This window comes from Tasmannia lanceolata, unplaced genomic scaffold (assembly GCF_043159265.1).
Source record: "Tasmannia lanceolata isolate RefF3 unplaced genomic scaffold, GAP_Taslan_0.1 ptg000013l, whole genome shotgun sequence".
NCBI lineage: Eukaryota > Viridiplantae > Streptophyta > Magnoliopsida > Canellales > Winteraceae > Tasmannia > Tasmannia lanceolata.
In genome coordinates, this window is record NW_027518690.1 from 50,961,545 (window position 1) to 51,027,440 (window position 65,896).

At 37.8% G+C, this 65,896-nt stretch overlaps 4 protein-coding genes and 1 non-coding gene across 13 annotated transcripts; 3 read left to right on the forward strand and 2 right to left on the reverse strand.

Annotated features, from left to right (window-relative positions):
• The first annotated feature begins 4,124 nt into the window (after window positions 1–4,124).
• On the forward strand, window positions 4,125–12,769 carry LOC143890528 (putative E3 ubiquitin-protein ligase ZFP1). 7 transcript variants are annotated; one of them, XM_077395263.1, is made up of 7 exons: window positions 4,125–4,360; window positions 4,602–4,720; window positions 7,989–8,968; window positions 9,981–10,357; window positions 11,459–11,557; window positions 11,836–12,003; window positions 12,288–12,769. In XM_077395263.1, exons 3-7 carry the CDS (start codon window positions 8,092–8,094, stop codon window positions 12,432–12,434), a joined length of 1,668 nt encoding a protein of 555 aa, XP_077251378.1. In that variant the 5' UTR covers window positions 4,125–4,360; window positions 4,602–4,720; window positions 7,989–8,091; the 3' UTR covers window positions 12,435–12,769. The 7 variants fall into 7 exon arrangements, with proteins under 7 accessions (XP_077251378.1, XP_077251380.1, XP_077251375.1 ...); XM_077395265.1 differs by having other exon boundaries at window positions 4,645–4,720; XM_077395260.1 differs by having other exon boundaries at window positions 4,126–4,360; window positions 8,014–8,968.
• A 1,555-nt stretch (window positions 12,770–14,324) lies between these two features.
• On the reverse strand, window positions 14,325–14,488 carry LOC143891490 (small nucleolar RNA snoR145). The gene has a single exon (XR_013255371.1). It is a non-coding gene; the product is annotated as a small nucleolar RNA snoR145 (small nucleolar RNA).
• Window positions 14,489–16,414: 1,926 nt separating this feature from the next.
• LOC143890529 (golgin candidate 4-like) lies at window positions 16,415–46,658 on the forward strand. 2 transcript variants are annotated; one of them, XM_077395266.1, is made up of 15 exons: window positions 16,416–16,936; window positions 18,030–18,128; window positions 18,874–19,002; window positions 19,866–20,045; window positions 20,388–20,526; window positions 26,395–26,459; window positions 29,433–29,603; window positions 29,772–29,885; window positions 33,352–33,495; window positions 35,603–35,899; window positions 36,025–36,090; window positions 41,976–42,178; window positions 44,237–44,291; window positions 44,419–44,604; window positions 46,114–46,658. In XM_077395266.1, the coding sequence occupies exons 1-15, from the start codon at window positions 16,748–16,750 to the stop codon at window positions 46,462–46,464; spliced, it is 2,388 nt and encodes a 795-aa protein (XP_077251381.1). In that variant the 5' UTR covers window positions 16,416–16,747; the 3' UTR covers window positions 46,465–46,658. The 2 variants fall into 2 exon arrangements, with proteins under 2 accessions (XP_077251382.1, XP_077251381.1); XM_077395267.1 differs by lacking the exon at window positions 29,772–29,885 and having other exon boundaries at window positions 16,415–16,936.
• A 5,347-nt stretch (window positions 46,659–52,005) lies between these two features.
• On the forward strand, window positions 52,006–54,063 carry LOC143891363 (pentatricopeptide repeat-containing protein At3g57430, chloroplastic-like). The gene has a single exon (XM_077395948.1). It carries the CDS (start codon window positions 52,006–52,008, stop codon window positions 54,061–54,063), a length of 2,058 nt encoding a protein of 685 aa, XP_077252063.1.
• A 2,426-nt stretch (window positions 54,064–56,489) lies between these two features.
• LOC143889341 (S-adenosyl-L-methionine-dependent methyltransferases superfamily protein) lies at window positions 56,490–58,724 on the reverse strand. Of its 2 annotated transcripts, none has more exons than XM_077393526.1 (2): window positions 58,509–58,724; window positions 56,490–58,367 (listed from the first exon to the last, which is right to left on the reverse strand). In XM_077393526.1, the coding sequence occupies exon 2, from the start codon at window positions 58,254–58,256 to the stop codon at window positions 56,847–56,849; it is 1,410 nt and encodes a 469-aa protein (XP_077249641.1). In that variant the 5' UTR covers window positions 58,257–58,367; window positions 58,509–58,724; the 3' UTR covers window positions 56,490–56,846. The 2 variants fall into 2 exon arrangements, with proteins under 2 accessions (XP_077249641.1, XP_077249642.1); XM_077393527.1 differs by having other exon boundaries at window positions 56,490–58,393.
• Window positions 58,725–65,896: the final 7,172 nt, after the last annotated feature.

Here is a 65,896-nt window from a genome sequence, read left to right on the forward strand (position 1 = left end):
ATTTGATCCAACAGCAGCCTCTTAAAAAGTGGGCTGCTGTTGGATCAAATATCAAGGGTCGTACCGCCAGGGACTTGACGGTTGGGGCACCGTATAACGTGGAAAGTAGGCGAAAAATCCGTCAAACCCCTTGATCCATTAAAAAAATCAGGATGTGCAACTTTTTGACTTATATTTTGATGGATCAAACATTTTGACTTGCCCATTTTTCACATATTTTCCTAAGAAAGTGATGCAACCAAATGGAGCTATATGAGTTAGCTCAGGAGTTAGATACACTGTAATGCATTGGGAAAATGCTTTTTTTCATCGGATTTCAAGTTTTTCCACCCATCTTCTTTCTTCATTTCTAGCCTCACAGGAATAGACAAACAAAAGGGGCACACGGAGCTAGAAATACAATATTATTTTGAATATGAAAATTATGAAAACTGGCACCTCGTGGGGACGAAATAAATAGTCTGTGTAATAGGCAACCTAATTTTTTTTATATTGGCTTGTTTACTCGAAAGTATTAAAGCACCTCTCAAAGTTGTGCCAGGCAGTTGTTAGTCTTTTGATCTTTTGGTGGACAAACCCTTCCCACTATTCAAATAATACATGCGTTTGGTAATTGAGAGCGTGGATGTGATGTGCCAACCACCTTGCAATATGAATATGGTCCTGTTTTTATGCCTGGTAAAGCTTCATCAGACTTGAAAAGATTGTCTTTAAAAATTCATTACCGCCATATTTGACCACCGTGAAAACTTATTCCTTTGTATATTCGTGGGCCCAATTGTGAGAGAGGAAGAGCAGGTGAGAGGGCCGAAATGGAGAGTGAAAATGGTGAAAAAAAATACCGTTTTAGGGCCTTTATGATACGTCCATGTTATGTTACAAAGTATTATTGTAGGATTATGCATTTTAGATTTGTGGGTGTTAATAATTATTTATTATGTGTCATGTAACTGAATTTATAGGTTGGTGACGCGGCACACCTTTGTGTTTGTATTTTAATTGGAATTTACAACCGAAACAGAAACTTATGTTTAAAGAGAGTTATGGTTCCTCTCGAATTGAACTGTTAGGAAGTACGGTTGCCTCGAATCAAGCCCTCTCCCACTCTTTTTCTATCTCTTTCTTTGTTTATATGTGTTGCCTTCATCCCAAACTTAGGAAATCAATTTTATTTAGCACAAGGGAGGCTGGATTCACGGTATGTATATAGTATAGACGTATATAAATATAACTAATGTAATTCTTAATGGCAAAGATAAACTGGACTGATTAATACAATTTTTAGTTTATGGCGTACCAACGAGTGATCCATAAAATTGGATCAATGAGTTTGTGCACTTGTTGGATGCAATGGATGTTCTATACTTTATTTATCTCTTCCTCTTTTTTCTTTCTATTGGTTGTAGAGGACGAAAGTTAAATCTTGTGACTGGAATCAATGATAATAAAAAAAGAAAAAGATAATCTAAGCCATTCATCTACTGGCCCCACTACGGATTAGCCATAGCCCAAAAAAGTCGCATCTGGATATTGCAAATGTTTTACTAAGGAAGATTGTGCATCAATCCTACTTTGAACAAGAAAAAGTTCTATGATTTATTGCGGGGAGTCGTAAATCGACTCCCAAATATGATAAATCGACTCCCCATGTGTCTTTCTCTCTCCTCTCTCGAGTAGAGAGAAAGACACATGGGGAGTCGATTTATCACTGCTCTTTATTGCTTGGGATTAATCCAATTGGTACAGTAGAAACGTAGCTTTCCTATTAAATGCCTTTCGTCCTCATGAAATTCATGTTGTTAGTGGGTGGATGAACAGAAACTTTAGGAACAACCTTACATGGGCCCACCTCCCCTCCCTCTTTGGTCTTTAGCTTTAGCATATGCGGTTGTGAGCTGGTCTTGTATGGTGCTCGTAAGCATCATTAGCCATTGCCTTTTATTTAATTCCAAATTCCAAATTGCTAATCATTATTAAACACAAATCATCTAGTAGGGGTGTCAATTTATCCACTTCGGATTGGATCCACTCTTGGTCATGAGCTTTTCATATCTTACTTTCTGAGTCTGGTTCATGATCCATTTTGAATTGGAGCGTCTTAAGTCCTACTTACATTGTACATAGGTGATGCAATTAAAAAATTAGCAGGAAATTTTGAGGATCGCTATTTTGGGAAGCTTCACAAGTGGAAAATACGGAAAGTTTTCATGAATAAGGACCTAATCTTGGTGGAAATTTGCAAGTTTACATGACTGAGATAGTGGAAACGTGTGTTATGGGAAACTTGTAAGATCATGCAAACTTGAAGATTTAGAAAAATGCAATTTCCTATTCTCTTAATAGATCTTGGAAATCTTTTTGAAATGTAATAAAAAAGATGGACCGATTGGAGTTGGGAGAGTTTTGAGATTGGATAAAATTTTATTTTCATGGCATATGTGAGATTTCGTACGAATTCTTCTTGTTACTTGTTCTTTCTTGGTTTTTGTTTGATCTTGAATAGGCATAAATGAGCAAAATATGAAAGATATCTTCCTACATTTACATCCTCTATTCGGATCTGGGATGCTCTGTTTGATTTTGCTGCCAAATTTAGGTCATAAATCCAAATTAATTTCAGACCTTAGGATATGGATTCGTTGGGCACTTTCCATTAAAGTTCAAATACTTTGCGGATCCATAGCAACGTCCGGGGTCCATCGGCACCTTTATTATCTAGTCACTTTTAAGTTTCTAGCATTTTTTATGCCTTGCGATTTTCTTCTTTACACGTGCAAGAAAATGGCATGCATTATGATAAACTTGTAAGGTACTTAATAGTGTAGGGAATTTAACCGGGTATAACTCGCCCATAAAAGCTAGCTTTTAGAGGGAGGGTGCCCATTCCCTTATAACCCATCCCCGTCCATTTTACTTTTCTGATGTGGGACTATTTGCTTTTGCTTGGAACCCCAACAATCTCCCCCTCCACGTGGAAGTAACGTGGAACATCTCGCCCCTACACGCGGCGGCTACGTGGGAACCACGAGATCTTCTCCGAGGGAATTCCACCGTCGTCGGAGGCACACCGGAGTTACCGAGATCTTCTCGGGAGTTACCACGCCCCCAGCTCTGATACCATTTGTTGAGAAAATCCGCCGGACAAATTCAATCCGATCGTGTACAAATTAAACGAAAAAGTAAAATAAACAAATCAAGCCACAAGATGAATACCAAGATTTTACGTGATTAGGCCAAGCCTACTCCACAGGCGAGAAATACAATCTTCTACTATGAGAAAAACAAAATATAAGGATTACAATGGATTGATCACAAACTCACAAACCTGCAACCCTTTCCTTGTTTGTCAAATCCAAGATCGTACACAAGAGAAATCCGAAAGAAAACTCAAGAGGAACCCAAGAAGAAACCCTTATCTTGCTTCTTCTTATCTCTCTTTTTCTCTTTCTCCCTTAAGGTAGCCGTCTTCTCTTGACGTCCTTCCCCCCAAGCAACCTATTGGTGGGGGAAATAAGGCAACTTTCCCAACAAATAGCTACGAAGAAATTTACATGTAGAAGGTATGTAATATGTATATCGAAACTTGTAAGTATATTGTTAAAGAAATGGAGACGAGCCCATGGGAGGACGTCAGGGATGGGATGTCCCACTTTTTGCTCGCCCAACATGTGGGCAAGACTCACCCTGCGTATGGTCTAGCCCACATGCGAGATGCACGCACCCCGGCCATAGCATCCTCATGTGATGTCCTTAAATTATTCTCCTTTTAAATAAACTTGGGCCCACACAAGTTTTCCCATTAGAAATCTACAAGTGTAAGGTTTTAAATAAGTTCCAAGGGCAACATGATATAGAATTTGGTAGTGCATGGTTTACATCCTAACGCACGGAAACACTTTTTCAGCATAAACTGAAACCGCCCCACCCAACTTTCACCCAAAGGTCAAGGTAAGCCATGAATTCAGTATTTGGGTTAGGGCCCACTGATTTTGACGGGGCAGATAATAGATGTTGTTTGTGAAGGGCAGCAACAGGTGGGTCCAGGTAAGCCAAAAGTTGCACAGCCCAAATGGGCCCACGTTGGAGGCTTTCTTTGCTGGCAGCCTTCCTCCTCGGCACACAAAATAGCAGTTGCAGGCCAAATTCCTTTCCCCCCAGCCGGAACAACTCTCTCAACAAACATCCTTTGGCGTGCGATTGGGTTATCTGATGAATACGAAATTTACAATTGGGCCCTTAGATGTTTGTTGGTCCACACGTGCCCCAAAAATCATCTCCAAATCCAACCCTCCGATTATTTAGTGTAGATGGACCGACAAATCGAAGGGTCAGGCTCATTCATCCTTGTGGCTTATTCACGGTAGGGACCAACAAATAAGTGGGCCCCACTTGAGCTTTTGGTGCTTCCGTTTCCTTTCTGTTTTCAATTTAAATAGAAGGCTCCTTGCTTGCCGTTTTGTTTTCCTTTCTGTTTTCAATTTAAATACAAGCCTCCTTGCCTGCCGTTTTGCTCTCTCTCTCTCTCTCTCTCTCTCTGTTTGGTACACGGAAGGTATTTTTTTTTTAATTCTCGTCTTTGTCATCTCCTTTTTCTTATTAAGGGTTTCTCCAAAGGCCTCCTTTTTACTTGGTGATCTATTCCAGTGCATCGCTGGATTCAGGATTCAGGATTCAGGATTCCAGGACTCGTACTTGGAGGATCGTAACAAGGGCCAATTAGGTTCGTTTTTTTTTTTTTTTTTTTCTCTCCCTATTGAGCGATTTGGATTAGGAATTGCAATTTTATGATGTTTTCTGTTTGTTAATCTTCTTCTTCTTCTTTTTCCAATTTCTTGAAGAGAATTGGTGGATTGGACTGCAATTCGATATTAATATTATCATTCTATTATCTATTTAGTCATTAGATCAACCTATTGCTTCTTCTTAACATCATCACAAAGTCAGTCGTCTTAACATCATCACAAAGTCAATCGGTAATATTTTTTTGGTTATAAAACGAAGTTGGTTTTATTAAATCCCTTTAAATTTTGGAAAGAAAAATTAATTTTTTGTGTTGACCGTTAATTCAGGGGTTCAAACTTTTTTCTTATCTATCTGGAAAAAAGGGAAAACAAAAAAACAAAACAATTTTTGTGTTAACCCCCCTTAATTTGTATTCTTTCGTTAATCCTGATTCGGTATACTATTTTGAAATTCTTTACTTCTTATCCATCTATATATTTTTTTGTATATATTACGCTTTTATGGGCTAATGATTATATAATAATATTTCCAATATTACCATGAGACTATACAGGCATGTCAACATGGGATCTTCCGAGGATGCGATGTCTGATGCAGTGTCCATGTCTAAGTTATATAGTTTGGAATGTAAATTCACTGGCAAAGAAAACCATTTAAATGCTCGCTATAGTTGGTTAATCAACTCAGCATGTAAACTTCATTTTCCTATTCCTTTGAGACTTCTAGTACATCAGTCTATGGTTCCTGAGACAGTTGAGAGTTACAGAGGGTGGAAATTGATAATTAACTCAGCATGCATTACTTGTAGTCTTCATTATGTGTAGCCAGATGGGATCCATCATTGCCTAGTACTACGAAACTGAACTTTGATGCCTAGTCATCAAAGCCTTCTCTTGTCACATCAATATGTCTAACTCCAATGAGGCTGAAGTCAGAGCTTTGCTGGACGAATTTCAGATTTGTTCGAAGCTTTGGTTAACTGGTTAAGTTTTGTCTGGTTGGTTGGGGTGCGTGGGTGGAGTCTGCTAATTTTATTGCTTTGGCATCTAGGAGTTATCCTCGGCTATGGAGACTCACTAATTCATTGCTCGAGATCTTAGATCCATCCTTCTGGTTTCTTTCTCTCATATTCCGGGGAGCATTAATGACATTGCGGATGATCTCACAATGGGGGTTGATAGAGCCTTGATTGTTGCATCCAAAGCTTTTCCTTTGTTGTAATCTTGGGTGGGGGGCAGCATGTTTGTGTTGCCCTCATCATCCTAGCGTTTCCCTCGTTGTCTTAGCTTGTAATTTTCTTCTTGTGAGGCCATCTTGCCCCCTTGCTGTTTGCTTTTTCTTTCTTTGTTTTTTCTTACAAAGTTATCTCTTAGAAGAATTAGAAGACTTAAAAGTAAAGGCGTGATTTGTTTTCCATGGCCTAGAGAAGTATATGAAACCCGAATATTCTTCGTACAAGTATGTAATAATGTTGTCTCTGTAAAGTTGATGACCGGTTATGATAAAGCCTAAAATTTGTTCCATGTATCTTATAACATGATTTCTGAATTTTCAGGGCTTGTACAGAGGCATTACCTATGCCATTTTGAAAAGAAAAAAAATACATAGGCATTACCTATATATTCTTTTTTTTTACTGCTGGGACAGTTGGAAGAAAATCCATGCACCATGTATATAATGTAGCGTTTATTTAATGGGGATAGCCTTATTCCAGCTAATTTTCTTAGTTCTTCATTGGGAACACCTTCATTGTTGTTGATAGTCAATGCTCATTATCTTGGTGCTAAACCACACTCTCATTTTTTACCTGGATCTTCCTTTGAGATTTTGTTCTTACTTATTTCCTGTCAGATCTTCTCTACAACCCTTCATCTCATAGATTTCATGCGTAATTCCTTGCTGTTGCTGTACATCTACTTCTTTCTGGTTAGGTGATGATCCTCCATGAAGTGTTTCTGTTTTTTCCAAAAATATGCATTTTTTGGGTTCATGTAAAGAACTCTTAACCCATGATATGTTAAGAGAAAGAAACTGTCATTTTAGGAAAGGTTTTTTTGATGAGGATCACATTGGTGGTGACCTTGTTTCAATCCGAGACCGATTAAGTTCTGTTGATTTTCATGGTATCCTATTTGGGCATTACACTCAGTTTTGGGTTTTTTTTTGTTGAAATCTGTTTTTCAGCAAATTTTACGAACCATTCAGAGATTGAGAATCTCCCTCTTAAAGTTGGTTTGAGGTATCTCCCAACTCCTATATCTTTTTCTTCTGGATCCGAAGTGAGCTCTCTTCCACTCAACTGTTTGTGACTGCTCGCACCATTGGTGATGTCTTCAAGCTGTACTATCGATGTCAGAAGTCGTACAACCATAACTTCATGTTTAGGGAGGGCTTATATTTTCCATGATTGTGGTGATTTTTTTTGGATTTTTTTAAGGCCTCGATGATGTATTTCTGTTTTTTTCTAGAGAAAATACAGAAAAAAGCATTTTTTGGGTTCATCCGGGAGAACTCTTAGCCCCTGATATGTTAAGAGTGGGAACCTATCCTTTTTGGAACGTTTTTTTATGAGGATCACATTAGTGGTGACCTCGTTTCAATACGAGATCAACTGAGTAAGTTCTATTGATTTCCGTGGTATCCTGTGTCTGCACCACTGACCACAGAAGTGTTCTATTCAGAATCTTCTATACGCCCTCTACTGTATCCGCCACCATTATTGACAAAAAAAAAATCCTTTTTTCCTTTTCCTTAGTCTTGAAAGATATTTTTCTTTTTGTTTTACCACGTAAATGCATGTGTTCGTCATCATATGAATTTCTTAAATGAGTTCCCCTTCCTTCTCTCTTATTTGCCTCCTTAGCAATAGTTTGTGAATTGGTGCCTGTTTTTATAGATTGGTGGACGGAAAACCAAGTAGCCAGGTCGTAGAAAGGATGATGTTTATTGGTTCGATCAGTTTATTACTATATGAATTATGATCAATGATAAGCTTGTGTTACTCTATAAATTCATAACGATAGGATTAGTACTTGTTTGTTGCCATGCATTATGGACCGGGTGATTCCTCATGTATGGTATGGAAGCTTATTTCTGCTGATTATGAATTTTGACACCAAGTTTGTGAAATTCTTAATTAAACTTGTTTTTCAGTAACAGTCCATTTTAGTTTTAGCATACTGAATCTTAGTTTTCAGTGTTATTATTTGTTTTCTTTATTTCCAAACTAATTCTCCTGATTTCAGTTTCATTCCTATCTTTTGGAAGCAGGGGAAGATCTGAAATAGTTAGAAGGTCGGAGATAAAACACTATCAACCCTTGGAGGTACACTAAATTATCCATCAAACATGGGGCAAAGAAACATGCTATGCACACGTCAGATGCTAGAGTCAGAATTACAGCAAGGACAAAGTCATATTCATCCTGAACCATGCATCCTTTTGAGTAACATTGCTGATTTTCCAAATCCAAATTTACATCCGGTGTTGTCAGCTACAGGGAACAACACTGGTCTTGATCTCCGTCATTTGCCAGACCATCATGATGTCAGCATATTCAATGGGAACCCGTATAACAGCCTTCAACATCGTCATCCAGTCACAAATATCGATTTAAACAGTGCACCTTCATCCAACTCCTATAATCCTTACATGGTTCATTCATCTGCCAGCAGAATTTGCCATATGCCACTGAACTATTGTGCTTCTGATCATGTGCCGTCTTCCAGCAACCATGGAGGTATTGGAGTTAATGTAGATGAGTGTGGAAGGAACAACCTTTACATGGATAATGCCAGAGGGTCATGCAAAAGAAAAAATGCAGAAGGCATTCCTGGGAATTATTACCATGTTAATGGTTCAGCAAGCTCAAGTTCATCTTCTATGGCTGTACCCTTGAATCATCCCGCTCTGCAACAGTTGGAGGAATCATTTGAAGCTCCTGGGGTTGGTGTGTTGGACACTGCAACTTTAACTCTGTCTAAAGGAAGTGGAAGTCTGTCTATTGCCCAAGGGTCTCAGAGAAGTGTAAGGAGCAGATCCAGTACTGTCAACCTTCAGTTGGACTCTTCTTTGGCATATAATCATAATCCCTTACTTCAAAGGAATTACGTAGGTCGGTCTTTTCAGCCTGCTAACAATGCTTGGGCAGAATCATTTGGAAGTAATGGTGGTTATGGAGGTGGTTCCAACTGGAACTATGCACCTGCTATGCCTTACTTTCACGGTAAATCCATCCTGCGATACTAAATGAAAATCTAGCCTTTCTGATATTGTTTGCTTGAAACTGTTTTTCTATTTTGTCATTGTAAAATTACTGAAACCTCCTTGTTCTGGTAGAGTTTCTAAGAATGTTGGCATTTGTACATGAGTCAAACAGCCAGAGAATTCCCTGTATTTTCACAACTACCAAGAAAGATTGATCTTCTAATTCTTTTTTTCTTTGGGGCTTTTGTAAATGTCTGGAAGTAATTCTCAAATGTCCTCTTAAGCCATTTTTTTTGTTTTTGAAATGATGTGTCCTCTTATGCTTTATGCTTGGAGAAACATATTTGCAATCTTTTTTGCTCGTCTTCATTCACAGAGGAATTGCCAACTGAATTCTTAAATGTTAAATGATGATAACAATCATTATTCTTGACTCTATGTGTCATTTACTCGTCAAATTTTACTATATGAAAATCAGAAAAAGAAACAATATTGGGAGACAAAGATGATGCCGATCAGTACTCTTCAATTGCAGGATTACTTCATGATATCGTTTTTTTACTTTCCAGATACTTTTATGCCACCAAAATTTTCAGTAATTTATCATCTCTTCAGTTTTGGGCAACTAGAAAAGAACAGAAAACAGAGCATTTTCGTGACTTTTAGGGAGAGAAGATGGAGATCAGCCGTCGTTTTCTGATTTCTCACCCTTCTTTCTGTCAGCAAGAGAGTAGGAGATCATCCCATGTTTCCAAGTTTTATAGATCTCAGGATGGGGGAGAGATTTCTAAAACCTGGATTTCTTACTTAAAATCCAAGATTCTAAAGAGAAGCTAAACGGACGGTCCCTTCTTCTCTTGTCTCCCATCTAGGATTTTTAGGAAATCCAGGATTCTAAAATCCGCGTATCCAAATGCCCCCTTAGGGTGGTTCTGGTCATGTTTTAATGTTGGGGTTTTCAAGATTCAAAACCTCTGAACTGATGTGGAGTATGAAAAGCTTTAACTATGCTATCTCTTGGTTTCCTTCAGGGAGAAGTATCAATGGAGGCCCTCTAGAGATTGGAAGCATGAGTGGACAGGGATATCATGACTCCAACAGAAACTCTGCAATTCTCTTGCACCCTCCTGCCATGCACCACCTTCATCGTCATCCTCCACCTATGCAAGTCATGCAAGGTCACAATTATAGCTACCATTCTCAAATGCCAATCCCTACTCACATGCATCCAACAAACAACAACTTGCATCATGGCACTCTAAATCGTTCCCGGGATAGTTTGGAGTCAGGGTCTAGGAATCCACCACTTTTTTCGTCCAGCGGGGACAGGATTCACAGACCTCACCGCAGGGTACCTCAAGCAGCTCCAGTAGACATCAATGGACGTATGAGGTTCCTATCGTCTGAGGTGATATCTCTGCTTATTTTTTTTCTTTTTTCCCCTTTCTTATTAGTGTTCTCTCAGTTATCTATTAGACATTGCAAAAGCATGTGCATGCACTTATTGGTGCACATGTTAAGGTAATTTATCTTCTATATGGAACATGTTCTGATTTGTTGGAAGTTATAAATAATTTACATTATTCAAATCCTTAAAGCGAGAGTTGTGAAAACAGATTATATTTTGTCGCAAACAAAGGCTATTTTATTTTTGGTTATTTCTAAAAGAAATGTCCATTATTTCTGATTGTTGTATTTGAAATGTGGGATTTTCTCAACTTAAGCATTTGCAAATTATAAATATCTCTTGGATAACACATGAATACCGAGTGTTTCCAAAGTATTACCAGTATTGCTATAGCAATTGCCGTTCTATTTAGTTGCCTGCCATTTTATTTTTTGATGCAGGGAGCATGGAGCGACAACACCAAGATAAAGATCGACACAAGTAGCAACTAAAATAAACTCGTGGGGGCTTGAATACCCATGCCACGGTTTGGAGAAAAGCTCCAACATAACAGATGATAGGAGTGAAGCTCGTTCACCCACATGAACGAGCCAATGCTCTTTTCACAAGTGATATCCCAAAATAAACTTTATTTAAATCTTTCTTTTCTTTCCTCATGCCATTACATTATATAAAAAAGCCAAAACCTAAGAATAGCAACCCTAAATTCTTGCCTAACTATTATTCTCAATCTTCTAACTAAAGCAACATAATTAAAAAGTAGAAACATGACTAAAACTTTCCTAAAATAGTAATCCCGTAATATAACTATACCATATCCATAAAACGCCTATAACTTACCCAAATCAAGTCCAAATCGCGTAATCTTGTGCTCTTTAGATAGGTAATCGAAAAACCTTTCTAAAATCACCAAAATATGCTAAAAGAACAAGATTTGATGACCTAAAAAAATACTACAAATAAAATGATGAAAATAGAAAATAAAAAAATAAAAGATTTGATCCACGCCACACGTTCTGCATCATTTTTAGTGAATAAAATAAGAGTTTTACTACCATTCTATATGAACTGGAATCTGATTTTCCTCTGTGGTGAATGTAGGATGTTGCCATATTGGAATTTTCGCGCCTCTACGGAGTTGAGAATTTTATGGACCAATACAGAGATATGCGGCTGAACATAGATGGCATGTCTTATGAGGTAAAATAATGGACATACTCCTATATGAAATGCACTGATTTTTTGCTAAAAGTAGCTTGAAAGTTGAAACCACCCTGAGGTCTTTTTCGTTCGTTAGATTTTTAGGATGTGGTTGACATAGACTACTTATCTGAGACTAGCTATGGTGACGATGGAATTTGAAAATGCAGCCACTGACCATTTTCAGAAATTATCACAATTTTTACTTTAGACCAATCGTCACCATCATCATCATTATTATTACTATTGAAATTTAAAGCCTTCTAATGCAATTTCAGGAACTGTTGGCCCTGGAGGAACGGATTGGAGATGTATGCACAGGGTTATCTAAAGAGTCCATCTTAAAGTGTCTCAAGACAAGACCATATGTTTCATGTGCTACTTCTTTCCCTCAAGACCAATTGGAAGGCTTGGCAAAGGAGAATGAAACCTGCATCATATGCCAGGTACATGTCTGCGCACTATCACAAGTCAATATTGCTTTCCTACACCTTTCTCCATCTCTCACAAAACAGATGCATTGAGTTTTCTTTTTCCTTTTTCGGCATGCCAAAGATTTTGACTTTCTGTAGAAAGATAAAATGTTGGCCATTGCATATGATGTTCACAGTTTTTCCTATGATTTCTAAAATGCCCTTTATCTTTTCCCTCTGAGTTGGGAGTTGCCTATTTTCTTGAGTGCGAATAATTGGGATTGCAACCCTAATGTTCAATATGCTTGGCTTTGTAGGTTGAATACAAGGAGGCTGAGCAAATTGGAACCCTGGATTGCGGACATGATTACCATGCTGATTGCATACATCAATGGCTGTTGCTGAAGAATTTGTGCCCCATCTGCAAAATTACGGCATTATCTGTCGAAAAAAGAGAAGGATGAAGGCAAAGAGTCTGAATACCCAGCATTCATACTAATCCATTTGTTTACTTGGAGATGATTGATAAACACGTATCTTACACTTCATTCGTTGACCCTTAGGAATCTGAAGGTGAACTTGCATTCAAAAACTGTATAGAATCCCATTCAATTTGTTCAAGCTCAAGGTGGTTACAAACTTTGATACTAAAATAATGATAGAAGAGCAACGATCTCTTAATCTTCAGCTGCTGCTTTGCTATAATGAACGGCCATGTATTTCATGCTTTTAGTTCTTTCTCAGCATCTATGTTTCCAGACTGATTATTCACTTTCTGAATTAGATCAAAATTGGTTGATCAAGGTTCTTTCATGATCTTTCGGCGATGTGGAATGAAATCAATTCCCACACCTACTTAATGCAACTCTAATTCAATGAAAAATTTCATTTAATAGGCTTACGTGAAACTCTACATTCGATCACTTGAAATCTTCAAGATGTCAATTTCCTATGTTTAAAATGTAATAAATATTTAGAAAAACATTTCTTTTTACCTTGAAATGAACTGACAGACTTATTTGCAAAGGTGTTTTTATTTGACAGCAGAATTGTCACACACACTGTCGTCTTGTCAACGCTATCGTGACATACTAGAGGGTTATGGGGCTTATATTTTACCAAAAGATGATGGCTATCTTTTAATGATTTTGAAAAGATATATTTTAAAATTATTTTCTCTTTAAGGGATTTGCTAGCGTACATCGACAAGGCATTTCGTGGATGGTCTGTTGCATCTCTGAATCATTAAAAGATAGTCCATCTTAAAGAAGTATATTCATATCTTGCCTTGATGATTGGATGGTCTGTTGCATCTCCTTCAATCATCTGCATTGTGGCTTGGATACTCGATATTTTGATTGGTTTATTTCAGCTTGCTGACTTCTACACAAGCTAGTTCATGAATTTAACTTGTAGACTCATGGGCAATTCAACCCTGATGACGTCGGAATTTCTAGAGGACTCGGTTGAACGACTTTTTATTCATGGCATGCTTCTAAACCGGTCTTTGTAGTTTCGTCGTTCTCACCAACTGTCGGTGATGTGTGGCCACTTCAAGTAGCATTGGTTGCCACCTAGTTCCTACCATTGGTATTCCTTTCAGCCTTCTTTTAGGTGAAAAGTGATGAGTGAAGAATCAGAATGAGGGATCAAACAATCATTTATTGGCTCTACTACTTAGCACAATGCTCTGTTGACATGATCTGCAAAAGTGATTCGCGCCTGTTATTTTCTACTTCATTAGCCATGAATTAGCACAATGCTCTGTTTTTTTTTAAACGGTGGCGGAGCATAACTTATGGAAGTGCATCGTGTCATGGGGTGACAATTTGGGATGGTCAAGACAGGCATGGAGAAGTGGGAAACCTTCTAGAAGTCTAGAGTTTCTTGAAGAAGTATTAAAGTACGTAGAAAAACTTATAGAATTATGTAGAGAATTCTATAATCTTCTAGACATCTATATAATTATGTGGAGAATTCTAAAACCTTCTAGAACCATGTAGAGTAGAAGACTCCAAAAATAAAGGCATGTAAATATTCTAGAAGGGGGTTAGATGTTTTATAAACAATCTACTTGGAATAGAAAAATGAGTGTATATAAAGGAGTCTAGAAAGTTCTCTTGTGGCCTGTAAAAGGATGTGGCTTATAAAAGGGGGAGAGGCCCTCATTTGTAAATAAACTCCAACCTCTCAAATGCCCAAAGACAATTCTCTCAATAAGATCAATCCTTCTGCCCACCGAACACTTTGAATATAATAAAACCCAACAGATTCAACGCTTCGATTTACTGGACACATCCTCAAACATCTCATATGTCCAAGTAATAACCGAAAAAAAGAAGAGGAGCAGATGTAAAAATATAACCGATGTTTTAGACGACTCTCTGAAAACCCTAAAATCTTTCAGGCGTCCTACGCGACGGCTGACTCCAAAAGAGAGTCTTTTTCTGCGAAGGTTTTTCTTAGTGTTAGAGAGGTTTCACTGGCGAGTCTAACCTCTCTGCTGGGACCTTCGCTTCCTTTTAGTTTTCTTTCACTGCAATTTTTGTATGAAAAAACAGATGTATAAAAGAACCGAACAGATAGACCCCATCCGGCAGATCTGAATTCATATAGGCTTAATTTTCGAAGGCAAACTTGGGCGAAAGACACATTTCTATAGATTGAAAGTGCTTCCTCCATAGGTACTTCGGAGATTGAATATAGACATTAACTAACAAAATAGAGAGAGAGAGAGAGAGAGAGAGAGAGAGAGAGAGAGAGAGAGAGAGAATTTTTTTTACGATGCTCAGTGAATACGAACCATTCATACAATTCCATCCCGCAATCCATGGATTTCTTTCCTCTTCATCGCATCAAAGAGCTCACAAAATAATAACAAACAAAAACAAAGAAAAGAAAAGAGAAAGATAGGCAATGGCTTGTATTTTTTTGGACCGAGTAAAAATTTTCCAAACCCTAAAATTCCAGCGAGATGAAGGAGAGAGAACCAGGAGGCTGCCAGAAACCCTAATCCGATAGTGAAGGAATGTTAACTTCTCCGTGCTTTGCTATTATACATAGAGGAATTCCCAAGTAGGGCGTGACTTCATTATCATAACACAATGACGCCCAGTTGTATAATGGGGCCAGATTTGGTTGATCGGGACCGTTTATCTAAATACACTTACGTTGGTTCTCTAATGTCCCAAATGACACGTCAGTAGGACAATCAAAACATCCAATTCAATTTAATTTTATCCCAATACGGTAACTGTGCTAATACACGCTCGTGATGATGTTTTGGTAATGAGATGAAATCATGTTGTCTTACGCTTGTTAAGTGGCTGCACTATAGGCTTACACCATATAAAAACTATGGAAAACACTTCCAAAATGGAACTCCAATGGCTGGACAATATGAGCCATGTAAAAACTCTGGAAAACACTTCCAAAATGGAACTCCAATGGGAAACAGAAGACAAAAGTGAAATTGACCAACGATTTGATCATTTCCATAATGTTCTAGCAGACCTCATTTTGGATTTTATTTTCCATAAATACTTAAGACTGATTTATATTATTAAAAATTATAATATTGCCCATAAGTTCTTTGTTTAGATATTAAAAAATTAAAGAAAATAAAAAAACAAGTTAAACTGTCCATCTTCCTCTTCCCGTTCATGTCAAAACCTAGCCCTTACACCCACTCTCGTTTCCAGCCATTGTATGTTGTCGAGTTTGTGAATGGATGATCCTAATCCCTTGCTCAAACACTCATCATTCACTGGAGTGTCAAATGCTAGGAAACTTTCAATGTATGCCGATTCATGTTTGGTTGCCAAATATGCATTGAAACTCTATGACTTCCAGACATATTTGGGACATCATTATTGCCTTTTTTTCTTGGATGGCACCCATATGGTGCTCATGTTCCTTTGCCTAATCTTCCAACCAAAATTTACCAAAATGAAGAAATTTGGGCGGGAGGGTAGAGAAGGTTTTGTTTTAGTCTCGTTCTCTTCTTTGCTCTCTTTTTCCACTACTCGAGATAGAGGTGGAGGCACATATAGAATGAGGGGGGCATGCCAATGAAATGCAAAATCCCTATTATGGCTTATGGCCTTACATGCATGCTTAGCTAGTTTAGCGGATTTACATGCATGCTTAGTGGCCATGGCCCCCAATGACGAATTCAGTCTAGTGTAAATTAGTCTGGCTCCCTAGTGTAAATCCCTGGCTCTGCCCATGCCTTGAGAGGATTGCCGCACAACCAAACACGACTTTCCACTCTCCCACTATTCTCCGAGTGGAAATTCTAGGCATCTTCCCTGCTTGTATAAAAGAGTTGATGAGATGTACGAATGGCATGGGAGCACGTAGCATCGTCTTTGTGTGTGGTGGCCCACCAGCCTAAGAGGGAAAAACATGTCACGATTGTTGGCTCTGTTAGACTTCCTTAGTTATTTGTGACTGTTTTCGGGAGGGGAAATCGTTATTGAATTAGAGAATTAGAGAATTAGAGGGGGAAAATCTGAAATGAGATGCTGTTAAACTCTGTGTGTGGCTGTCACTAATAATATGAGATTATTATGAGTAAATAAAAGAGAGTTTCATTCCCTTTCAATTCATTCCGATCTGCAACCTCTTCTTCGTTTTCACAGATGCCTCACCCACGAATTGCATCGTAATTGGGCAGACGAATTAGGATTTTCTCTTGGATTCCACAATGGAGCGAGCGGGATGAAGAAGATGTCCAGGTGTTATTTTTGGTAAGGAGCGATAGGGATAGGGGGTGATGATGCGAGGGAGCATTGCTACTTTCAAAGAAAGCCTCTCTCAGATCGTCCAAGACGCGGAGATCTATGGATCTCTTGCAGTTGCAGGGGAAGATACCTACCTCTCTCATCGCCGTATTTCTCATCAATTCGCCCATTCAAAGTCCCCATTCCCCCCCAATGGAACTGATTCGCCCTACAATCCCCACGTATTACACCTCTCCACCTTTTCCTTATCAGGATTTTCTCTTCCTGGAATTTGTCTTTAGTCATTATTTTTATTAATTTGATCCTTTGTCAATTTAAGGAATGCAAGCTCTTTAGAATTGTTGAATTGGGTACGGCATTGCAGCCTCTGGTAATAAATTCTCTTGTTTTGGAGGTTTTGGATACATAATGCAGTTATTACTGTGATGAAATCGCTGTTGGAATTCTTATTCGATTGGAGAGTTATATCTGTACGTGGATGATTTTTTTATGCTTATACCATTTGATGCTTTGCTTATTATTGTGGATTTCCACGAAACTACATATAATTTGAGTTCTATAGTATATTGCGGAAATGTAGGATTTCCACCACCGTTCACTCCTACATGACATCAATGTTCTCTAGGCTGATGGGATATATATTGCTTGATCTCCTTTTCTTTATATCCCCGCACAATGCAATGCGATGCAAATTGCAATTAGGATGGTATACAAAATAATTCCTTGTTCATTTAGGAGAGTTTGTTGCTGACCTTCATGGCGCGGGCCTCGGAGGACATTTTGGGCGTGACAAAAGTATTGTCTTTGTAGATGTAAGTTACCTGGGCACGTCTGTTTTATTCTAAAGTCAATGAGTGGTTTCCGTTGTGTCCTGTGTAAACGCCACATAGCGGTCATATGATCTCTGTTCGAAATCCCACTCAACATGGATCTGTATCTTGCCCAAAAGGATTCTAGGAAACATACATTCTATTTTGAATGAGTTTTCTTCTTCTTCTAAAATTCATGTTTTTCGGAATAAGGAGTCCTTTTCTTCACCGCTTTCGCTGGACTTCTATTGAGAAGGTAAATAAATAACTGTAGCGACTGCTTCTGCCTAGAACATGTTTGGAAGTCCTTTTACTTTTACATACTTTTTGAGGTCCTATTCTTGCTCTCAGGATTTCGCTTGGATAGCCACTATGACCACAGTATGCCATCTTTAGTTTTCTGCAGCTTTATGATGTCTTGTTTAAATTTTATTTACCAATCATGTGGCCTGTTCTGGTAAATGATCTAGCCTTTAGTATACGTAACTCTTGTTTCTTATTGTAGATCGAACAATACAAAGCAGAAATTCAGAGGCTTCAGGCCTCTGAGGCTGAAATTAAGGCATTGTCAGTTAACTATGCAGCTATTTTGAAGGAGAAGGAGGTATGATAATGTATCTTGATCTTTCTTTTTTTTTCTTTTTCTATTTTTATTCTGCATATAATCTAGTGCATCATAATTCTATATGAAATTGAAGCATCTCAATTGCAAGCATGGGTTTTTGTTTGAAACATCCTACTCAGATCATACATGGAAAGCCAAAACATTCCAATGTTTGACTAAGAAACCATAGGTCTTGTTTATATGCTTCAAGGTCTTGTAGAGTTCTGAGTTATCCTCTAATATAAGAGGATTTAAAACACCACCATTTAGCCTTCTAGGTCTGTGTGCCCTGGGTCTCTATTTTGCTCTAAGATTTGCCTAATTTCTCCAGTTGAACGTACTTTAAGAATAAAGACCTGCCTGAATTTCTTGGATTCTCATCAAGTGTTTTTCAGTGCACATTTTCTACCCAAATTTGTGATTGCTCTAATTTGATATGTTAAAAAAAAAATAGTAGTCCGTCCAAAATTTACCCAAGGCAAAACTGGGTTGACTAGGTCAGTTGATGCTTGACTCAGAAATCTTCTCACTATCTAGGTCAGTTAGCAATTTTCTGATCAACTCTAGATGGCTGAAACAGAGTTAACTTAGATGGTTCACTGATTGATCCAGTGGGTCTTTAAACATTATGTTTCCATTGCTTTTTTTCAGTCGGATCAATTTTATCCTTGTTTTGTCATGGTCTTCATAAATTGTGGATTCAAGCATTTTTGGATGTCTTACTTATTTTGCTTTTCTTGGGCAGGAAGAACTTTCTAGGTTACATGAAGAAAATGGATCATTGAGGAGAAATTTGGAGGCAACAAGTGCTGCTGGTTTTGCATCAAGAAATGGAAGTACCAAAAGATCAAAAAATAACTTAAGTGTGCTCAAGGTACTCTTTCAGATTTTCATTTCTTGTCTTTCACTGAGTTCAATAGGTTATTATGAAATGTTACTCTGCTAAGTTAGTAATTAGATTTGACTCGCCTGACTTGGTGTGGTGCTACGCAACTACTAACAAGGATACTTCATTTTTCCATGAATTTTTCATGTTGGGTACACCCGAGAAACATGTATGCTGGTCTTTTTATACAGCATGGAAGTTGGAGAAAACCTGATCTACACTTTTTTCCTTGTGTCAAATACAGTGTCATGGCCAGCATCATCACTTGTTCTTTTCCAAGTTAATATAGTAGGGATGGGGATTTATGGACTATTTACTTGTGATATATTCATTTTTGTTTCCTCGTGCTTTATCTTTAAACTGAATTGGTACCATTATATCGTGGCGATTACCTACCCACTCAATTTCATAGTGATCCCTTTTATTTTCTCTTATGATTCTATTCTCCGCAACCGTCGCATCTCCCATTTATTTCATCTTTATACCACTTACACAAAGGTCTTTTACCTTCCCAGCTCCTATCTTGCTTATTCCATGTATAGTACTCTGCATAACGATACTTGAGTCCTCAGCTTTTAATAGCAAAAAGCGAATGGGATGTGCAATGCCATAAATTTTATTTCTCTAGTTCACATTATTTTTCAGTAATTGCTTAGTTGTTGTCTGATGTGCTTTATCCTCTCATAACCTCTGATTTGGAGATTTTCGTTTGCCCAAATACCTTTCCTTCTGATAAGATTTTTTGTCTCAAAAAATTATGCAAGAACTTTTCTGGACTCTTATCATTATCTGAGTAACGTTAACTCCAGCTTTGACGTCGTTTAATTGGTTCCTGCATGGAATCTGTGCAGGGGATTGGTGACCTATCAACCAGCAGGCATCAAAGGCAAACAACTCAAGTAAACCCTTCACACAATGCCACTGTCGCTGAACAGGACACAACAAGCAATGGGAGTTCACAAGCTACTCAATCTGATAGAATTCAAAGAAAGGTGGACCTGAAACTTACGAACTTGCAGGAGGATGAGAAGGTAGCTGTAACTTCTGTTCTGTCATTTTGTTTGTTATCGATGAGGGTATATGATATTAAATTTCTTCTTTGATGATTCCTTAGCTACTTCTCTATGGTAGTCTAATTCTTGTGCATTAGGATGTTTCCTTAAATTATAATTTCCAGCTTTATCATCATGGTTTTTTTTTTTTTGGTGGTTTTGAGGTTGGGAAGTTGAGTTTTCATATGAAATCTTCCCCAAATAGTTTTTGCCCCAAGTTTTCGCATGAAATCTTCCCCGGATAGTTTCTGTCCCCAAAGAGTTTCCTTCTACTCTTATCCACAACAGATTGAATTGATGAGATGTATGAATGTCTTTCAGGAGCTTGCAGATTTGACAGAAGAGAACAACAGAGCTTTGGCAACAATGCGGGCTAATCATGTGTCGGAGCTAAATCAATTAAGGGCACAACTTGAAAAAGAACTTGAGAATGTAGCAGACACAAAGCTAACGTTACAGGGTATTTTTTGTGTACTAAGAAGATTCAAGGGCTCTACCTCATGGATTAAAAACTCGACTGAAATGACTCAGTTTTGGACTTCACCAAGCCGAAACATCTATGCACAACAGCCATATGGATTGTTGCGCACTTGTTTCAAGACGTTTGGTTTGCATGTTTCACGAGCATTTCAACTTCTAGTTTGTGAAAATAATTCTAAAGAGGAAAAGCTCCTCTCCCAAGTATTTTCTTCATTTCTATTGTTTTGGTGTCCAAAGATTAAAAGAAAAACACATTTTTCTTGGATTAAACACAACAAAGATGAGGATTGGAGCATGGACCAACAAACCAAACTCCTCAAACACTTAATTTATTTAAGTATATTTTTTAGTTCAATAACTATCTATTTAGAAAATTTTAAGTTTAGCCCAAGGTTTAAAATTTTGATTTCAATATGAACTTCAGTCCCTATGTAAACGGAAGTACTTCATGAAAGTATATGTAAGTCCTGTAACAATCATGGAAGTGATATGAAAGTTTAAATTTAAGATGAAACTTCAAGAAATGCGAGAATAAGCACAAATACACTTCTAGAAAACATCATATACGGAAGACAACCCTCCATAATGGTTTTACAAGATAAAAAGCTAGTGACGTGTGACACCCTAAACCTTCTCAAGGAGTCAAACTTCTGACTTCGATCTCCACATGATTTTTTTTCTCTTTATGACATAGGGTATCCCCACGCCAATTTTTAGGGGGGCACTATTCCCTACAGATGCGAGCAATCACCCGTAAACCACGCGCATCGGGTAAGCCCGGGGGGGATTTGAACTCGCGCCAATGTGGAGCATACCCATGACTTTAAGCCAAAGAGCCACACCCGTATGGGTTATCTCCACAGATGATGATACATGTTCGCCGAAAATCGGCACATTTCGGTGAAAGTTTAAAGACCATGGTTATGCCTATGATAGTATCATACATCAATGGGCGTGGACCAGATCCATAAATTGTAATTATTTGTGGATAAGTGGGACATTAATAAATTGTCATGACATCATAGGCCGATCGATTTAGCACTTGATACATGTATGATGTATCTATGATATTGGTTACTGGTAGACTCCTAATATTATTTTTGGACTATTTTTAATGATTTATCTTAATTTTATTTACTTTTCTTTTGTAATAAATAAGAACATCATAGATCCATGGCTGTGGTGTCAAAATGATTGATTGTCTGTTACATTGGTAATCGTAGTTCATGCTTTTTTACTATTGACATTAAAAGATTATATTGCCTCTTTGACTTGACAACTAAAATTGCAACCCTTAAATAGCTAAAAGAACATTATTTCTTTTAATATTGTATACAGTATATAGCAGACATAAGCCAAACTTTAATGGTACTGTTTGCGCACTGTGAAGATTCAAGTGCTCTACCTCACGGATTAAAGACTCGGCTGAAATGACTCTGTTTCGGCCTTGACCAAGCCGAAACATTTATGCCCAACAATCAGATAGATTGTTTTGCATTTCTTTCGAAAAGTTTTGGTTGTTTCAGCCTGAAGTCCTAAACATTGACATTTTCATGTGCATTTCACCTTATAGCTCGTGACTTTGTTTCTAAAGAGGAAAACCTCCTCTCTTAAGTATTTTCTTCATTTTTTTCACGTCTATTTTTTTTGTTAGCCAAAATTGAAAGGAAAAACACATATTTTGTTAGATTAAACACAAAAAAGATATGATAGCGTTCCCAGGAGTGTTATGAAGTGGGTCCTTGAAAGGAAAAAAGTGCCTACTAAATATGTTGATGTGATTAAGGATATGTATGATGGAGCAGTAACTAGTGTTAGAACCACGGATGGCACGTCTAGTGAGTTTCCAATTACAATATGACTGCACCAAGGATCAGCTCTAAGCCCTTATCTTTTTACTCTAGTTATGGATGAGCTTACGGAGGGTATTCAGGATGAGGTGCCGTGGTGTATGCTATTTGCAGATGACATAGTATTAATCGATGAAACCAAAGCAGGAGTAAATGCTAAGTTAGAGTTATGGAGAACTACTTTGGAATCCTAAGGTTTTAGACTGAGTAGGACTAAGACAGAGTATATGGAATGCAACTTTGGTAATGTAAGGAGCCGGGACGTGATTGTAGTAAATATGACTGGACAGGAGGTACCTAAGAGGGAATCTTTTGCTATCTTGGTTCAATTCTACATAAGGAAGGAGAGATCGAAGAGGATGTTAACCATAAAATAAGAGCAGGTTGGTTGAAGTGGAAGCTTGCCTCAGGAGTTCTGTGCGACCGTAAAATCCCTACCAAGTTCAAGGGAAAGTTTTTGTTGAATAACATGTATTTAGGGTAGTTTAGTCATTAGTATTAGGATAGAGGGTATTGTAGTCATTGTACTTATGTTGCCCTAGATAGGCCTATATATACATCATATTCATGAGGAGCTTCCTAGTGGAGACTCTCCATCCTTCACTCCTCTTCTTCCTCCTCTCTTCTAACCCTAGCTCATTTCTAACATGGTATCAGAGCAAAGATCCTTTGGGAAGGGGTAGAAGGAAATAAGAAGAGTATCTCCACGCCATTCTCTCTCTCTCTCTCTCTCTCTCTCTCTCTCATCTCTCGTATCTCCCTTTGTTTTCTCTCTTTCTCACAACTCTCTCTCATGCATATCTTTTTTTTCCATTTTCTTATTTTTGGAGTTGTCGTAAATCACAAAGAAAAAATATCCTAAAACCTCTCCCCCAAATCTCTCGAAAATATCTCTTTCCCTTCTTTTTGGTTTTCCATTCCAAAATCTCATTCTTCTCTAAGTCCATACCCTTGTTGGGTTCTTTCTAGTTTCTTTCACCCCTCTCTATGCTTTAAATCCTTTCTTTCTTTCATGTTTTGAGTCTCTTCCCCCACCCTCTCTATCCTTATCTTTGTCCTTTCTGTTCTAGATTCGTTGTCTTTTATGTCTTTTGTGTTTTTCTTCAAGTTGCCCACTAAGTGTTCGTTGAAATGTCCGAAAGAGATTTGGTGCCTTGGACGTTTTCTTTTCGTTTCATGTTGAAGGCCTTTAGCTTCAAGTTGAGGGGGAGTGATGTCTAGTGTTGTCAACTCTTCCTTTCCATTGTTTTGTATGTCTTTTGTGTTGATGTCATCTCTTCCTTTACATTGTCTAGTGTTGTCTTCTATGTCTTCTTATGTCTTTCATGTTATTCTTCAAAGGTGCACACCGAGTGTTTGATGGAATGTCTAAGAGAGGGGGAGTGCCTTGTTTGTCTTTGTTCCTTTATCTTATTCTTCAAGGCGCACACCAAGTGTTCGATGGAATGTCCGAGAGAGGTATGATGCCTTAGTTGTCTTCGTTTCTTTGCAAGTTGAAGATATTAGACCTTCAACTTGAAGGGGAGTGTTCTCATGTAGTTCTTTGCGTCTTTTCTTTAGGGGAAGAGTTCTTTTTTTCTTTTTGATTTTGTCTTCTTAGTTGTCTTTTCTTGAGGAAGTGTTGTCATCTTTTTTTAGGTGGAGTGTTGTCTTGGTATCGTCTTCTTGTGGGAGTGTTGCCTTATCTCTTCGTGTTGTCTTGATATTGTCCTCCTTACCTTGTCATGTTCGGGCTCATGTAAGTATTGTTGGTGATTATGCTCTTCATCTCCTTCATCACCTGTCTTCTCTTTTATGTCTTCTGTTAGTCTTGTGCGGCTTTATGCCTTATCCTCTCTTTTTTGGGCGATGGTTTCCATTCCCATCGTTGGTCGGCTCTCTTACAGGCAATGTTCTTTTCCCGTCGACCTCTCTTTTCCGGGCGATGGTGTCCCCATCGTTGGTCGGCTCTATTTTAGGCGACGATGTTCATGCCGTCGACCTTGTCTCCAAACGATGGTGTCCCCATTGTTGGTTGGTTATCTTCTCCTTCATTTTCTTCCTATTTTCAGGCAACGATGTTCATGCCGTCGACCTTGTCACCACGTGATGGTTTTCCCATCGTTGGTTGGTTATCCTCTTCCTATCTTCTTCTTATCTTCAGGCGACGATGTTCATGCCGTTGACCTTGTCTCCAGATGATGGTTGGTTATCTTCTCCTTCCTTTTCTTCCTATTTTCAGGCGATGATGTTCATGCCGTCGACCTTGTCACCACATGATGGTTTTTCCATCGTTGGTTGGTTATCCTCTTTTCCCTTTCTTCTTCTCTCCAGGCAACGGTGTCCTTATCGACCTTGTCTCCGATGGTTTCCCAATCAGTGGTTATCTTCTCTTGGCGTTGTGCTGCTTGGCCGATGTTCCCTGTGCGCACCTTTGGTGTGCCCTTTTCTTGCCCGTTGGACTTTTACTATTCCTACCATGGCACCTACATTACAAGTGATATGCTGTGTTCGCTGTGCTTTCATTCAGGGGGAAGCCCTGTTTGATCGCTCTCGCTGTTGTGCTACTTCAGGGGAGCTGCTTCTTTTGATGGCTGTTGATCTCGATGCTATTCACTATGGCTTTTACTACTTTTTATTATGCTTTTCATTATGTATTCACCACACCAGCTTGAGGAGTGTTATACCAAGCTGGATGTGTGTAGAAGCTTATTGTACTTTTTGTTATTTGTAGTTGGTTGTTGTAGTCTCCTTTGTAGCAAGCTGGAGTGTATACACTGTATACACTCCATCTTGAGGGGGAGTGTTGAATAAAATGTATTTAGGGTAGTTTAGTCATTAGTCTTAGGATAGAGGGTATTGTAGTCATTGTACTTATGTTGCCCTAGATAGGCCTATATATACATCATATTCATGAGGAGCTCCCTAGTGGAGACTCTCCATCCTTCACTCCTCTTCTTCTTCCTCTCTTCTAACCCTAGCTCATTTCTAACAGTTTTATAAGACACCTGTGAGGCTAGCCATGCTGTACGGCTCAGTATGTTGGGTCACCAAGAAGCAGCATGTGCATAATATGAGTGTAGCGGTGATGCGAATGCTTAGATGGATGTGTGGCCACACAAGGTTAGATAGAATTAAAAATGAATACATTCGTAAAAAGGTGGGGGTGGCACCAATTGAGGAGAAGATGAGAGAGCAATACTTAAGATGGTTTGGACATATCCAACGTAGGCCTTTGGATGCTCCGGTGAGAAGAGGCAACTCGTACCAAATTGATAGAGTAAAAAGAGGTAGGGGTAGACTGAAAACAACTTGGGTAGAAACAGTGAGGAAAGACTTGATAGCTAGGAACATAATAGAGAACATGACCTTGGATAGGATAGAATGGAAGAAAATGATCCACGTAGAAGAACCCAACTAGAGCCGGGTAGATTCCTTTCACCTTCTTCATGAAATTTTTCTAAAGGATTCATTTTAGCCGACCCCAACTAGTTTGGGACAGAGGCTTTGTTGAGTTGAGTTGAGAAACACAGAAAATATGAGGATTGGAGCACGAATCAACAAAATAGACTTTTCGGTAACACATCATTTATTGAAGTATAATTTTTGTTCAATAGCTATCTATTTAGAATTGCCTAAATTAGGCCTATGATAATATCATAGATCAATTATTCGTAAGTTAATGTGAGAATCAACAAACCAGATTCCTCGATACTACATCATTTATTGAAGTATATTTTTAGTTCAATAGCTATGCCTAAATTAGGCATATGAAAATGTCATAGATCAATGGATTTAGGACTAGTTCCATGGTTCCTAATAATTCGTAAATTAATATGAGACTAATAATATTTTAGTTCTTTTACTATTTTTAATTTGTTTCGTTTTAGTATTTTTCAAAAGAAAAATTGGCTTGGAAAATAATCCCTAGATGTTTTACTCAAACTTGAAACTGAGATTTTAATCCATGCTCTACTTTTTTCCATTTCTGTTCTTGTCTGATCATCAACCTTTTATAGGGGAACAAAAGTTGAATGAATCATCTCAGAAGGAACTCCTTGCTTTAAAGATGGATAAGGACAGGGTAAGTTTGAAAGTGAGGTTTATTGAAGTTGCTTTACAAGGATTGAGCTGTGGATGCATATTCCCAGTCTCTCTCTCTCTCTCTCTCTCTGCTGCCACTTAAAAATTGATTTATAGCAATCCAGCACAAATTTAACGATCTTTTCTTATGAATTTAATTTATATCTTTGTTTCTCAAAACCTGAATATGGGCTCATTGTCTGGGTTGACTTGGCTACGACACTATTGCTGCATCCTTTTATTTGTTCTAATGGTAACATATGTCTTGTGGAAATTGTTTCTAGTGGATGTAGACTCTACGTTGCTTTCTTACTTTCTAGATTTGAATTCTATTACCTTTTGTTAGTTTACCATATTGCATAATTTTCTGGACCCAAAATAAATGATTAAGCATCCTTGTTCTCTAATCAAGATTTAGTAGATTCTGGTGCTTGTGCAACCTATGACTCTGATGTCAAAATCAGTATCAGGTATAGTATGCTTTTGGACTCGCATATATTATGTGGAGGCAGATACCACCATGTGATGATATGACATTAGTTGAAGTTATTGGCGGTTAGAGTAATAGAGGGAGGGCTGTAGTTCTATGTAAGGCAAGCGACGAATGAGCGGCAAGCAAGGTGAGCTTAACACAAACATCCAAGGAAAAACAAAGTAACAAACCACCCTTACCTCATTTGTGACACCCGAAGGAACCCAAAGGCACGGGACCCGAAGGGTGAGCTTCACTCTCTTCCGTATACTGGGAAGTTCCTTCCTTACTCTAGAAAGCAAGTCTTTAAGGAACCCGCCAATCCATCTTTAAGCGAGAGTCAGAAGATCTAGTCCAGGTAGGTTTCAATACGCAGGGGCTCCTTCCTGTCTTCTTCATAGGTTCTAGTCTTTTTTGCAGCTCTCCGCTTCCTGAGGGGCATCGTATTTGAGACCTTTCATCCTTCTCCCCGCCCCTCTCGCCGGGTTGCAGTATCTCCGGAACAGGAGATTAAGAAGAATAACCAAACCTGGTACAGTACCCTATAGGCTATGTCTTGCGTAGAATACCCTATTTTCCGAGATTCCTGAGAGTCATTACTATTATATGGAATCCGGTGGGAAGCTCGACATTCTATTCCAGGGCAAATGTAAAACTACTTCCAAGTTCGGATTACACGAGGACTGTGATCGAGTGCTGGAGGGGGGACCTTTGTTATTTGAAGGTTGAGTGATAGTTCTTCGAAGATGGAATCCTGACATAAAGTTTGAACGACTGCTTATCCTTCTAACAGTAATGATTGAGTGCACCGAGATTACGTGATGCTACCAGTTAGTTCTGAAGCTTGTGGGACAATGGCACAATGCAACCGTGGTTTAATTCACAACAAAACTACTTGATTTGCTGGTTTGCTTGGTTATTATTTATTTATTTTGTCGTTCATGGGACCTATTCACTTTGCGGGCAGACCAGTAGTGCATTTGCAGTCTTTTTCCCGGGTACTAATCATTTGATATGGTCGGGACACTTCTAGAGAGACCATCCATTGATTTTTGAGTCATCTATATCATAGTCACTATTATTTGGCTCAAATTTTGTCAGGAATGGTGTATCCGTGGATATTTAAACTTTGTTGTTAATTTCATGTTTGTATCGTGAAAATTAGAAAAACAAAATATTTGAAATATATAAAAATATTAAATTTAATAATAGCACAAAGTCATCGCGATATTTTCATGATATTTTTGCGGTAAAAAATAAAATATGTAGATATCTCAATGATTTTTCAATATCTTGTAACAATTTCTGGATTATGTCGTTTTATCAAAGAAATTGCAAAATATCGTTATATTTTCGAAATTGTCAGAGATATCTGTGACTATTATCTATATCTCTTATTTTTATGGTTGTTTGCTTTATTAGTTTAGATCTTTATGTATGTGGACACGTCCTCTATTTCACATTTTGACATATCCAAATATACCTAGGACTTAGTTATAAATTCTGTTTTGTTTCATCTGAAATGGACGAAACTATTTCGGTCTGGAACGGCATATTTTCCGTTTCGTTCTGGATTTCGGACGAAACGGATAAAATGCCACGTTTTGTCCTAAATACCCCATTGTAGTTTTTTTTTGTCTTCTCTTCTTCTTGCCTCTTCTTAGTTCTCTTCTCTTCTTAGTATTAATCCGGAACGAAACGGATAAAATGCCACATTTTGTCCGAAATACCCCATTGTAGTTTTTTTTTGTCTTCTCTTCTTCTTGCCTCTTCTTAGTTCTCTCCTCTTCTCTTCTTAGTATTTATGTAAAGTCCTTTAAGTAAATTCCATTTACTTAATATTTACATGTAAATGAGGGAATACCCACTTTTGGATTTATTAAAAATAGTTTCAAGACCCATTTGGATAAAAAGTCAACTTTCTAGTTCTAGTACAAAATTTGAAAAATTCGGGCCGAGTCAAAATTTTAACTTCCAAATGATGTGGTATTTTTCTAATTAAAAAATTCATAAATTCTATCATGTCCAAACTTTATTAAATCCCAAAAGTCTAGTAAAAAAAATCTCATAATTTGGTCTGTAAAATTTTTTCATCTATTCAGGCACTAGTGTGGGTCCCACTCCCACGCTATGCATGAGGTGTAAAAAATCCACCCTACCATTCAAAAAAAAAAATAAAAAAATCTAAAAACTTTCCGTGGAAAAAGTTTTCCAATAATAATTTCCATGGAAAAATACAAATGACAAAGGAAAGATTCACATTTACTATATATTATATATGTTGCATATCATAGTGTTTCCTTTTACATCGTCAACTTTCTTACATTTTGAGATGGGAATTTGTATATTTGGTAGAGCCAAGGGGATATTGCTATTGTTTGCATTTCATCATTTCACTTATTATGTAGGAATTCATGCACAATGTGGCTGATAATTACTGAACCCATCAGTAATTTCATTTCCTGATGGTTCTTGTATGGAATTTTGACCTCCAACGGGCAGATTTCTATGGAGATGAAGGTGGTAAGCAATGAATTGAATGAGAAAATATCAGAAATAAAACGATTACAACTGGAGTTGAACAGAAGGGACTTGGAAGAAGAACCAGATGAACCTGCTGAGAGTTTAAAAAAAGTGATCATGACAATAGAGAAGGAGAATATCGCTCTTAAGGTTTATCCTTGTGCACACTCCAGTGAAGCATGCTTTTGTTTGTATCTACTATTTCTCTTAGCATTTTGTTGTCTTTCCTCTGTACTGTTCAATGCTTCAAATTCTGTATCTTTTCCATTGTTATTCTGAGATTCTTTGTTGGGTTTGATATGTTCATACCTAATGTAGAAAGAGAAGGATGAACTTTTGGCTGCCTTGAAACTCCGGGAAAAGCATACCTCCAATGAAACCTATGCAGCTGATTCAGGTCCTTCAGATAAGCATATGAATGATTTCAGTGAGGTATTTTTTTTCTTTGGTTTCATTATGGGCTAGTCTAGGTGAATGGCCGGCCAAAACCTTCACTTTAGTATTGAGTTTATATTTGCTGTTAATTTCCAAATTGCTAGTTGACATGTTTTTGATACTTATAGGGTCACTTGCTTTATCTCTTGGTACAATTTGTATTTACTTTTAATGGAGTATGTGCTTTTGTTTACTATGTTTAAAAAGCAAATGTTGGTAGAATGTTGCAGCATTTTTGTTTACCAAATTATTCTAATGTGGATGGTGCCTGGAAAACTTTCTACGTCATACTAGGAAAGCATAGGTTCCGGGCGTGGGTTTGTAATAAATTTTGAATGGTTACATTAGAGTTCGTAGGGGAGTCCTTGAATCCAATGGGACATGCCTGAAGTCGTGTGAACTGATAAAAAATGAACCAAATGGATTTTCCCTAGAAGTTGAAATGAAAGAAAAAGGAAATACCACAGAGTTTCTCAGAGACAGCTTTTTATAGACTGCAGATTTCCACGAAAGAAGACAAGCAAGATGAGAATTTGTTGCATGTATACCCCATTTTTGTGAAGGAACAAATTGTTCAATACAAGCCAAAAATGATCCACAAAAAACCTTATGTTATTAGAGTACTCTGGTGACTTTTCCCTCACCACCAACCTTTTTAGCCACAGTGGAACATCGTACTGCTTTTCAATTTCCTTACTTAGAGCAGGAATCACAGGGTTTAATAGAGAAGGTCCAATTACAGCTATTAGACCTCTTTATATGCCAGCAAGGTTTTAAATTTTTGGTTTTGGTCGGTACGGAAATGGAAACATTTTGGTTTCGGTGGAAATCTTGTAAAATCACAGAAACGTATCAAAAGATATTCAAATGATGAAATTTTAAAATTAAACTTTGGGAAATGCTAGAATAAGGACAAATACATACTTAGAAACTATCACATAAGCAAGAAAGCCATCCATAAACCATAATGGCTTAATCACATCGAACACCTAGTGACATGCATTGTCACACATGTTTGGAACACGAAAGTCAATAAAGAAGTATAATGTAATGATGTATAAGAAAGTAAAATGACCTCCACGGACCCCAACTCTATGTCAATACCACATAGAGTTATTATTGTTCCCATGCCGATCTGACATCCCATGCATAAGATACGGTTACTTTGTTGTGCAGTTCATTGATGTTGTCTAGCAAATATCATTCTCTACATTAATGAGATGAAATGAAATGTAAATTATAACATCTTTTCATTTTTTGTCGTTCTGACCATTTCGGTCAAATTTTTGGAATTTTAGTCAAAATTTCGGGGAAATAATGACATGTAAGGAATTCAGTGAGATTTAGTTTAAGTGGGGATGGAAACGGAAACATTTCGTTCGTTTTGAGGAAGTTTTGGAGAAATTTAAAACCATGACATAGGAGTCAAAAGGGAGTAGTTGATTAGATGGTAACAGGGGAGAAAAGTCTGATCGTGTGATGGCAAGTAGGTGGGTGTTTAATGCATGAAACAGTCCACAAGAGGTTATTGCCACATCAGCTGCCAACTAATCAGGGTGACAGCTGGCTACTTGCTGTGCAAGAGTGCCACCTCAGCCATTGAGCTGGCAAGAGCTGGAGCTTTCTCCTCCCTCTATATATAGAGCATGGGAGGACATTTGCAAGAAGTTTTGAGAGAGTTTAAGAAAAATTCTGGGCGTGATTACCCTTGGAGTTCTTTTCTTTTTGAGTTTCTTTAAAAGAGGGAGATTCTTAAGGTAGAGAGGGAGCCTCCTTTGCAAGAGTAAGTCGTCTCCATGCCCTCTTGTACTTGAATGTCATGTAGGAAGAATTATCTCCTCTCTTTGTAATTTCCTGGATCAAATTTTTTGTTGTTGTTACTGTTCATGTAACTCTATCTATCTTGTGTTCAAGTTCAACGTCGTCTCTTTGATTCAAGTTTTAAGATTTTCTGCCTAAGATCAAAGTCTCTATTCATCGTGTTCAATGAGAAGTCATTTCAGATCTGTGAATTCGTCCAGAGCATGAAATCAATTGAAGATCCAATTGCTATATGACAGCAAGTTCACAGTGAACTGAACTTGCTGCCATGACCACACTAAGCGACTGCCTTTATTATATAATCATCAACCTTTCTTCACCAGATTTGATCCTTGTTGCCATCTTAAATCTATTCTAAGACAGATCTACAAGATCTTCATAATTTCAGCATAGATCCGTTCCTAACATGCAGATCCACAAGCTAAAATTATAGTGTTCATAAAATTCCAGCAGGTTCAATAGCAGTTCTCATTGACTCTAGAAACGTGATGTTTGGTTAGAAATTCCATCCTCGACTAAAAGGGAAAACTCGCTAGTTCATGTCGGGTGATGGCCGAAATGACATCCTTTGAATGGCGGTGATTGACCGATGATCATGGAGACGCTCGGCAGTGAAAGAAATTGTGGCGGGAAATGGCGAAAAACTAGGGTGTTGCTCGACTTCTTCTCTGGTGGATGTGTGGATTAACTGGATTTTGATCAGCAATGGGCTGAAGATCATTGTCTGATCGGTAATAATGCTTTGCGATTTATGATTTGGTTGATTGCGGCAAGATGAATGTTGCCAAGCGACACAAATTTCACTGTACTCATCGTTGATGAAGTTCGATGATTGGCGCCAAGGCTCGCTCTGACTGGATCTCGACGATGTGCATAGTATTATCATCTGAGCAAGAAATGATTATGTTTGTGCTTCCGATCGGTATCAACAAAGGATGACCAGGTGAACAATGATGTAGAGTTGGTGAGCGGAGAAGGGAACCAATGATCTTTATGTATAATATGTTTTTTATTTTTTTAAATGAAATTATTTTAAGAATGTATCGAAAGAAAAAAACGTGCTATTAACGGAACTGTATACAAATAATTATGTTTAACTTTAGAATTGTTAACTTACCAACTTCTCCAAAAGCTTAAGCTGTCAGAGAAAGGCGTTATTTATCTTTTGTACTTTAACACTCCCCCGCACGTGTGGCCCACTTGGCAAACACGTGGCACATGTGGTCCCACTTTGGGCCGACCATCGCATGTGGATTTTTGCTATTTGGGAGGTTTGAACTCGAGGCCTTTGGCCTTGATACCATGTTAACTTACCAACTTCTCCAAAAGCTTAAGCTGTTGGAGAAAGGCGTTATTTATCTTTTATACTTTAACAAGAATCATATGCAAATAATTTTCAGTGTATCCAAAGAGGTCCTTAATCTTTAAATCCTATTTGACTTTCATATGAAAGGAGTTTTGTGAAAAAGAGTTTTTTGAAATTTATTGATTGATAGCATGAGCAAGTATGTCGAAGAGGCCATTAATCTTTAAATCCTATTCGACTTTCATATGATAAAGAGTTTTTTGAAATTTATTGATTGATAGCATGAACAAGTATGCTCTTTGCATTCTTATGTAAATGCACATTTTAACCTTGCAGGCTCATTCATCTGAAACTTTTCCTGGAAAAGAAGAGATGTCGGCATCAATACTTATGTTGGAGAACGCTTTAAAGGATGCCTGCCTAGAAAGGGACAAAGCATTGCAAGAATTGGCCCGACTCAAGCAGCACTTGTTAGATAAGGTAGCTTTTCCTTTTTATCTATGAATATTGATGGTGTTTTTCTTATCATGCCAGCATTTAATATCATTGGCAGTTTTGTAAGATGTGATGCTGATTCTTGCTTGCCAGTTTCTTATTTCGTGTTGGGAGCTTCTTGCTCTATCTGTATGATCAAATGGTCCTCTTTGTAGTGTAGTATCAAAATGCTATTTTTACTTCCATTTGATGGAAAATGTTAATATTGGCAAATGTTGGATTAATTTATAAATCGAATGCTTGTGCACTATAGACAGGAAATCATATTGCCGATTGCTGGATGGGAATCTAGAATTCTTGATCAGATATTGACTGCCAACCAAGCTATTTAAGGGGATTTTAAATTTCACAATCTTTTAACTGAAAAGGAAATGTTTATAAACGTCATGCTCAGTTGAAAGAATGATGGGTGAATAGTTGATGACATCATTGGGTATAGCCGTATAGGTATTTAAAAGTGCTTGAAAATTAACCGGGCATGCCCCTTGGACTGCATAACGTGATCTAATCTACTAAAGAACAACATTGAATGCTTAGAACTAAGTGATGATTGCCAGGCCATCCGATTACTTCCACAGGTAATGTAGCTCTTTGGAAGTTCTCCCTAATCTAGGTTAATATTCTACTCCTCGCTTTTCATGCTAGATCCATATACTGGAGTCATAAATCATGAGGACTAGTCAGCATCATATGAACCAAAACTGAAGGACATGTTAACAATTTTTGTTCTCAAAATTCTTCCAAAAGGATATTAGTTGTACTTCTCTATACTCGTTACTACTCTTAAATATCACTAAAAAAAGTCATTGCCAAATACTTTACATATTCGCTTCATGCATCAACTTTTACCTTATGATTTATGAAATTAAGATCATTGTTCAGTATCAAATGATGCAAACTTGGGGATGGAGTTCCTTTTAGATATCTAATGCTTTTACCTCTCTTTTTTCACTTCATCTAACCCTCGCTTCATTTCCTTTAGTTGAACTTTTAAATCTGAATATGATCTACCACCTACTTACCAAAAACAGGGAGGCGTTGCTCCCCAATGGAAGGCAGGTAACAAGGATTAAATTCTGATATAGCCCTCACCAGATTTATTTTGAACTTGGTTTTCACACTATATCTCTCTCTATAGTTAAAATATTGCCATTCGATGTGGCAGCCTAGGAAAACTCTGACAAAGACACCATAATCTTCTTCGTATTTCTTCGTAGTTTCTCCTCATCAAGTTAGGAATGGATTACGATTACCTGATTACATGAAGTGATAAGGAAGTCTTACAAACCAACTCAACTCAACTCAACAAAGCCTTTGTCCCAAACTAGTTGAAGCCTTACAAACCCATATGCTTAAATGCATCTTCTATATTTCCATCCTCTTTTGTGCTTTTCTTGTCTGCCGACTTTGACCATCTTGGCCGGTGCCCCACTTTGGTCTTTGCCTTCTGAATAATTTTTTTCTTCATCCTAGAAAAACAAATTCCACAGACATGATTTAAGCTTCAGATGAGGATAAATGATATCAGACACCTGAAGCGTGGACTGTGCAATTTGAACTTCATTGTTTTTAATTTATATCACTATAATCATGGTTTAAAATTTCGGTTTCGGTAACCGTTTCGGACCCCACCGAAAACCAAAATTTCGGCGAAATCCGAAATTTTGGTCTGAAATTTGGTAATTTGGTTCGAGATTCTGGACCGAATTTTCGAAATTTCGGACCAAAATTCTGAAATTTCGGACCAAAATTCTGAAATTTCGGCTGAAATTTTGTAACACTTTTTAAAAATAAATAAATAATGGCATTTAATTGAAAATTCGGACCGAAATTACCGAAATTACCCAAAATTCGGACCAAAATCCAAAATTTCAGTCCGAAATTCGGTAAATGGCGAAAAATGACATTTCAGTAAATTTCGGTTTCGGTCCCCACCGAAATCCGAAAATCGGTCGAAATTTAAAACCATGACTATAATCATACTGTGTAGAATGCTTTGTAAAATTGGGGCGTACATTTCTTAAGTGAGTTTGTCCTTCAAACATTCTGCTGTCAAATTGAAGATGGTTTCTTCTACTACGATATTGTCTAGGAACTTGAAGAATCAGATAAGATGGATGAGGACAGCAGAATCATTGAGGAGCTTCGAGCAAAAGACGAATATCAAAGGGCTCAAATATCACATTTGGAAAGAACTCTGAATCAGGCAAGGTCTAGTCAGGAGGAGTTTAATAAGATCAACATTGATAAACTTCAGAAGGCAAATGAAGTAATTGATGACCTAAAGAAGAAACTTGAGAGCTGTATGAGCACAGTGGATTCAAAAAATGTTGAACTATTGAATTTTCAAACTGCTCTTGGCCAATACTATGCTGAAACCGAAGCCAAGGTAAACCTTATAGCAATTTCTCTTGCTTGTTTGAGGACTATGGTAGGGAACTATGATATATGACAATAGGTAGTGCTTAGATTATGATTTCTGATGTTAATGCTCACTTGGATGTCGCACAATAGGAACGTTTGGGAAGAGATTTGGTTGTGGCTAGAGAAGAATCAGCTAAACTTTCTCAATTGTCAGAGGTATGTACCTCATTCTCTTAACTGCTTTCAACATGATTCAGACCAGATATTCTTTAAATTAATACATCATATTCTACATAGTTTATTACCAGAGATGTGCATCCATGCATTAGACCATGTTTTATGTGCATTTTTCTGGTTAGTAGGATTTTTTGCTTCTCCATATGTTGCATTTGTGTCTTAAGGCACCTTAAGAAACGTATATTTGGCGATTTATAATTTTGTAGTTTCTACATCAGGATTATAGCTTATGTGGATTATGATGTAATGATATTAAGGAAACTCATGAGTTTTTAATAATTGCTGTATGTGATCTTTAACGTGGATACAGAATCATATTTTGGTGCCAATCATGAATATGAGGTGTCATACATGGTGAATCCCGCAATCCTAATCCCCTTTTCATGGTCTTAATAAAATGCCTACACGTGTTGTCCTAGATTCCCAAATGCACTACCACAACGATTAAGCTTTAAAGACCCCTGGGAGGAGTTCTGCATCCCTAACATTTTCCCTCTTCTATAACTCATTTCTCACAGAGGGCGAGCCTTGGCGCAACGGTAAGGTTGCTCCATTGTGACTTGGTGGTCACGGGTTCGAGTCACGGAAACAGCCTCTCTGCAAAGCAGGGGTAAGGCTGCATACATGTATCCCTCCCCAGACCCCGCAATGGTGGGAGCCTCGTGCCCTGGGCCTCCCTTTTTTATAATTCATTTCTCACAATTTCAAACCAATTTGTTCGAATCTTCTCCCTTCCAGAACCCCTAATTCTTATCGAAGTCATGCTTGGTCTTCTTACGGATGGAGTGGATATTTTTTTATACCTTGGCAAGTATTAGGCATATGCAATTCTGCCCAAGGCTCCGAAAGATTCTAAATGGATGAAGGAAGCCTGGACAGAGTAGGAAGAAGGACCTGCAAAAGAGTGAATTACCAACACCTTAAAAGTAGCTCACATGATACCAGTGTTAGTTTGTTAGAGTTTTGTCCAAGCCAGCTGCGAAAAAAAAGAAAAAGAACCTTAGGTAGATCCTGAATGGACCAGACTTGGCTCTCTGGTGCTACAACAACACAGACTCACCACATTTTCGAAGAAAGGTCTAACTGAGAACTCGATAGGACTCAACTTCCACAAACAATGGTCTGAACTATGAGAACTTAAACTCTGTCTAGTATACCTAACAAGAACTCTAGAGCTTCAATTTCATTATCCTTCATGTTCCTCCTAAAAGTAAGGATCCATTCCTCTTAGTTCTCTCTTCTATCTGTCCAATGTAGAAATATGATACCCCTCATATAATATAACTATGCAGACCATATCACCAATCAACTTAAACCTAATGACCCTGGTTGAAAATGTTTCCCCACTGCTAACCACTATCCACACTCTCAGACCCGATACTCCTCGAGGAAAGACCTACTTCCCACCCTATTTTCCCCATTACATATGTCCTTCAAAGCCACTTACCCAACAGAATGTGATTCACTATTTTAAGTTTGCATAACTCCAATCCATAACTTTTAATGGGTTTGCGTGCCTCCTCCCATTGAACAAGGTGAAATAAAAATTCATCCCTACTTCCTTTCCAATGAAATTCTTTTTGAAGTCGATGCATATAAATTTACCCAGGAGTTCCCACCGCACCTAAAATTCATCAAAAAAACTAAGCAGCGAGCGTTGTAGTGTCCCTTCCAGTGATGTCATTAATCATTATGATATTGGTGTGACATCATGCAAGTCAGTGGAGGGTCCTCAGTGGTCTGTTTCACCAGAAATTTCAGGTCAGGGTTTTATGCATATTTTCAGATTAATGGAGAATTTTACGCTATCATAGGTGTCTTTAGATGGTATGTATTTTGGTTACTTTGTTTTCTTGTTTATCAAGCTTCTTTGTTTAAGTTTGATTAACCATAGCTATACCGTTTTAATAATTTACTAGTAAAAAAACCCCGTGCGATGCACGGGCTGACAAAGAACTGTACGGACCACATCATAGGTTGATCCAAACCATCCATGTGATGGAACACCACATCAATAGGTTGTGCCCGTAAAATCATTTCCATAGGCTGATCCTAGCCCTTCAATCTATAGAGGTTTCCATAATTAAAAAAGCATAAAGGAGGGGGGTAGGATTGAAATTATATGGCTTTAATGGGTGCCTTTGTTAAAAAGCATAAAGGAGGGGGTAGGATTGAAAATATGTGGGTTGAATGGGTGCCTTTGTAAAAAAAAGTAAAAAAAATATATGTTGATCCAAACCGTCCATGTGATGGAACACAACATCAATCGGTTGTGCTGTAAATCATTTCCATAGGTTGATCGTAGTCCTCCAATCGATATAGGCTGATCCTAGCCCTCCAATCGATAGAGGTTTCCATAATTGTTGTTCCTCTTCAGGTGCCCGGAATCCGTCAATATTTTGCAAGTGTCCTGCGTGAGTAATAGAAAGTAGTTCTTCCGTCATTGTCATATGTCTTTACCTCTTCTTGGTAGTTTTTCCCCGTAATTGTCATAGACAGGTACCCTGTGTCGGTACTTTTCGTATGTAGATTACGATTTTACCCTCAAATAATTTCTCATAGAGTTAGATGTTAGATATCAGCAAAGGGGTTAATGGTAAAAGAGTAATGCTGACGTGTTATATTTCGGGTGAAATAAAATGTCTATTTTACCCTCACATATAGTATGTACAGATATGTGGGGAGGCCAAAAAAGGGTAAAAATCATCCACACTGACGTGTTAAATGGACAATAATTCTCCAATTTCTCTTCTGCCAAATAGTAATAGATATTGGGCCGCAAAAGAGGTCTCAATTTGGTAGTTTGAATTAGAATCGAAGGGGAGAGTCTTGGAGCCTTTTTGGGTGCCACAAAATTGGTCCTTATTTGCAATTAAGATTATTCCAATTTAATCTTATTTGCCAATAGGACATTAACACCACTTTGGAAGTTGTTAACTAACTAACTTCTCCAAAAGCTTAAGCTGTTGGAGAGAGGCGTTATTTATCTTTTATACTTCAACACTCCTCCGCACGTGTGGCCCACTTGGCAAACACGTGGCACATGTGGTCCCACTTTGGGCCGACCATCACATGTGGATTTTTGATATCCGGGAGGTTTGAACTCGAGACCTTTGGCTTTGATACCATATTAACTTACCAACTTCTGTGTTTGCCAAGTGGGCCACACGTGCGGAGGAGTGTTAACGTATAAAAGATAAATAACGCCTCTCTCCAACAGCTTAAGCTTTCGGAGAAGTTGGTAAGTTAACAGAAGCCATTAACTGAATTCTCAATTCTAAAGCTGATATAACTATTCTCTGCAAATAATCATACTTAACTTCAAACCCATTTGCATATAAGATCATGTGGAAATAATTTATAGAGATATCCAAAGAGGCTTATCTCTATAAAAGTTATTTTTCATGTCAAAGTGTCACACTGCAATTGATGTTTTTTCTTATTGGGGAACTGAAGAGAAATTCTCATTCTAGTGATGTAGTAACAGTTTTAAGAAGGTTTGGATTTGATTTTTTTTATTTACCCACTGCTTAGTTTGTATTATTTACATATCCTTTGCAATAGCTAAGAGGAATTTTCTCTCTAGTGGTGTATGAATAGTTTGAAGAGTGATTTGATCACATTTTCATATTATTTTTCTGCTACTTTGTTTTGAGGTTGAATATCCCCTACATTAGTACTAGAGTTTTTATCCCATGGGACTTTCCAAATTGGATCTGAAATTCGTCGGACCACATCAAATTTTATTGTCAAAATTTGCCCTAGAAATCTACTAAACCAGAGAATTTCACTACTTGGTGACCAGTGATTTTGACTTAGCAGAGAATTTCACTACTTGGTAACAGGAGATATAGCTAGTGATTTTGACTTCGCAAGGATATATCATGTTCTGGTACCTAGATACAGACATGGATATGGAAGCAATGATATGACCAACATTTTCTGGAAACACATCATGGATATAGATACAAGTATCCTTTACCATGAGGCAATACACAGGACATATATATATATAAAGAGGAAAGTGTTTCTAGTCCGGCCGACTAGAGATCATTCTCTAGTCCGCCGACCAAAAACACATGGGTCCCACATATTTGGGTGATGCAAAGCATTCATTTGATGGGGCCTGACATAGAGACGGTGTCCCCAAGAAATTATCTTCATAGGATCATCCCAACCCAATGATTTGTGGAGCTTAAAATGGACGGCTATAAACCGCCACAAATCTGTCCATTTTTTAACTCCACAAATTGAAGGGTTAAGAAGATCCTATGAAGCTGAATTTTTGTGGACATCCTATCTATGATGAGGCCTATCAAATGAATGCTTTAGATCACCACAAAATATGTGGGACCCAAGTGTTTTTGCGTGGTGGACTAGAGAATGATCTCTAGTCGGACAGACTAGAAACACTTTCCTCATATTATAAAATAATACATAAAGAAATTAACTAGATTTAATTTATAAAAGAAATAATAATATATTGTTTATAACATCTACAAGAAGAAGATTGAATAAGAGCACTGTTTTCCCAAAGTGAGAGAATGCCTATGCCTTGAGCGTGGGGGTCCTTTTATAGGGAAAAGTCCACAACTGTTTGAGAAACTTGCCTCAATATGATCTTTCAAAAAAAAAAAAAACATCTACAAGACGTATATAAATAATACATAAAGAACTCAACTGGATTTACCTTAGAAAATAAATAATAATATATTGTTCAGGAAGATGATTTTTTCTCAACCCCACCCCCGTCCCTCCCGGTAGGATGATGCGCCCCCCTGTAACATGAATTGTGGGCAACTTTAATGCTTAATCACGTTAAAATTTGGGGGGGGGGGGGGGGGGGGGGGGGGGGGGGGCTATTTGTTTATAATGTCTACAAGATTCATAACCAAAATTTTCATTACAAATATGTAACACTAAAAAACAATAGTTATGATAGTTAATTTGACAAGGTGCCATGCATTTGAAGCATGATCGTAATTCAACAAATATAATTATCCTGATCAACTGTGATGCAAACCAATAATTAGGTTTGACAACTCTATGGAGGAGTTTCAGGTGTGTGTCGTCATCATTTCCGTATAACGGGTGAACTTCATATATCTCTTCGGAACGATAGCAATAAATCTTGTTTATTAATATACCATTTTATAGCTATACAGTTTTTGTTGCTATCGTTCCGAAGAGTTATATGAAGTTCACCTGTTCCTCTACGGAAATGATGACGACACACGCCTTGAAGAATGGAAAAAATCTAATGAGATTAAAAATCTTGAAGAGTACGAATTAGTTTGTGCATTGGTATTTTGATTGAGACACGAAAATTGAGTTGAGACTTGACACAAAATAGCAATTATTTTATCATTGTTATAGTTTTCTTTCTTAACTTACCCACACTTTTATTGGTATGAATGCATTTAATGGTCCCATTGCTTAAGTGATATATTTTAGTTTTAGATTTAGGCCGCAAACTTGTAAAGTTGTAATTGTCATGACTAGTTACTTTATTTATCAGTTATGACACAGATTTTTTTTCTTTGCTTTTCAGAATTTTTCCCGTATTTTTTAACACATGTTCTATTTCTTTCTTTATTTATTTATTTTATCTTTATTCATTCCACCTTCTTATGTTTGCACCTTTTATATATGTTTTAATTTATTTTTTTCGATATTTCCCAGAAGTCCTAAATAAATTGAAAGAGTTTAAAATATCCTTAATAGTACTGTTTTTCCAAGAAAACTTGAGTAAAATTTATGACTATGCTACCCACTCATACAGAAAGAAGTGGGCATATTGGTTACGTATTCTGCTGTTGCCTTGAGACCATTATTCGAAATTTAACTGATTTTGCTTTCTTTAGGATGCAAATCAAAGGTTGGAGGTATCAAAACGTGAAAATGTAGAATTATTAGCTAAGCTTTCACAAGCTGAAAGAATTTTATCAGAGGGCAAACATAGAGCGCAGAAGCTCGAGGAAGACAATTTAAAACTGCGCCGTGCTTTGGAACAGAGCATGACGAGACTTAATAGAATGTCATTGGATTCGGATTACTTTGTCGACAGGTTAGTCTTCTGTCCATGAAAGTAGTGTCTTGCTTCCGTGCAGCTGCTTCTATTTTCTGTCTTTATTCCTTGAAAGTTATGAATGTGAAGATAGTCTGCAAGTAGTCTTTTCTTACAATCTGAGATTGAAGTGACCATGTAGATCATCAATTATAGTTGTAAATATAAATCGTAAATTAATTGGGCCAGCCAGACATTAATTTTATACATTTCATCTTCTCTACAAAAAATATTTATCTAGATTAAAACGTAGTCAATTATGATATGCTTTTATGCATGCATGATTCACCAGACCGGAAAAAAACGTGCAAAGCAATTTGTTTACCATAGTCTAGTTCACCATGTTGACGATAGGACCAAAACATGATTTGGATTTATCTCACCTCTGGCAGAACTTTCTTCTTGTTTTTTTCTTTATTTTTTTTAAAAATGGTCTAGTCAATGACTGTGCCTTATCCATCTGCCATTCACCATATTGATTTGCAATGGAGCTCCTGAAGAATTGGCTTGATCCAAGTCATTTCATCTGCTGATGCCAGCGTGCCAAAGATCATCACTTGAAAGGCTTTTAGTCTTAAACACATGAAACTTGTTTCTCCCAAGATCTCAATGGATAAGGGATAGTTTAATATCCTGCCATTTCTTTCATTCACAAGCCTCAAATAATAGCATATGGAATGACCTTCCTAAGAAATTTACCTGTCATAAAGGCCTCAGTTTTTACCATTCAAAAAATAAAGGCCTCGGTTTTTCTTAGCATTAAAAGCTCCAAAGTTGATTCACCTGTAATTTCCTAATCATCTTACCAGGACACGATTATATAATTTCATTTTTGTCTGAATTTCTTCTAATATTGCACCGTGATAGTTCTATTTTGTCCCTTCTGTGGCATCTTCATAACTAGAAATATCTTAGCAGGCTGACTGAAATAAGGAGTTCAAGAAATAGAATATGAACCAGAAGCAATGCCAGTAGAACAATGGCATCTACTTATGTCTATGCTATGGAAACCCAACCATAAATGGCCTTGGAATAACCAAAAAGGGAAAATGAAAGACGAATATGGGCAAGGGTGCATGTAGGCATGTAGAACAATAATACCATCTAAAAGGCAGGCAGTGAAGAGTGGTTGATGCAATGAGTCGGTTTCGGAACTAAGAATTATCATGAAGTAAGTTTCTTGGATAAAATGCTCAACGACATTATATTTACTTATGTTTATTTCATGTTATCGGGACTAAGAAACTTCATGATAATTCTTTGATTTTTTTTTTCCATTTCAAAAAAAATAAAAATCCATCCAGTAACAACGGTTCAAATGGAACAGCTGATACCATCATCTGCTGCAATTTCCCAGTAGTTAGTTCAGGGATGCTCTTGTTATTACTTCTTCTCAAATGGAAAGTCTTTCTGCAGTAAAGCGTGAGAATGGATGCAGCTTTTTTTTTTTTTTTTTTTCAAATAAAAAGCATTTGCACTTACAAATACTGCAATAATGAGGTATTCTGTTACTATCACACTTGAGTTCATCTGGGAAGTCCATTTGTTTGAAAGGATACTCGGCATTTGCTAAATTTTGAAGAATGGCGGCACAGATGGTATTGTGTTGATTAAATGTATTTTGATTGATTATTTTTTTCTTAATAGAAAATATTTTTTTTATATTTTCTCCTATTGTATTCTCTTTTAACTAACTCAACTTTCAGCTGGGCATCGCCATTGGATCAAATGATTTTTTTTTTCAGAATCATGGGTCTTATATTAGGATAACCTGAAAATTCTGTTCTTTGGTTAATTTTGAGGTTTATTCCATGGATCAACTTGAGAAAATAACATTTTGTTACTGTTGACAACCTGAAAATCATGCCAGCTTTAATTGATGTGCACGAGTCCAGTTAGATATTGAACCATATGACCTAGTTCAATTAGAGATTGAACCATTGGACCTTGTAGGCATTAGTACACTACTTATGAATCTACGATGTTATTTTCTTTTTACTCAATACTTGAGATAGAAACCACCAATATGAAATGATGGATGACTCACACTGATGGCAGGCGAATTGTGATCAAACTACTGGTGACCTATTTTCAAAGAAACCACAGCAAAGAGGTGAATGCTTTTTTTTAAATTTTTTTTTTAACTCAGGCAATTACATCTAGAAATCAAAGAATTATCATGAAGTAAGTTTCTTGGATAAAATGCTCATGAACTGACTGTCAAATTTAGAGATTTCCAGGTTCTGGATCTGATGGTTCGCATGCTCGGTTTCTCTGAGGAAGACAAGCAAAGAATAGGCTGTGCTCAACAAGTTGCTGGTAAAGGTGTTGTCCGTGGTGTCTTGGGTCTACCTGGCCGCCTTGTTGGTGGCATCTTTGGAGGAGCTTCACTTGAAGTATCTGCTCATTTTCCGTCTGAAAGTCAGGTCTGTTTTGAAGCTGTATATTTTCCCTTTCCACAAATATTTTGGTCCGTTTTGAAGAAATCATTCTTTTGCCCTGTTAAATTTCTGGGCAGCAGGTCACTTTACCCTATTAAATTTCTGGAAGTACTCTCCACCATCATTTAAGATGCTATCTAAGTTTGTCAAATACTTGCAGCCCTTGCTAGCAAGCCTTAATAAAATTGTCCATGGGTAGCATTGCTAATATGGTAACTTCTCTTACAAATACAATGCATTTTTATGTTCCCAAGATATGAATTTCATGCGTCACTGTTAGTGTTGATATTTAGAATCTACCTTCATCTAATCCATACGTCACATTTAAGATGCTATCAAAGTTTGTCAAATACTTGCATCCCTTGCTAGCAAGCCTTAATAAAATTGTCCATGGGTAGCATTGCTAATATGGTAACTTCTCTTACAGATACAATACATTTTTATGTTCCCAAGATATGAATTTCATACGTCACTGTTAGTGTTGATATTTAGAATCTACCTTCATCTAATCCATAACTTTCCTGTGACAAACTCTCAAGCATGAGATGAGAGTTTCATACGAGTGCATGGACACTAGGACCTCAAGCAGCTAGTCTCACAGCAAGTAGGTATCTTTTCAGTAAAACAGTCCCAACGAAACACTTGTGATTTCCTCACAATCCGGCAGTGTTGTTTTCCCATTCATTTTGCTGGTCAGTTGGATGCTTTGTTCTTTCCTAACAACTACCACTATCCTTTGATGCAATGGCAACATGAATGCATGTGTTTCCTCTCCTTTTATTGTAGGATTGAATGTGGATATAGTTAAAGCTCTGTCTCAAACCTTTTTTTTTTCCTGAAAATTAAGCTCCGTCTCAAGCTAGCCCTATGACCAGCTAATTTATGATATCCACCATTCCCTGGACACTCTTCTTCTCTTTGTAGTCACTCTTAAAGCTTTTGATTGCCCTTGTCACCAGTTCATGAATGTCGGAATGCCTTAAAAAGTTTCCCTCAATTGAGTGAATGGCGCATGGTAATCTCTTACTAAAAAAAAAGATCTACCAGGGACTTTGTGGACTACCAGGAACTTTGTGGACTACACTTCATCCTCATTATTCTGGAGTCATGCATGAATTATGACTCGAGAGAAATTGGACCATAATCGAGGCTGATCAATCATAAAAAAATCATCATTAAATAACATGTTTTCAGGATTTATGCTGTGATAAACGAACTAATCTCATTGAAACAGTAATGTTCTTTACAAATGATTCCTCGGGTTGATCCAACTGCTTTGCTGGCATATGATTAAAAGCCGTTGCCCAATAGTATCTTAACTGTACACCGAATGAGGCTGCATGATTATGTTTGTTTTATAAAGCATATGCCTGTTGTCGTATATATTCTCTTCTAATAGTTAGATTCCCTGGTTTTAGTAACTCTGCTTGGTTTTCTAACTCAACCATGTGGTAGTTATTTCACAGATTTTCTCATCTATCCCTTATTTTCCAGTCCTTTGCAGATCTGTGGGTTGATTTTCTTCTCAAAGAAACTGAAGAAAGAGAGAGAAGAGAGAGCGCTGAAGGTGCTGCTGGGCAATCAAGGGTTGCCATTGAAGGAAGTCCAAATAATGCAAGGGTAACATCAATTCCCGAGCAGAGAAGGAGCACATCTAATTCTTCTGCTTCTTCTACTGTACAACAGACATTTCATTTCTCAATGAATCAGATTTCGAGCCCTCTTTCAGTGAGAGGTAATCAGCAATTTGAACAGTCAGATCACGAATTTTCAACAGTTCCTCTTACATTGTCGATTTCTCCTGCACACAGTTCCCAATTCCCAAAACCACCCACAAGATATTGACCTTTTGTGCATGTGTAATTAAAGGTAGAGAGACACTCGTAGCTGTAACAATATTCAATATTATTTCCGACAATTCATACATTCTTTTAGGTGAGAGGGTGATTGGGAGTTTTCTTTGTATTTCATATATCAATTAGTAAAACATTTTCTGAGCTCGGAGGTGGAGGTCGGCAGGTTTGCCCCTTTTACTGCTACGTTCTTCCTTGTTTTCTAATTGATTCTGACTGAAGGAAAGGAGTTTGGCCAATGCTGGCCCACCTACAATTTTTTTGTTGTTGTTAGTTTGTTACTTAGCACCCAAAGGGCAGGGCTACTGATTTTTTTTTTTTTCATAATGGGAGGGATGACTTATTTTTTTACACTTATCTGATTGGCTGGTGAAAGTCTTTTGGGAATTACAATAGACAGCTGGTTAAAAAAATGTAAAATATGGTGAGTTCATCCCATTATCAAAATGTTGTTTTGCTAGAGAGAGAGAGAGAGAGAGAGAGAGAGAGAGAGAGAGAGAATGTATTGATAATAAGCACGAACTCAACTTGTCCCATCTGTTTTAACCAGCTGTGCTGCCGGCAACATTTTGGGAATTGTAACAGCTTATTACTTATTCTGCGGGAACACAAGACTAGCTCATCATTGTCGTTGCCCCACCTACGTGATCAAATTAGCCTTGTTTAGGACCACCAGGAACATATGAAGCAGCGTTGTAAGCCCTTATCTTACACTAGGAATGTCATTTCAACATGAGACCAAATCAATGCGATTGCCTCAAAAAGGTCCGCCAAATCAACTGCCCCATTACATATACATCGGCGTAGTTAAACTCTTCCATCACGAGTATTCCAAAAAAAGTTCTCTAAATTTATATGATTTATCTGAGGCCCTCTTAGCTTTTGGATTTTGAGTCCAAAAACTTCTCTTGATACTCACATTTGTTTAAATGATAAAACCACGCTGTATCTCTCAATGAATTCACAGAAAGCCTCTAGATACTCGAATAGTCAAGATTTTTCAAAAATAGATTTATAATGTAATCCATGATACTTTGAAATTCTAACGGGCTACTTTTTAATCCGAATGGCATGATAAACCACGGGTTAGAGACAAGATAACTTATCTCTATAGAGCTTCATTCACATGTTTGTAGTTGACTATTAGTCGTGGCATTCTTTATCCCTATAGAGCTTCATTTACGCCATGTTTCGCAACCATGAAATATTAGTTTACCAAGGAGTGAGAGAAGGATAGGAGAGCATGAGAAGTGGCCGAAAAACAAGGAAAAACAGCTATATTTTGAGTAAAGTTTTATTTTCCCTGTTAATTCATCATTTGCTCGGTCTCTCCCTCCCTAAACTAATATTCGGTGATAATAAAAAAATTATGGTCTGCCTTAGAAGTTTGTAGTTGATTATTAGTAGTGGCATTCCTTGCTCATGCTCATTACCATGTCGACTACAAAGAAAGAGAGTTTGGTTCACCACTACAATCTTCTTTGCGATTACAGTTGGGGATTTTCTTTCTTGATTTTGCTAATATCATTTTATGTTTCTTACTTGATATTGATCCGATGACTAATTCGAGACTGAGCAAAATATTATGTCCCTTCATCGTTCTGTAAATGCCACTTCCTTTGACTATAGAAGTGATGCCTAAAATTGGCAGCCTTAGATGTAACAGATGCCCATGTCCTAATGAGGAGAAAACATAGAACACTTTTGCGGACGTGAGTTATTCAGGCTGTCCATCCAAGATCTACTACATGCGATTTATCCATCAATGATCTAGAGGACAACCATCGACTTTCCTAACATGTCGGTGGAACAAGACTTCCTGATACAATTATAGTTGATTCTGAATCAAGAAAACATCTACTCTTTGAATCTTTCCACTGGTTTTTATGGTGAATTTAGCAATTTGATGCTTTTTTGATACACTTGGGGGCCGTTTGGATACGCTGAATTTAGAATCTAGGTTTTTAGTTTGAAAACAGTGTAAAAGAGGGTTCATGATCAAGCTGCTGTATGCTGTACTGACAGTGTTTCTTGGATTTTAAGTGAGAACTTCAGGTTTTAAAAATCTCTCCCGCATTCTGAGATTTCTAAAACTTGGAAATATGGGAGGATCTGCTACTCTCTTGCGAAGAAAAGAAGGGTGAGAAGTCAAAAACGACGGCCGGTCTGCTTCTTCTCTTGTCTCTTTGCTACAATTTTGAAGAAATCCCGGACTCTAAAATCCGCATATCCAAACGGCCCCTTTTGGATTTCATCAAAATCGCCGTTTGGATACGCGGATTTTAGAATCTTGGATTTCATCAAAATCGTAGTTTGGAGACGGGAGGAGGAGACCGACTACTTCACTTCTCTTTAGAATCTTGGATTTTAAGTAAGAGATCCAGATTTTAAAAATCTCTCCCACATCCTGAGATTTCTAAAACCTTTTTTTTTTTTTTTTAAATTGACTTTATTAAATATCAAAAGCATCAAAAAGGGTACAAGATGTCCCCAAATACATGAGTGTGTAAGATCCCCACACCCAAACCATCATAAAAATCAAACATGAATACAATATAAATAATAGTAGTCATGTATCTCCATTTCCTGCAACCGCAGAACATATCCGGATAGACATCTCCTCCAACAGGACTCCCTCTTTTGCCAGATTGTCCGCATCTTCATTCGCAGACCGCCTTCAATGCTCGATTTTAGGACGGACTTCTCTAACTATGTCGCTAATTTCTGCAATGAAATCTTACAGCCTCCACGAACCTTTGAACGTCTCCGTGGCCATGCTATCATATTTGAAGAGCCCCCTGCTATCATCAGAGGAGTTGACAAGTTGCATTCATACCATTTGAGACCAAAATGCAATGCCTGCACTTTCATCTCATTAGCATCACAAATACCTGCAAGACCTGAGTAAGTTATTATCTTGCTTCCTCTTTCATCCCTTATTAGTCCACCAATCCCAGCTTTGCCGGGATTCCACAGCGAGCTCCCATCAAAATTTAGTTTCATCCATCACTCCGATAGGGCCCTCCATTTTGGGGATATCTTCTGAACGACCTTCCTTTCCCATATTACCACCGACCAATTTCTCAAAATTTCACCCAATCCATAATTTATACCGTTACGGCCTTCCACCCATATAATCAATTCAACCTTAACTTCCATTGCAATCCGCTCGCAATTTTTCTCTTTTCCACCAAAGATGCGGTTGTTCACTAAAACTTGGAAACATGGGAAGATCTCCTGCTCTCTTGATGATGGAAAGAAGGGTAAGAAAACAGAAAACGACGGCGGGTCTTGTTCTCTCATCTCCCAACTACGATTTGGAGGTACTGCGTATCCAAACGACCCCTTATAATTGGATCATAGATTGAGGAAAAAAATGTGCTCTTTGAAGTATTCCTCTGATTTATACGTATGGTATAAGAGCGCTTACATACTTTTCTTGATTTAGGATCTCATGATCTCATGGATATCATGGTAAAAAAAAAAGTGCTCTTTGAAGTATTCCTCATGGTAAAAAAAATGTGCTCTTTGAAGTATTCCTCTGAGAGAGATATGTGTATATATATATATATATATATATATATATATATATATATATATATATATATATATATGAGGAAAAGGATTGTACGCTCGACCGTACCTAAAGTTAGGTACGGTAGAGTGCCAAATCACATGGGTCCCACATTTTTGGTGGGTATCTAAACCATTCATTTGCAAGGCACCATCATAGATAGGGTGCATACAAAAAATCAGCTCCATAGGATCATCCTAACTCATCCATTTGTGGAGGCCAAAATGGATAGACAGTGTTTGTCCACAAATCTGCCCATTTTGCCCTCCAGTTTTGGAGGGGTTAGGATGATTCAATGGTGCTGATTTTTGGTATGCACCCTATCTATGATGGGGCCTTGCAAATGAATGATTTAGATGCCCACCAAAAATGGGGGACCCATGTGATTTGGCACTCTACCGTACCTAACTTTAGGTACGGTCGAGCGTACAATCCTTTTCCTCACACACACACACATATATATATATATATATGAGAATAGAGTTCCTAAGGTGTCACCTCATATAGCTTATATGAGGTGGCGCTTAAAAACATAAGGGGCCCACTTTGTTTGGATGATCCAAAGCATTCATTTGATACGCCCTCACATAGATAGGGTGTGCCGAAAAAATCAACTTCATAGGATCATCCTAACCCTTCCATATGTGGAGGTTGAAATGGATGGGTATAAACCCCCATAAATCTGCCTATTTTAACCTCCATAAATGAAAGGGTTAGGATGATCCTATGGACCTGATTTTTTGTAAGCACCATATCCATCTAAGGGCCTTTCAAATGTGTGGTTTGGATCACCCCAAAAATGTGGGCCCTTTATGTTTTGTGAGCGCCACCTCATATAAGCTATATGAGGTGACACCTTAGGAACTCTATTCTCATATATATATATATATATATATATATATATATATATATATATATATATATATATATATATATATGTGTGTGAGGAAAAGGATTGTACGCTCGACCGTACCTAAAGTTAGATACACATCCATTTCAACCTCCACAAATGGAAGGGTTAGGATGATCCTATGAAGTTGATTTTTTCGGCACACCCTATCTATGTGAGGGCGTATCAAATGAATGCTTTGGATCATCCAAACAAAGTGGGCCCCTTATGTTTTTAAGCGCCACCTCATATAAGCTATATGAGGTGACACCTTAGGAACTCTATTCTCATATATATATATATATAGGAAAAGGATTGTACGCTCGAGCGTACCAAGCTTATGGTACGCTGGAGTGCCCAATCACATGAGTCCCACATTTTTTGTAGTGATCCAAAGCATTCATTTGCAAGGTCCTATCATAGATAGGGTGTGTACCAAAAATCAGCTCCATTGAATCATCCTAATCCCTCCAAAAGTGGAGGGAAAAAATGGGCAGATTTGTGGACACACAGTATCTGTCCATTTTGACCTCCACAAATGGATGGGTTAGGATGATCCTATGGAGTTGATTTTTGGTACACACCCCATCTATGTAAGGGCCTTTCAAATGAATGCTTTGGATCATCCTAACAGAGTGGGCCCACGTGTGATTGGGCACTCGAGCGTACCATAAGCTTGGTATGCTCGAGTGCACAATCCTTTTCCTCATATATATATATATATATATATATATATATATACACACACACACACGAGGAAAGTTCTTCTAGTCGGCCGACTAGAGAAGCTTCTCTAGTCCGCCGACCAAAAACACAGTAGACCCATGTTGTTTGCATGATCCAAAGCATTCATTTGATGGGCCCTATTATAGATAGGGTGTGCCCAAAAAATCAGCTCCATAGGATCATCCTAGCCGTTCGACTTGTAATGCAAATAAGCCTCACAGCTCCATTATCTAAAACGATAATTACTCACCGTAGAGGCTTAGACAGGACTTAACACTCCACTTGCATCTATTGATTTTGGTTAGTTTAGACAAAGGCGCAAGGAAATTAGAAAAAAGATTCAAATGCAGTCGAAGACAATAAGAAGTTGGCAAGAGCTTAAAGAAGGAATCGCTCATATCATATCCAACGTCTGTTTCTCTCGGAAGCACCTTCAACGACTCCATGCCTATACCATCTCTTTCGGCCTCCACTCCAATCTCTACATCTGCACCCTCTTAATCACTAAATACTCCTCTTTCGGGGATCTCGAAACCGCTCTCCGACTCTTCAATGATGGGAACTTGGAACCCAGCAGGAAAAGAACCCTTGTCTGGAATTCGTTGATGAGAGGATATTCCAGAAATCAACAACCCAGATCAGTGCTTGACCTTTATAACAGGATGGAATGCGTGCCTGATAGCCACACCTTCAATCTCGTTATCACCGCATGCTCCCATTTATCCGAGTTCGAATTGGGCTCCCGAGTTCACTCCCTCGCTCGGGGTAGAGGCCTTGAATTTGAAGTCCTTACCGGGACAGCCCTCATCACCATGTATTGTCAAGCTCGAGATCTCATAACTGCCCGTGGACTGTTCGATGGAATGCCCGTGAGGGATGTCATTTCTTGGAATGCCATGATCGCAGGGTATTCGCGAGAGGGGTTACTGCACGAGGTCTTGGCTCTCTTCCGAAACATGAGATTTGTACAAGGAACCACTGAGGCCACCATGGTGAGCGTCATTTTGGCTTGTGGACATCAGAATTCGCTGCAGGATGGAGTGGTTATCCATGCCCATGCTATTAAGGTCGGATTTGGGACGACTAATCAATTTGTCTGTAACTCTCTGCTACAAATGTATATTAAATGCCGTGCCTTGAATTCTGCATTAATATTATTTGATGCCATGATACTAAAGGATGCTGTTACATGGAGTACGATGATGGGTGGGTATGTTCAGAATGGACAGTCCACTGACACCCTTAATCTCTTCAACCGGATGATTTTGGATACGCAGATCCTACCCACAAGACCCATCTTGCTCAATGTGCTTCTTGCTTGTGCTGACTTGGGTGACATGCAGGTAGGCGAACAGATAGAAGAGGACTACATAAAAGGTAGTCGCAATGGATTTCAATCAGATGCGCGTCTGAATACTGTTCTTATTTACATGTACACAAAGTGTGGGAAGATAGAAACATCATTAGACCTTTTGGAGAGAATTTCTCCACAGACAGAAAACGTGATTGCCTGGAATGCAATGATCAAAGCATGTGCAGAGGTGGGCCAAGTTGATTGGGCCTCGAAGCTCTTAGTTGAAATGCAGAGGAGGGATATCCATCCCAACTCCATCACCTTCTTAACATTGCTTCCACTGTTCTCTTCGGCTTCAATATTAAGAAAAGGAATGGAAGCTCATGCTTGCACTATAAAAAGAGGGTTCGAATCAGAAATATCTGTAGCTAATTCTCTCATTGAGATGTATGGAAAATGTGGACGCATCCAACATTCACGTGATATTTTTAATGGAATTACAAACAAGGATGTTGTTTCGTGGAGTTTGATAATAAAAAGTTATGCATGGAATGGGAATGGGATGGAAGCCCTTCATCTATTCCAGGTAATGAGGGAAGAGGGAATGAAGCCAAATCATATCACCTTCACTGCTGTCTTATCTGCTTGTAGCCATTCAGGTTTTGTGGAGAAGGGGAGGGAATTGTTCAAATGCATGAAAGATGAATATGAATTACAGCCAGCAATGGAGCATTATGGTTGTATGGTCGATCTTTTCTGTCGAGCTGGCCTTTTGTCAGAGGCATATGGGCTGATAGAAAATACGATCATTGATGCTCATGACAGTGTTGGTTTATGGGGAACCTTACTGAGTGCTTGTAGAATACACGGTAATTGGGTAATTGGAGAAGCAGCAGCAAGGCATCTGTTCTACTTGGAGCCGAGAAATGCTGCCAATTACATGATGCTTGCTTACATCTATATCTCGGCAGGGCGGACTGAGTGTGCGAATGGTGTCTTGAGATTACTGAGAGAGAAAGGTTTGAGAAAGAGCCCTGGTTGCAGCTGGCATGAGGAAGGAAACCTTATACCAGCAAGTGAGTCCATTGGGATGGTCTCGCTATATTAAACATTGGAAATTTACACTAGTTCACGGATATATTTTCAATTTCCTGACAAATGGATTCTTTCTTTGGTATTAGTGTATTCAGATTTCATTCTATTTATGAATACCTTATCTGTAAGTGATTGTGGAAGTGCAGAGACTTCTCTCTACAAAATTAGACTTGATGAGATCCATTTGAACCCTACTCAGTTCCTATTGAATCAAATATGGCCAACCTCAACGCATTTCATTCTCTCATGAAACACCAGGTTCTGCATAACCTGAAATCATCCTCACAGAAAAGGAGTGAAAGACACGCATGGCCAGCCTCTCTACTGGTGTCAGATATAGTATCCTTTTACATGCTATTTGAGAAGATAAGGAAAGGTACTATAATAAGGGTCAGTGGGGCTGTGATCGTTGGAAAAACCTAGTCGGTCAACCTGAATAAATTCCAAGCCCTACTACTGATGGGCAAGATGGCAAATGAATACTATACTCTACAAGTAGCATCCACTGAGGATCCCTATGGGGAAGTCAAACTGGTTGGATGGATGCATTTACAACAGTTGTTCGGAGAAGTTGCAAAATTCATACCGTTGATATGGAGTGGGATCCAGAAGATGCTCTCTTTCAATTGCTGAATGCCACAGATAAATATGTAACTCAACTGGCGGTTAATTTCCTGAAAGACTGGTTGAAGACCTTGTGCATCTATTATCTGACTTGTGATGTAGCTGCAAAGGAGGCAGGCAACCTAAAACCAAAAAAATACCATAGATGGACGTTCTTCAGGAGCGTTGTTGTGGGGAGTCTTTGGTTGTTATAGAAAATGTGAGATTTCTCAAAAGATGGACAGGGTGCTTGTGTTCGACCATGACAGGCTGTCATTGGAAAATTAAATGGATTGGAAAGTGGATAGAGGAAATCCTCATGGAGGCTTCATTTAAACTTTCTTATGAGGGTCTCCATTTATAAAGCATACTTTAAATTCATCTCACAAAGTGGCTACGCTTCTATCAAACAGCTGTTACTGGAAATTAAGTGTGCCAGTAACAGGCATCACTATGAGCATGTAGCTTAGTCAAACAACTATTATGGTGACAAGAGTGCTTAACATGGGCATTTTTATGAGCCTATGATTGACATGGAGCAAGCCAAAGAGGCCAACTACAAGGTGTTCAACTACTAACTTCTACATGTGCGTTTATTTTGTACGGTAAGAAGTAAGAAATGCTTCTACTTACATGGATTACATGTTTAAAATATTTCAACTACCCCTAAAGATTAGTTCGATGAATCAAAGAGCAAGTGATATATGTCTATTATTGCATTATATGCCTGAGAAAACCATGTTGACTTTTATTATTACTTCATTCTCAACTCAACAAAGCCTTTGTCCCAAACTAGTTGGGGTCGGCTTTATTATCACTTCATTAAAAAAATAATAATATGACAGTTAGCATCCAGGGGTTTTGATTAACTAATCTGAATTCTCTTGATGGCTAATTGGATTTTCTTAAAAACTAGTCTGAGTTCGGTTTGACATCTTCGTCATCTTCAAACCAAGCTATCTAACTTTGTGTTTCGGATTAAGTAGGATATTTGGAACCTGCAAGTGTAAAGGTATATTTTATATGCAGTGTTGCTTCTGAAAAGACTAAAATTCCATTCATGCCCATGTTTGAGAAACTCATAAGATGCCTCAAAAGATTCATTTTTGAGTAGTCATTCAGAAATCTGACAATAGTGTTGTGGTAGCCAATTAGATTTTCCTCTAAGTTCAGTTTGAGTTTGGGTTGATCTTTCTTCAACTCCATGTAAGAGTAGATTATTTCAACATTCTGAATTGAATTAGAATTTTGAAGTACTATTTTGGATTCCTTGAAATTGTGAAGGTTTAGTTGTGATATTGCTCAAGAGAAACCTATAATTTTGACAACATATCTCTTGTTGAATGGTTATTCTGCAATTTTTTGGAAAATCAGTTGCTGGATCTGTTTTAGCTCTAGTTTAGCATTTTTCTCTTCAAACGCACTGTGAAGAGCTCTATATTTGCATCTCTTAGTTTTTTTTTAAGAAATAAAATTCTTTGAACAATAGCTTTTCTCGTTGAAGGTCAGTTCAACATTTCATTTCTTGAAGTTCTCAGTGAATGGACCTATTGATGTCCCTTATTCATAGATTTCTGGTCTCTGATCCATGCCAGTATTGAAGATAAATTACAAGAGTATCAGGGTATCAGCTAGTAACCATCTATAGTTAGAAGTCTAAATCATCTACTTGCTTGCTGTTAACCTCGGAACATAATAAAAAAAATCTCAGGTTTCAGTCATCAGATTGATGCCATACTAATGAGAATGATTTTGGATCTTAGGCTCTCCTGGAATCAAAACTATAAACATTAGTTTACATTGAAAGGTAATGCATACTATAAGAACACGGAAATGTAATTGAAAGGCATCTATTTTAAGCATGGCAATTGATACAGATATCCGAATCACCTGGTTTTCATAATATTTTGGTAACAACATGAAAAAGGACATAGTGGCACATTTGGTTTGATTAAATTACATGCATTCAATTTCGTCATGAAAGAGGATACTTCAATATGTCTTCATGTAAATGCCAGTAAAACTATGATGGCCAGCCTAGCAATCTGGAACTTTAGCCTTTTCTTCATTGAATTTGCCCAATGACACTCTTCTCTAATGTTCAGTGAGGCATCTTTTTTTCAGTGAGGCATCTTTCATCTTCAAAAAAGTCCACAGTAAAACTAGGATTAGAGAAACAGACGATATATGATATCAGAATGGCCTTGGTGGCTTCTCAAGAACTGCAGAAAAGAACACCTCTTGACTGTCTTTATCCAGCTTTGGTACAACAACCCATATATGCTTCTTGTACCTGAGCGCCTTAAATGCATCTAGGTAATCATCTAAATCTCTATGCAAACAAAAGAAACCATCAATCCATAGTAAACCACCGGGCCTCAGAATCCTGTCCCAATCATACAAGATGAAGTCCAAGAGCTGAAAATCGATCCAACCATCCAGAAATCTCGTTGTATGAATGATGTCCAGTGTATTGTCGAAGAACGGAAGCCTCTGGTTTATGGTCAGGTAAAGAGGAACAAGCCCTCGGAGGGCAATCATCTCATTGAAGGGGGCCCCCAAATTGATGGTAGCAGAGACTATTGTGACATCGTACTCCCTCATCCTGGCTGCAAAAGTCCCCGTCCCAATGCTGAAATCCAATCCTATCCTTATCTCTCCAGGTTTAATTTTCAGCACATCTGTTATGAGGAAATCCGAGGTCAAATTTGAATCTGGGCCCGAGGGCACGAGTTTCATCCATCTGGGCATTTCGTGATTGGTGAGATTGAAGCAATCTGCACACTTGAAGAATCCCTTACGGGTGTTGTTGTTAGCCAGGCAAGTGAAGTTCTTGCATCTGTACTGACTCCAACGAACATTTCGGTTGTCTGGGAGTTTCCACATGGACTCGTTGATGGGGAAAGGTTTGCTATAGAGCTGTGGGGCTCTGGAGAGACATCTCCTTCTTGGCAATGGGTCGCAGCCATGAACCATCAGCTTCTGAGCCAGTCTCCAGTCATCCTTGCAGAAGTCTCCCACATCATAGTCCATGTACTCTTCCAGCTCTTTCTTCATGGAGAAACAAGCATGGCCTATGCTGGTGAACGTTCCGTTTGCTCCCATGAAGTTCTGTTTCCCTAATCGATTGGGTTTGATTTTAACATACTTGCGGATTTCTTCGATGAGAAAAAATTCGGCAATTTCATCACGATGTTGGGTGGTCCTCGAAAGTGGGTGAGCAACCCCAATTCCACTCCCTTGCATATACTGATGGGTTTCATCAAACCGTTGCATAGACTCCATGACACCCAATATATCTGCAAGAAAAGCGATGTATTCCTGTCTTTCATGCTTTCTCACCTCTAATGAAAGCTCCTTCATCTCTTTAATTTTTGTTTCGATCTTTCTAACCAAAGTTTTCATGGCTTTGCTCATCTCACTTTGAGTTTCCCCATTGGTTATATGGTTACAGAAAGCGTCTGCTCTTATAAGAGAGCTGAGAGAGTAGAATCTGGAGAGCGTAGAGATGCTGAGCATAAGTGCCAATACCCCCAAAAGAAAGATGAAAACATGTATGTTCCTCCGTATACCAAACTTTTGAAAAAAATTAGGGTTTCGCATCTCTGTCCTCCTTGTGAGTATTGAAGGGGGGAAATAGCAGAGTTGCAGTTGCACTAAATTATTGGGAACAACTCAATCCTATCATTCCCAAATTAGTGTATCTTGTAAAATCTGTTAGACAGACACGAAGCCATGAACTACTCAATCAGGTTTTAGCATTAATAAAAAGAAGTCTTAAAACAAGAATAACAACGGAAGCTGTAGTAAAAAGGATGATTGAAAAAACTAGATAGATTGGAAACAGAAGAGTACCTGATTATATTATTGAAGAACAAGTTGAAGTTTGAGAGGAGGAGGAAGAAGAAGGAAAGGCGAGTCATATATTATATTATACTGAGGAGAAGCTGGAAAGTTTTAAGGAAGAGAGGTTGACCGACATCGAGATCGGTGTGTTCAAATGCCATTCATTGCCTTCTTGGTTGGATTAGTGGATTTCCCATGTTCGCTACTTTAAGTTTTCAATTCAGAGAGAGAGTGACTTGACTACACTAGAAAAAATTCTGCGAAATGCTAAACTGAAGGGCGCCCCTGAGTTTAGCATTCTTCGTAAATTTATATGCATGAGGTATTCAATACTTAAAAAACTTTATTAATAGGATTTTAAATAGGGAAATGATATATATTCACCCCTTTTTATTTACTTGGGGCAGCCTCCTCTAGCCTAAAAGGGTAATCAAATCAGGTGTTTACACTTGAGGGGGCTGTCCCAGGTAAAAAAAAACGGGGGTGGGTGCGGAGGGCGGGTGCCGAGGGCGTGGGTGAATATATCACTTCCCTTTTAAATAACTTTAGGGGTTGCTTGAGTCTTCTGCAAGAAAAGTACACGAGCTATTCATGGACACGATTTGCCAGGAACCATCGCAAAGGCATCTGAAATGGCTGTTGCATGAGACAGCAGCCACATAGGATGAATTAAATAATTAAGACAAAAGGCGAGCCTATGTAGCTGCTCTCTCATGCAACAGCCGGTCCGTAAAATGCCTTTTGTGACCGTCCATAGCAAATCTCTGATGAGCACGACCTCACCCGAGTTCAACCCGACTTTTCAAGCTTACAAAAAAAAAATCGTAAAAAATGTCAGGTTTCACTCTGGTTGGGCTGCCGAACCCTCAACCTGAACCCGACCCGAACTCAACCCTCAACCCGAACCCGAGCTGAATTCAACCCGGGTTGGGAAAAGCCAACATTGGAGTTTTGAAATCATTTTCCTTGTGCTCTGTTTGGATGCCGGTAGATGTTGGGAGGATTTGGAGAAGAAGAAGTCAAAGGGAGATTAAAAGCAAATAAAAATGAATCAGTCAACGGGGAGATTGAGAGCAAATCTCCCAGACGTTGTTTTGCTGGGTTAGGAGATTTTTTTTGGGAAATGTTATCAGCACTACCGTATGTTGATGAGGGCACTCTCACTTTATTAAAAGTACAGTATGGCCCGCACCATTGGATGATCCAAACCGTCCATTAGATGGGCCACAACCTAAATAGGTTGTGCCCCAAAAATTATTTCCATAGGTTGATCCTAACCGTCCAATTTATAGAGGGTTAGGATCAACCCTTTAACATTTAGATCGGAGGGTTAGGATCAACTTACAGAAATTATTTTTGGGGCACAACCTACATAAGTTGTGGCCCATCTAATGGACGGTTTGGATCATCCTATGGTGCAGTCCATACCGTACTTTTAATAAAGCGAGAGTGCCCTCATCACAATACAGTAAAGCTGATAACATTTTCCTTTTTTTCTTTTTACAGGAATTTGCTAGCCACCTTGGCCGAGGCCACTTGCTTGGCTTGTGGCACAGGGTGCAAAGATGGCTCCCAAAAGCATAAAATGGAAAAAATAGTAATCATTACGATTTATTAGATTTGTGATAGAAGTGCTAAGTTTTAAATGAAAAATTACCGAAAAATGGAAACAAAGTATGAAAATTACAAAAAAAAATAAGAATATGTGGTTCTAACATACGACAATTACCAAAAAAAACTACAATGAAAGTTATAAAATTATGGCAATTACGGAAAAATTAAATTTGCCTGAGAATTTCTCCATTTTTTCTTCGATTCGGAGAAATTCATCCAGCGAATTTTGAGGGTTACACGTCACCGACAAGCGTCCGACATCCCCGGCGCTCAAACTCCCCAATTTCTTTAAATTCCCTACCAAACACCCTTCGGCGAATTAGTAGAATTACATTCCTTGCTATTTTTCTCAAAATAAGAGAACCAAACAGAGCATTATGGGTAGAATGTCAAGAATCAGTAGCCACCATGAAACCAATCGAACGGACGACATGTCATTGCGTTTTCGTTGTGTTTTGCAGCCGGTAACCCAAAAAGACAAGAAAATGAGAAGGGATAAGGTAGCCGCTGCCCACACATTAGTCAACACATAAAACCATACGTCCACTCTAACTCCCCGCGTGTTAGAGAGAAGGGAGATTAATTACTAAATAGGTAGAAAGAGCAGCTCGGCCCGCCATATAATAACATCTTATAATTTCTCTTTCTCAGAAAGAAAGAGAATATATAAGAAAGGAAGGTGAGCAGGCAGCTTTGGGTGTAGAGAGACTGGAGCGAGCGAGAGAGAACGAGTGGGAAGAGACTAGAGAGCATTGTGATGAACTCATCTCCGCTCACAGGGCATCTGGTGTCGATGGTGGGTGGAGCTAGGGAAGCGCTTCCTTGTCCATCATCCATTCTCCATCACCATCCTCATCGCCACTGACAACCCCCCCTTTCAACCCTGGCTCCACCCTACCATACATCCGCAGCGTCTCCAACTCCCACCCTTCCATCACCTTCCACCGCCTTCCTCCTCCTCCACCACCACTGCTTACCATTGACATTAATTCCCCATCTCACCACCAACTCGAAGTCGAGGTCATATTAGTCTTGTTCTCTCCAAGGACTCTTTTTCATTAAGAAGCTTACCTTCAATGACAAGGTCTTCATCTTCTTCATGAACTCCACTCAGGAAGCTAACTTTCTATATCAAGTTAAGAGTTACACAAGATATTTATTATTTGATTTTATATAGATGAATTCATTTATATTGGACATAATTAAGATTTTGATTGAACACAGAGAATTTTATGAGCAACAAGTTCAAAATGACATATCCTATAGCTTCAATGTTAAATCTAATGGTGGGATTTTGTTTCCCAACAAAAACATATTGATCTTTAGAAGTTTAGAATTTATATGGTGCCTTCAAGTATATGCACATGTATATATATATTTTAAATATAGTGGGACCCACATTACTTGATGATGTGAACCATTCATTTGTTAGGTCCCCACATAAATAGGCTATGTCCCAAAAATCATCTCCATAAGATGATTCTAACCCTCTGATTTGTAGATGTTTCCATATGATGTAGAGAATTTTGGGAATTGCAATAGCCTTTGATAGATGGTTAAATTGTAAAAGACAAGTGAATTCATTATTGATCATTCATAATTAGACACATCATTGATACGGATAATTAGTATTCAAATACAGGCGGTGGAATCGGGGTTCTAATTAAGATGGTGGTTGGACGTAGGGTGCAACAAGAAGCCTCACTAGTCGGGGAATGTGCAAGAACTCAATTCTGGTAGGTAGGGCTGGCAACGGGGCGGGGCCGGATGTTGCACTCACGGTCCCGTCCCCGCTTCGGGAATGGCAGGGAATCCACGTCCCCGACCCACAGGGAAAATCTATTCCCCATCCCCGCCCCCACACAGTACGGGGAAACACATTTAGGGCCCGTTTGGATACCTCAGATTTTGTATTTGGATTTGGAATTGAGTTCTGAGTACAAAATTAATAGATCTGTCAGCTCATGTTGAGGGAGACAGAGAGGGAAGGAGTACTTCCTAGTGGAGGGGAGAGGTTGAGGAGCAAAGAGGGTGAAGGAAACTGTCAGATCTGTGGATTTCCAATTTCTTATTTACACAGCAAATTTAGAAATCTGATTTTTTTTTCACTTTCAGCTGCTGAATTAGAAATCCAAGAATTTGATCCGATCCAAATTAAAATGCAAAAAGGGTTACAAATGTGAGAAATCCAAATCAAAACATTCTCGGCATCCAAACTGGCCCTTAATGGATTTTTTTTATTGAAAAGTTCTACTAAAAATGCGTTTGAGAATGATATTAGGGAAGATTTAAGAATACCAAACGCAATTTGTTCTATAATAAGTGTGTCTACCCAAATTAAAAGTTGTAAACCCAAAATTAATAGCGGAAAATTCAATTTTGTTCGGGGATTACTGGATGGAGCGGGGCAAAAGCATTCCCCATCCCCGCGTCGTCCCCGTTTCGGGAATGTTTTTCAATCCTTGTGTCCATCCATGTAAAGACCATGCCCCAAACGGGCCTAGACAGTTAATAACCTTAATTAAATTTGGACCGTAGATCCTCAGACAAAAAATCACAGTGTATTTTCATTTTTTTAGTATAACCAATTTTTTGGGGCATCAAATCTTATCCGTTCGACATGATTTTGGTCCCAGTAGATGGGTATTTCGAATACCTATCAAACAGACCCAAGATTTAGTTACTCGGACGTAATTTGAGTAAGTTATGACATATTTTTTGTTAGAATTAGGCATAGTTACGAGTTTTGTCTTATTAGGTAATATTTAAGAGTGCCAATATTAAAATTTAGTATTTTTCTTCATAGTTAACTTAAGTAATAAGATAAGAATAAAAAGGACCTAATAGAGTTAGGAAACTCACATTATAATTGAAATAAATTAGGAAAGTGACTAAACTTATCAAGATTTAGTAGGAAACATAGAAAATATGACTTGTTTTATAAAAATCTGAAACATGACTTTATTCCCACTCTTTGTACTCATGCCCAAATCATGGAGAGAGAGAGAGAGAGAGAGAGAGAGAGAGAGAGTGTAGAGAGAGAAACAAGAGAAGAAAAAGAATAGTTTTGTGGCCTTAGTTTTCTCTGGGTAAGTGCCCTAATCGTTTTTTTTTCTTTCTCAAGTGTATTTTTTCAAAATATTTAGGGTTTTGAATCTATGTTTTTCTTTCTATAAAAATGATTTTCGTAATTAAACTAATTCTTAAAATTTCACAGTTGAGTTTGTGTAAGGAATCATGATTTTCATAATGACACACACACACACACACATATACATATCCCTAAAAATTCAACATGTGTAAGAAATCATGATTTTCGTATAAAAAATCATGATTTTCGTATTGATATATATCCCTAAAAGTTCAACAGTTGATCTATGAGATTAAAACTATGATTTTCGTGTATGTATAATAATTACCAAAATCAACAGTTGAATATATATAATTAAATCTATAAAGATTTTGTGAATAAAAATTAATTTCAAAACCTAACAGTTGTATGTGTATATAAAAGATTTTTATTTTTTTAATCGTAAAAAATATATATTAAAAACATGATTTTCGAATTTTATATTAAATCTGAAATATAACAATTAATTAAAAAAAGTAATTTTCGGATATTAAATAAATCTGAAAAATTATGCAGTTAATTAATTTATTAAAAACTGCGAATTTCTTAATTTTATTAAATCTGGAAATATTATTTAATTAAATCTAAAATTTTTATATCGAAATATGCGTATAAATATGTAGTCTTAAATCTGAAATTTTTATGTTAAAATATATTGTTAAATCTGAAATTTCATTTAATATATATAACTCTAAGATTTGACTGTTATTTTTTAGAAAAAATTAAGATTTGACTGTTATTTATGGGCATAAATAAATTATACATATATTTTGATATTTTTAACAGCTATTCGTACACATATTTGTAACCAAATCATATTTCGATTAGTTTTTGTTTATGTGGATGTTTTAATTACTTAAATCTTGATTTATAAAATATATTCGTACGTATATAAATTTTCGTGTGCATATCCTCATATAAAAGATTCATAATTTTAGGGTATAAACTGTATAAATAAAGATCCATTAAATTGTTAGTTTACTCATGTACAAAGGGTTTGGGTATAAAATCCATGATTTATATCAATTTCATATATGCGAGAATATGAGAATGAAAATTCGTGATTGTCATCAGTTTTGAAAAACCATATATAGGATATAATTCCAAGATTTCGTCAGTTACTTACACATATGAAAACTATAATTTCATTGGTTATATTTATTTATGATTTCGTTAGTTACAAACGAATGTATATGTGGACCTATAAGTGTGATCTCATTTGGGATGTAGTCTAGGGTAAAAGAGAACATTTAAGCATAAAAGGATTTCCATAACTCAACCCAGAAGGAAACTTAAAATTGTTGAAAACTTAGTGTGTGTGGTCTCTTACTTTCAAGTTAATCATCATCCTCCACTCGCTTAGAAGTTTGCAGACTCTCTCACAAAGTCGACTTTGACTTCAAAGTAGGTGATGGTACCCTGAACTTGTACTCTTAAGCAATGATTGATTTATATGCATGCAATAAAAAATCTTAGTAGACATAGAATTGTTAATGGTAATGATGTAGTTAAAATGATTGTTTCTTATTAATATGCATCTCGCTCTCGTGTTTTGTTATATTAGTATCATGCAAATATTGAAAAATGATGCTATGCCAGTAGCTTACAAAAGATGAATGTTATGATTCCTTATTAAAGGAAAAAGAAAAAAAATGTGGAAAGCAAGAAACTTGCTAAAAATATCTTTCAAATATTGAAAAAAAATATATGGATCATATGCCAGAAAAACTGGTAAGAAACAAAAGTATTGGGAAAATAATTTGGTGGATTGAGCGAAGGTATGAGTCGTCCAGGAATAATGAAATTCCAAGCCGCCCTTGGGTTTTAACGCACCCCCTTACGGTAAATAAATCCTCTTAGACCATGATGTCAAGAGGCGGAGTGGCTATTAAGCACGTCGTAAAAAGTCCTTCATGCCCACTACATGTAGACAAAGGTAGTGAAATGTATTGGAGGCAAGACAACAAGCTATGATGAGTTGGATTGCCTTGGGGAGTCATCTAATGCATTAAGTTAATAATAAACATAAACCTTTTAAATGTAAAATGTTGTATGTTTTATGAGATCTGTACATTCACATTCGATGGATATTATGGCGTGTTCTTTTATTAATATTTCATGTTTCAATTTGAAATAATTTTTATCACATTGTTCACAATTGAATTGATTTGTATGCTTTTAAATTCAAGAGTTGTTTAATTGTATTTGTTTAGATACCTGAATAAATCTACATAGTTTTTTGAACTAACACAAAAAATCTCCCATAAGTTTTGCTACAATTCATGACATTGAGACAAATGCTAATGAGGAAATCGAGAATAAAAAAGGGTGTGCAAGAGCGAGGATAGATTAATTGGTGTGGCCTTGGTTCTATTTTTGGTAATTATTTCAAATCTTCTTGTTAGACTCTTTAGTAAACTTTTAAATGAGTTTTCAAATTTGTAAAAAAAAAAATTGCTGTCTTTTTTTAACGGTCCGGGTTTAGAGTTATCCAAAAATCCGGGTCGTTACAATCCCCATCCCCATCCCCGCTTAGATCGGGGAATCCCCGACCCGAAGGGGCATGGCAGGGCGGATCCTCTTTTCGCGGGTTTAATTGCCAGCCCTACAGGTAGGCAGAGATATTAGCACTGTCATCTCAGTACACGCTGAA

Coding starts and splice junctions, on each gene's coding strand:
- LOC143889341 (XM_077393526.1), bottom strand. CDS start 58,256: ATGCGAAACCCTAATTTTTTTCAAAAGTTTGGTATACGGAGGAACATA.
- LOC143891363 (XM_077395948.1), top strand. CDS start 52,006: ATGCAGTCGAAGACAATAAGAAGTTGGCAAGAGCTTAAAGAAGGAATC.
- LOC143890529 (XM_077395266.1), top strand. CDS start 16,748: ATGATGCGAGGGAGCATTGCTACTTTCAAAGAAAGCCTCTCTCAGATC. Junction 26,460..29,432: donor TAAAGATGGATAAGGACAGG/GTAAGTTTGAAA, acceptor TCCAACGGGCAG/ATTTCTATGGAGATGAAGGT. Junction 36,091..41,975: donor AACTTTCTCAATTGTCAGAG/GTATGTACCTCA, acceptor TGCTTTCTTTAG/GATGCAAATCAAAGGTTGGA.
- LOC143890528 (XM_077395263.1), top strand. CDS start 8,092: ATGGGGCAAAGAAACATGCTATGCACACGTCAGATGCTAGAGTCAGAA. Junction 8,969..9,980: donor TGCTATGCCTTACTTTCACG/GTAAATCCATCC, acceptor GGTTTCCTTCAG/GGAGAAGTATCAATGGAGGC. Junction 10,358..11,458: donor TGAGGTTCCTATCGTCTGAG/GTGATATCTCTG, acceptor TGGTGAATGTAG/GATGTTGCCATATTGGAATT.